Source organism: Parasteatoda tepidariorum, chromosome 3, assembly GCF_043381705.1.
Source record: "Parasteatoda tepidariorum isolate YZ-2023 chromosome 3, CAS_Ptep_4.0, whole genome shotgun sequence".
Lineage (NCBI taxonomy): Eukaryota > Metazoa > Arthropoda > Arachnida > Araneae > Theridiidae > Parasteatoda > Parasteatoda tepidariorum.
In genome coordinates, this window is record NC_092206.1 from 41,927,042 (window position 1) to 41,992,585 (window position 65,544).

At 28.0% G+C, this 65,544-nt stretch overlaps 2 protein-coding genes across 2 annotated transcripts; both read right to left on the reverse strand.

The window, feature by feature from the left end:
• Nucleotides 1–34,234: 34,234 nt before the first annotated feature.
• LOC139425244 (uncharacterized) lies at nt 34,235–34,948 on the reverse strand. The gene is made up of 2 exons (XM_071179189.1): nt 34,756–34,948; nt 34,235–34,674 (listed from the first exon to the last, which is right to left on the reverse strand). Exons 1-2 carry the CDS (start codon nt 34,946–34,948, stop codon nt 34,235–34,237), a joined length of 633 nt encoding a protein of 210 aa, XP_071035290.1.
• A 1,567-nt stretch (nt 34,949–36,515) lies between these two features.
• LOC139425245 (uncharacterized) lies at nt 36,516–36,968 on the reverse strand. Its single transcript, XM_071179190.1, has one exon. The coding sequence runs from the start codon at nt 36,966–36,968 to the stop codon at nt 36,516–36,518; it is 453 nt and encodes a 150-aa protein (XP_071035291.1).
• Between the last annotated feature and the right edge of the window lie 28,576 nt (nt 36,969–65,544).

Sequence of the window (65,544 nt, forward strand, 5' to 3'; positions counted from 1 at the left end):
TAGCTGAAATGCAAATATAGCCGAATGAATGGTTTAATTAATGGTTTCTCGAAAGTATAATAATAAACAATATTACGCCACATTTTATCATACATCAAAGAAAGCTTATTTTATTGTTAATTTTATATAAATAATTTCCTAAGCCCTTCGGCAAAAAAATCAAATAAAAATTAAAATTGAAATCTAAAAATAAATTTTTGGTGTTCTAATAGATACAGAAACTCAGTATTTTTCACAGTGTTCTGATAGTTTGGACCGTATTTCATTTCTCAGTGTGGGATTGATACTTTTTTAAACTCTAGAAAAAGAGTTTCCTTGATTGATTCATTCAGCAGACCTTTAAGCCCTACTGAATTTTAATCTACTTGTTTGATAAAATTAAATAAATTTAAGAATGTTATTTATTTTGTATAGCAATTAAATAGTAATCAGTATGTCAGTATGAAGTAATGATTTAATACTAAATAAAAATATATTCGTTTATTAATTAAATTAAGACCAAGCACATATATTTAGAACAAGTCACTTCCTTATATTAATCTTTGAAACAAACATTTTCAGTTATTATTTTTCAGCTCGCAATTTAACAAAAATTCCAGCTTTTCCAACGTGTGCAAAAGTATTGCGAATCATTTTCTTTCCTTATTATTTTATTTTTAAATAATATTATTAATAATATAATTATTAGCCAAACAGGGCAATAGGTATAAGTAGAACCTTTGAAAACCAGCTTTGTACGCTTATTAGTTGAAAAAAAAAAGAAAAAATTAGAATAATAAAATGTATATTTTCCCAAAAAAGATTTATATATGTGTGTCAGAGAAATTAATGTTCTTTAATAAAAGAGACCGCAAGCATTTTAAATGTTTTAACATTTATTTTAATTATACTGAATTCTAAAATTAGCTGAAAAGGGAAACTTCATTATTTTTAACGTCTATGAAAATACTAGTGTTATTCGGACATTGCTAAGACGTTTTCTATCCTAGAAATAAATTGAACAGTATATTAATTGAAAGGAATTTTAATGTGAGCAAAAATTTCACCTCACAAAGAGACATCATTAATAATTTCAAAGACTCAAATAATTAAGTCTATTTTGACTTAAGATACCTAAGAAGTTGCTTTAGTTCCATTACAAAAGAGACTTTTTGTAATTAGATCCCAGATTCTGTGGATTTGTTGCTTCTAATTAATTGAAAAGTATTAAATAACAGCATTTACGATGGGGGGGGGATTTTACTGTACATCTGTTATTCTTAAAGCTTTTTTATTTTGGTGTTAATTAGTTTTTTTTTAAAGTTTAGAGACAAAAATAGAGAAAATAAATTTAGTCTGTATGTTAAAGATGCATTTCCTAAATTTTCAAATTGTCATTCTATTTTAATACGAATTTTGATAAACATTATGAAAAGAAATACTTTTTGGATTTCTGAATTTCATTATTTTAGCGATTTCTAACATTTGTTGTTTGAAATCTGCAAATATATATACATGCATTTTATGTATATATATTTTTAAAAATTAATTTTCATCTAAATCTGCACACATTTAAAAATACTGACATCTGTATTTCAGTATTGAATTATTTTAAACAAAGACGCCTTCTTAACTGTGATAGATACAAAATACAAACTAATACAAAACTTACATACTTGCTTGCACTTTGTAAAATTATTGTCCAATTTTGTAAAATTATTTTATTTGCTTTACAATCTTGAAAAGTTTTTATGTTATTGTGTATATTTTTGTGAATTTAATGCGTTAATATGCACAACTTTGTACAATTCTTGTGCTATTTTATATTGAATGAAATTATAATTAGAACCAGCATTGTAAAAAAAAATATTCACTTCTTGAATTAAATAAATATTTAGGTAAGGAATAACAGTTTTACAATTATAATCATTTCACATATTTTCACTGAAAGTTTCATCCATATTTTAAAACATTTTTTAAGGAACATCTTTTTAAAAAGTCAGTAGATTATAAAAAAAATGTGACTTTTCTAGGAATGTCTAATAAAACAAATGGTATAAAATGAAAGTAAACATTCAGAAGTCTAACTTGGAAATTCTTTAGAGATAGATGGTTGGTTATTTTTTCCAAGTTATGTGGATTTACTTTGCCTCAAATGTATATACATCAGAAAGAATTATTGTTCTCTAGAAGTGAAAAATAAAACTATTCTTTTTATATACACAACCAAAACTGATCCCAAACGTATTGACAAGAAAATAAATTTGTTCAGAGCTTTAGTTTTTTGAAGCTTAGTTGAATTTGATTTTAAATTGCTTTTTAAGCTTGTTGAATCTTTTTTTTTAATGTAAACTGTTTATAGTATGAAAAAATACGAAAATCTATATTATATTAACTTGCTATAACAACGATTTTCTTAACCGACAAGGATTTAAAAAGGATTTTTAAGTAACGCTGCTAAATATTATTTTGCACATCATTGCAAAATTTTGCTTATTAAAACATAATGCTAATGATTAATGATTAAATCGTATATCAAATATATTTGTAAATTTTTTGAACAGATGATTAAAACTAAATTTGAAGAATGTGGTTAATATGTGCTTATATTTTAAAATGTATCCTTCACTTTTTTATAAATAATTCAGATTACATGTACGGAACTTTATACTTCATGTATTAACTTTTCTTTAAAATAAGATAACATATTAAGATTAATTTTGTTAAAACAAAAATTTAATTAAATGAATTTTTAGGAATAATAAGTTTATTAATGTCATTATAAGAAGAAAATTAATAATAAAAATATTGCAAATGTAATTCTAAAATTAAATATGAAAAGTCAATGACGATAGGAAGTAAATAAATTTCTTTTGACACAAGTCTACATATATAAATAAATAAGACAGAATGTTTATTTGTATGCGTGTAAATATGTATCTTATACAATTGCTCGAATTGATCTGCCCCAGATTTACTATACATACGCTCGAAAACAATGTGGACCTAACATTCGACTTTAAGACTCTCTACAACCACCGGTTTACGCGCTACACTCCAAGGAAATAGCTTTTTTTAATAAGATTTGCCAAATATGCTTTTAATATTAATTATTCGCTAGCTTGAAGGTAGGATCAGTAACTTAATTGTCGTATTGTGCGTTTTTATGAATTGTTTCTCTTTGGTCTCCTATGTTAGGATATCACAAATAAAATCATTTTTATTAGTTTTGTGACGAATGGTGATGACGTTTCTGAATCCGTATTTTAAAATGTCTATAAAATCACACGTTTTTCATATTAATAACTGGGCACCAACTGAAATGTGTTTTTTATAAACTAAAATAATGAAAACTCAACAAGAACTATTAAAAAATTGTAGTTATCAACTATATCGGAAAACTAGGGGGAATTCTGAATTTTACATTTTAAAATATACTATATACATCGCTTATCTTACTTTTCTTAAGTTAAACTTCTAACTCATATTATGGTGAAACTAATAGCATGAAGCCATCCTGAAAAATATAAGAAATAATAAAAATATAAAGGTTGTGCATCGGGTGCCATCAATGTCTTATGTGGTGATATTAAGATTAACCGTTTTGAAGGATGGTAAGAAACTTATTACCGAATTACCTGCATTACTAATAATACCTGTATAAACACCTACATGAAACCTGCATAAACACCTACAACGGTATAATAGATTCTCATTACCACAATACTATTTAATACCCCATTAAATAAAGCATCACTGGTATCAATAATGGTTAGGCAATCCAATCCTTTATAGTCTTAAAAGCGATTACTAATATTAGTTTGTTAACAAAAAGTGAGTCTTAGAATAATTAGTATTTTCAGTATCTATTTCTAAGGTATGAGACGAAATAAAAAAAATATTAAACTGCTAAATTGATGGGGAAAATGTATTTATTCGCTAATAAAGCCCATGTGTAATCACCATAGTGTTAATGAAACGAATGATGCATAATTAATTTGACAGTAGGCACTATTCGTATTATGTTAATTGGGAATTTTAATATATAAATATTGGTTCCAAGATAGCTACTATAGAAGTTCAAGGAAATGGGTTTTTACAGCACACCCTAAAAGATCGACCAAATGGATAAACTTTTTGGTGATGATAATGTCCAACTATCGGAAGTTGACCTCGAGCAGTAAAGTCGTGACAAGCGAAATATAACATATTTTTATTTTGATGGGTTGAACTTATAAAACCGTGTTTTGCGTAATCTGATAGCATGGCACTACCAAGAAGGATAACATATAATAATAATAAAATGAAAAAAAAATTGAATTGTTTTAGCACTGAATGTGTTGGTATTTCAGTTATGTGCATCGAATAATACCAATGTTAATACTGTTTAGAAGCATTGAATAATACCAATATATAAATCATTTACTTGTTTTTTTACCCCGTGATATATTTAAATTTCAACCGTGATATATTTAATTTTCAGTAATATATTAAAATAGTTAAAGTATATGTACAGTCATTATTGGATTGAGATCATTAATAAAATAATAATTTTTTGTGCGTACATTAAAAAAGACATCTTTGAAACATAAAATGTATCTATGTAAATATTTGTACGTGTAAACTTAGGTAGTACCAAGTTTGATAAGTTTTAATATAATTTTAAAAAATGCTTTAAAATTTATATGTAATCACCAACTGATAAATAAATAATACAATTATTTGAAAGTAATAAATGGAAATTACAATTAAATACTATACATATTGTTTATTTAAAAAAAAACTTGTTCCGAGAAGTATTTTAAAAACACTTTTAATTACACAATTTTTAGTTATAGAAAGATCCATACTTTAAAGTAATTATTGTAATAATTATGTTAATGATTCTAGAATTTTCGATCAAAAAATTTTGAAAGTTTATCTCTTTTAAGAGAGTTTAAAGTTTGATTTTACTTAAATGAACATTCAACAAAAATAAAAGTACATAATTTCTTAAAAGTACTTAGAAAACGTTTTACCCTAAGGAATTAGTGAAAACAAACTTGTATACCATTAGCTGAAGAAATGCTCTGCTTTTTATGGGTCCCTTGGCAGTTGACTGTTTCAGAAGCAAAATAGTATTTTCGGGCTGTTTTAAGCAATGCGATATTTTAAAGTAGCTTATCTTTTCAACAAAAAATACCTTAGGTAATTGGTATATTTTATGAATTAAAATAACAAATTATTTTAAAGAAATAGCGAACCAAAGTTATATGGTTTTATTACTTTAATTCATATTAGCTTGAAAAGAATAAGAATAAATGAAGTAGGAATAAATAAAAAATATGATATTCCAGAAAGCATAAATAGAAAACTAGGGTATTTTGAGTAGTGAAAACTATATATTTGAACGTACAATTGTGAGTGACATAAAATTTAAAATAGATAGCATAGGGTTTGCTTTACGTTAACTCTAACTTCAGTTTTTATCTTTTAGCGATACTGCAATTTACTGGGAAGTTTTTGCGAATGTTCTATGAAACTCAGATAGCGTTAACGTTAGAGTTAACGCACCTATTTGAAAAATCTCTCTGAAATATGGAATAAATTTATAATTTTTAAGAGATTAATAATAGAAATTGTGAGGTACTTTGAAATTACGTAGGAAAATTAAACTGCATTTAAAATTAAATTTTCATTAGATAAAATTGTTGACAAAATTTAAAGGATTTAGTAAGACCTTTTTAGTTTACTTGTTTTAAGAATGGTGTCATATTTGCCCATGCAAATTTCGGTGTAACTGAAATAAGGAAGAAAATTAGCACTTTTTTCGTAGTTGTAATATCTGCAATAGGGAGAACATACTTTTGGAGTGGAATATTTGTATTATAATACTTTTTTTAATTTTAGTGGTATTGAAAAAAATAGAAACTTTAAGCATATTGTCTGATCTTTCAAATTTTCTCTTTCATAAGAATAAAAATTAATATATTTTATTACTCAATAAACTATTTGATCTCAAACATATTTTCGTTTTTTACAAAATAATTATATTAGAATTACAAAAAAATATTGTCCTAGCTTATTGGTCACAATTTTTTAAGAGAATGCCTAGAATATGATTTTATCTTTCACCAAACTTGCTTACAGTTCATGCTTGTACGAGTATTGAAATAAAACTAAGAAACAAGAACTGTAAGAAAATGGGAAAAACAATCTATGACTAGTATAACCTATCAGAAGAAAAAATATCAGTATAGTATATATGACTAAAAAATTAACTGGCAAAATTTTATAACATGATGCAATTGATCTATGAACTTTTGAGCAGTAAATAATAATAAAAAAAAATTAAAAACAAAACTTAAGGAATTATTTTAGTGTTTGAAAAAAGTAACTACACTTTTAAACCTTAAGTTCTAACTAAAATACGAGTAGATACTACATTTAAAAAGTCACGAAGACCTTGTTAATATGCGGATTAATTAATAATATTAATGATACACGTACGTATTAATAGTATTTATTGGCAACAAAATTAAAAGCAATACCGTGTATTGAAAGAATAATGCTTTTACAAAAGTTTTGTAGCCCTGCTTAATGAAAATACGTAGTAAAAAATACCCCTAGTAGTTTTACCACCAAGATAATTATTAACGGATTATTAATGAAATTTGAAAACAAATTTGCCTTACAAACAAAAGATACAGTAAAATAAAAAAATTGCTTTAAATATAATTTTTCTTAAAATATTAAGATAAAAAGCAAAAAAAAAACGAAACAGTTTGTGATGAAAATAAATATCTATCAAATTTAAGTTTTATTTTAATGATTTAAATTAAATTAACTGCTTTGTATTTAAAATATACACTAATATAGTTATTCAAAACAACAAAACAAAAATACATTACATCTTTTTTAGGAAAAAGTTATAAATAACACCATTTAACATTATTTAGATAGATTTTAATAACATTATGCAAATTCAAAAATATATGTTCTAATATTAAAACTGTAATAATTGTGTCTTTAAAAAATAATGACTAATGTTACATATAACAACCATGATTTTAAGCTAGAATCTAGATATTTGTATTACTATAATTTCAAAGATAAATTTTTCATACTCTTTAGTAAGTTTAAACTGCTTTATTTTATATTTTGAGTATACATATGCATTTATTCAGTATTTATATTTTTTTAATATTTTACTTGAATCTGGCTCTATTTTATCAGTTTGAAACTTTTATACTGATGTAAGTTATGCAATATACACCATTAGATTTCAATAGAACTCATATATGATATATATAATAGAACCTACTGATTATAGGCCTTGATATAATATTCTATTGTCGGGACGGAATAATTTATATGAAATGCTCTATTATATTTGACAGTGAAATTGCCTTTTCCCAATTCATCATTCCAAATATATTAATACAACAAATATCCAGAACTAATTATTCTACTCAAATATAGCATCGATATATCGTAAAGCTCTGCTATACGAAAGAGGGTCAATATTTCTTATACGATATGTTACTTTATGTTACATAAATAGTCATGCATCTATCGGAACTATAGTCATATTCTATCGGAATAAATGTATTCTTTAAAGATTCTGGAAAAATGAAAAACATAAAAATTAAATGCTATCAAGAAGATATCAGTGTTTTATAATTATCACAAACAATGTTTCTAACCTACGGCAATTCTTAAACATACGTGTAAAAATAAATACTAATAATTTTAGCATTTAAGCGGTAAACTATTACTTAAACTGTTGACTAAATTCATTACTTTTTTAAAGAGGATTCGAGACTAAAATCAGGGTATTTTATTTTTAATAACTGGGGACTTATTTCTGTTAATTATTATCCATATTGTATAAGTGCATGTTTATATCTTTTGTAAAATAATGATTTGTTTAAAATGTATGAGTCATTTTATATCGGAATAAATTTTTTTTTAAATGAAAAACCTAAAATTAAAATACAATGATAAAGATATAACATTTTTATAATTATTCGAATCAGTGTTTTAAACTTTTTAAACCTTCCGCAATTATTAAACATAAGTGCAAAAATAAATACTACCAATAATTTTAACATTTAAATGGTAAAATATAACTCAAACTGTTTACTGAACTCATTGCTTTCCTAACGAGGATCCGAGATTAAAAACAGGGTATTTTATTTTTTTTAACTGGGGACTTATTTTTTTTAATTATTTTCCATGTATTATAAGTGCATGTTCATATCTTTTGTTCAATAAATTTATTACGTGTTTTGATAATTTCATACGCTTTATTCATGATTTTTGTTTAAAATCGTAAAAATATTTCCCCTTTTTCTCATATCTGCTTAGTTTTTTTTTATTTGAAATTGATAAAACTAATGATATGTTTAAAATGAATGATGTTATTTATAGTTCATATTCAGACATTGTAAAACTCTGTAGTAATATCCTGTCTTACGAAACTTCGTTTTATTTCCTTATAAAAATTGCTAGAGTTGCGAGAATTGACCCAATTCATCAAATTTGTTAGCATTGTTTACATTATAATTACATAACACTTATTTTTAATACTTAAACAGTACTGGTTTCATACATGAACGACCACTAGATTTAATTTCAAAATTTTTAAGGTTGTTATTTTATTAAAAGTGACAGATTCTTTTGATTGTTACAGATGATATCTAATCTACTGTCTATGAACAATTTAAGCATATGCATCAAAGTACAAGGTCTAAATTATATCCAAAAAATAATAATATAAATGTATGAATAAATGAGAAAAATTATTTTTTCTCATTTATATATATATTTTTTAAATACTGATGCGAAATATAATTTTCATTTAGGTTTTCCTTACGATAGCAAAAACATTTTTTTTTCTAACAATCCATTAAAACAGTTTTAAAAAATATTTTTTTGAAATCTCTGCACTTTTATTTCGTTTTATAATATAGTCAAAATAATTCTGCTTTTCAACATTTTTTCAATGATTTTTTCTTATTATTTTTAATAAATTTATAATAAAAGTATACATATTAAATGGAAGAGAAATTTATAAAGATTACAGTAGTTTGTTAATATGAAGTTGGTAGGAAGCATGATAAATAACAAACTCTAAGCAATTAGAGATTATTGACTAAAATTAATTTGCCATCTCTATTTTCTAAATTTTATATCAAATTTTAAACAGTTAAATAATATTAATTTTTGTGGAAAAAAATTCATATCACCAAACGTATTTCTCGTCTAAAAAAATAAACATTTTGGTAATTATTTTCAAACATTAGGTGTATAACATAAAACTAGTTAGATAATACATGAGATTTCATCTCATTATTAATTCAATGCTATTTTATTTGTTAATGAAAAAATTGAAACAGATTTATGTCAGATTACTTTTTAGACTAATTACACTTTTTTTACAGACCAAAAATATAAAATATAATCAAAAGTCTTGTTGGAATAACTATTTGATTACAAGAAAAGCTACGTGATGAAGCTTGGATCTTTAATTATTATTGAGAATATTGCATTTTCTTTAAATACAGAAGAATGTGTGACACTGAAAACCACTTCTTGCTGCCTTTAGGGAGATTTCCCCCAGTGAGAAGATTTGAGTTACGTTTGATTGAGATGAATGTTTCATTTTGTCCTAGTGGATAATGCAAGTGCCTATTCATGTTTCGAAATATAGGCATTATTTTTCCAAAGACTGAAAAATATTTAAATTGTAAAACTAAATTAACATTGTTTCCATTTATTTATTTATTTCGTAAAATCATGTTTTTAAAAACTAAATATCAGTACATAACTGAGGATACATTTCAGAAAAATAGCACAAAACGAAATATATGTATTTGTCAGTAAAATTAATAATATGAATTAGCATAAATTGGTTTTTGAGATTTTTGTTTGAGAAAAATGTTTCATTTTGCTCTAGTGAACGATGCAAGTGCAAATTCATGTTTCAAAACAGAGACATTCATTTTCAAAACATTGATAAATATTGTTTCCATTTATATATCTTTTTTGCATAATCATGTTTTCAAAAATAAATATTAGTATACAACTCAGAACAACAAACCTAGTGTTATATATAATTCTTGTAACAAAGTAACAAAATATTTTTAATTCGTGCTTAAGATTTATAATATAAATTAACATAAATTGGTTTTTGATAGTTTTGATTGAGATATACGTTTCATTTTTTGCTCTAGTGGAAAATTTATGAGCCTATTCATGTTTCGAAATAAAGGCGTTCATTTTCCAAACGCTTCTATCTGTTCATTTATTTATTATTTTTTGTGAAATTATGCTTTTGAAAATAAATACAACGCAATAGGGAAAGCGTTTATAATGGAAATCCAACATAGTGATAGATAATACATACTTGTAATAAATACACGAGATATTTTTGATTCTCGCTTAAAATTAATAATACAAATTATCATAAATTGGTCCTGCGACACTTTGCGTGATTTTTTTAAGCAAATGATATCAGTGATTTATATGAAGATTGTTTACTCTGAAAATAAGTCCTTGTCCTGTAAAAGGTTTTGCTTTTTACATTATCATTTCTAAAATTCCGCCCACGTTCTTTTCTGCACGCGAGACTTACATTTAAAGATATCAACTTTATATTCTACTAGTCCAATCCTGTATTGGCACATAAAATATTCAAGGGAATAGCAATTAGCTTGAGCTTGTTATCATTTTAATTCTTGGAAGTGCAGTATCTTCACTTCACTCTTTTGTTATATTCCTCAAAATACTTATGTTGCACAGTCAATTTTTTGGAATAGGCTCAGGTTTTCTGACCCAATTCTGATGTGGTCATTATATATTTCGATGATGAACTTGTTTTATTAAATTTATAGTAATAAAGAAATACAATTTTTATGCAATTATATTATATGATAACTGCTCAAATAATGGCATCTGCTTAAATAGTTTCTGCACAGGGAAGATTTTCCCATATATATTTGAAGTATTAAGCATGCAGCAATATATAATAATATGAATAATCTCTTTTAAAAATTTTCTACTCAAAGTTCAAAATGATCAAATAAATATACTATGCTAAAGCCGACAATTTAGTTTGCTAAATAAATTTGCACAATTTGCTTATCTCGGGATCAAAATTCATTAAGTGAACTAACTATATAGACAGTAGTAAATTTTCGAAAACGTATATGTACAGTAATAGTATTTCACAATTTATTTTAGTAAACATAGAGATTTTGCTAAAGCAAAATTAAAACTATAATAACACAGTACGAAAATAATTAACACATTTTTTTTAATAATTTTTAACCTTGTTAAAATATTTACAACTGAATTACTTATAAATCCATTATTAGTTGTTACCATTCTAGATGAATTTACATTATTAATCTTATAATTATTAGCTTCCTCTTTTTATGATTGTTAAGAAACACCAGTCTTACTAGGCATTTAAAACTACACGCAACCTTGCTTCCAACTAATTTTTATTCTTAAATTTATAAAAAACATGAATTAGCAATGCAATCATGATTGAAAAAATTTAAATTATTACCTGTTAACGAAACGATGAAAACGATGCTACTTTTCCCGAACAACATGTGATACTCAAAATTTACCATATAAAGGCATTTTTAACAAAACACTGACTCTTAGTACCAGGATCAATTACTAATTTAGGTTATTATATTTTGTAATAGGTATACATTATTTCGGATTAAGTAAAAATAAAACAAGATCTGTTTCACATCTGTAAGCACTTCATGAAAAGAAAAGAATTCTGAAAAATTTCAGTACTGTAAGGTAATGATATCTCTGAAAAAATTATAATTCTGGTTAACAAAACCAAATTATTTACTATTTACAATCACTAATTACAAATTAAACCAATCATTTGAATTTTTTTTCGTTTATATCCTAATGGTATACGGGAAATTTAGATTTTCTAAATTGTAATTCTTATAAGCACACATTTAGTAAAAAAACATAAAATTGAAGGAAAGTAAATTTAGCCGAGTAAATATTTTTGCGCCATGTTTAATAATATCATGATAAAATTACCAAATGTTACAACAATTACCAAAATTTAGTAAGTATTATGAAACCTTATTTGACTGTCAATTTTACCAAACCCAAAACCATTGCGCATCGGTAGAATTACCGACATTTTTGGTACTTCCATAAAGCCTGAAACACGGAAAATTTAACTACATTCTGGTAAATTTGACCATAATAATTTTTAATGTATGAATAGAGATTCGTGAATATAATATTTTTATTTGGCATTTGTATTTAGTTCAGCTGCAATTTGTCTAGCCCATGGAAAAACAGTTTAAATATTTAAGTAAAACTTTTACGATATATTTTACAAAATGTATAGTTTTGATGTGCGCTGTTGAATATGAAATAGTTTTCTGAGTGAAATGGGTTACTTATGCAAATAGAATTTTGTCCATTTGTACTTCGACTGAAATGTGATATCCAGTTCAGAAGCTTTATACGTAATAGGACTGACATTTCTTGTATGATACCTTTGACTTTGTCATACATAATAAATTTACTTTAAGGTTTACGTAGTAATATTTTAAGTTAATGCAGTATTTGTCCTAAGATGTTAATGTTAATGAACAATACCTTGCTTTTTTGTATGTGCGAAAAAGTGTCAATAGTTTTATGCAGTATTTATGAAAAATTCTGTTTTTATATTTTAACCCTTGGGTATTCACACATATATAGAAATATATTATAAATAATAATAAAGATAATAAAACTAAGTCAATCTCATTTCTAGGAGCAATATTGAATCAATAACATTGAATAGAAAATTGAAATTGTGCTTAGATATGAAAATTAACATATATTCTTTGCGATAGCAATCTACGCCTGTTTATAAAAGATATGTGGCATTTAAACCATTTATTTGGTAATTTTTTCTGTTTATATAATAACATTTTTCCGGAAACTTTGATTTTCAAAATTATAATTTTCATTACCAAACACATAGTAAAAATACAAAACTATAGTAAATTTAACTGAAAAATGGTTTATACGTCATGCTTAGGTATCATGATAAAAACGCAATATTTTACCATATTTACCTAATTTTATCACATATTATAAAACCAGATATTATGGTTAAATTAACCAAAAGCATGAATTAACCAAAGCAGAATTGCTGTTAGTCTTACAATTGTCTTGCAGTTTTTGGACATACTTTTTTCTCAGTATAGGGGACTACGCCCTAACCAAATACGATGTAGTTTTAAATTTTACAATTTCTTTGTAAAGAAACTAACTATTGTAAAGAAACTAATTAATCTATTTATAAACTGTGTCTTGATAAAACCTGCAAGATATGAAAAATTATTATTATGTATAATGAATTATTATTTTTCCTAAATTTAGTTATTTATTAAAAATGTAACAAAAAATTTAACGAAATTAAAAACGTAACAAACTTGGTGTTTATTTAAATGATTTTTGTTTAAAGGAATTGGATCATTACTCAAATTAATGGCAGAATAATTTAATTAAAATTTTAAATGTATTGATCTGTATTGTACCATTGTATTTAAATGTATTGTACCATTGACAACAGAATTACTCCTGAAATAAAAACCGACTCTATCTGGCAAATAGGATTTATGATGAGGATGAGAAGATTTATTAAATCTAGGTTTCTTTTTAGAAAAACAAAGTTCTCAATCTAAGCAGGGGAGTCTGATTTTCTAACAATTAATTAAAATAATTGGAGATCAAAGGTTAATCAAAAGTCGTCATGAAAAAATCCGCAGAGGAAGGTATTGGCTCACATTGGGCTGTCTGGCCAACTATGATGATGATGATGATGTATTGATATCCTGTTTCAATACATTATTTTCACATAAATGAAAATAAAATACTGCTAAATATTTCAACATTTGATTACACAATGTGATTAGCAGATGCAGTATACGACTTCATTTTTATAATTCTTCTAATCATATGTATAATTTAATAAAGCATTTCCAATTGAAGAAATATTATAAATATTATTTTATTTTATATTTCATTGAAAATAGGCATAAAGTGTATTATTAATAAATTAATAGCTGTTGTATAACAAAATAATACTACAGCACTTTATAATCGGTATCACGTAAATGAGACAAAACATTTAATTTTCTGATTGGAAAAACATTGCATCAGATTTAAAAAGTTAGGATTTCTTGATATGACTAATTTATAATAGTTGTAATTGTATGTGGATGCTAGAAGTAATGTTTTGAAATAAGTAGAACTATTTCTATTGATTTTTGCTTCCTAAGATCAAAACAAAGTTTTTTTTCTCTAAAAAATCAATTTCTCTATGAAAAAAATATTTGAAATAAATCAATAAAATTTATGCTCAACATAAAAATAAACCATTGTAGAAATGCAGAAAGATAACAAACGTCTAAATTCTTTACTTTTAAAGGTTTTTCTTAAAATTGGAAAACCATGTATGCGTAAGGCTTTTATACCTTTATTCAAACTTTTACTGCATCGTAAAATTTATTTTCGTAAGTTCAACTTCTGAGGAAACATGTGGCTTTAACTTTTTTTTAAAGTATTTTATTTATTGTATTGGGAAAACGAATTTCACGCTATCGCATAAGAAATGATAACGTTCAACGAAGGAAACATATTTTTCCTTAACAAAAGCACACGGGGTCCGTTTAAACAGAAAAAAGAACAATACTTTTTGCAGAAGTTTTGCCTTTTAGAAATGAATATTCCTTTTATTAAATATTTCCGAAACCTCATGATTATTACATATTTTTAGCAATATATGATATTAAAATTCATGGTATCAAAGTTCATGACATTAAAGTTCAAAGTTAAAAATAATATAGTGGAAATTACATAAATATTTTATATGCTCATATTACCGTAAATACGTTAATAGCTAACTTCTATTGTGTATTTCATTTATTGCATTGAGAATACAAATTCACGCGATCGCATTAGGAATGATAATATTCAACGAAAGAAACTTCCATCTCTTTAGGAAACTCACATGGGTCCCGTTTCATAAAAATACAATACTTTTAATGCAGATTTTCCTTTTAGAAAGCAATATTTATCTTTTTAAATATTTCTAAGACCTTCTTAGACCTACTTTAAACAACATATGATGTATTTCAAAGTTGAAAAATAGCTGAATGGAAACTACTCTAATTTTGTTAACGTTAATATTACGTTAATAGTTATTAATAGTAATAGCTTTTATGCATTTTATTTATTGTATCGAAAAAAAAAAGAATTTCACGCTATCGCATAAAAAGCAATGACGTTCTACGAAAGGAAATATATTTCTTCTTAACGAGTGGTCACAGGCCTTTCTTTTACTTGAAAAAGGAATTCTACGGTTTGCAGCAGATTTGATATTTTGAGATGAATATTACTTTTATTAAGCATTTCTAAAACTTTATTATTATAATATATTTTAATAAGACTGATGAAGTAATCTGAAGTGAAAAATGTTTGGAAAATGTTAATTTTTATATTAGAAACAGTCAATTTTTAGTTTTTTTTCAAAAGGTTTCTATAGTTTCTTTTATTTATGATTCAGAGAGTGTGATTATGTACTTATTCCCCTGACATTATTATTTTGCTCGCGCTTATTTTGCCATATAATAATTTTTGTGTAGTCTAGAGCGTTGGCTGTAAACGTTTTATTTCAAATATAACCCAAAACGAGATAAATATAGCTTTAAATAAATATTTAAAACCGGACATAATTAAAAATGAACATAATTAAAAATGCGTATTAAAATATTTAGTTTAAATTACGTGTTGCAGAAAATACATATATAGCTTAAATTGCGTATTTAAGCACTGTTTAAAAGCACTGACATAAATTAAAATGTGGGCGTAATTTTTATTGTTAGAATAAATAAATGTAAGTATAAATCAGTGCTTAATAGCATATGTACAGATCAAAAGTCTCTGAAAGACAAAACGCTATAGAGAAAAACAGCACGAAAACATATCCAGAGTTTGGGCGGAATTCGAACTCGAAACCTCCATGCGCCACGCAAAATTGTATACCGCGTATTTCACAGTAATAACTATTTAACTACACTGATTTATTGTAAATAATTACAGTATATCAGATTTATTTTTCTGAAAAATTTTGCGGTAGAAACCGTATTATTATATTCTTCCAAAATTTGATCCGGAACATTTTCCTTTGTATCAATTACATTTCACTTGAAAAAAAATAGTTATTTTTTTAAATGAAATATTTTTTAGAATGATAGTCTCTTAAACAAATTCACTTTGCACATCACAGAGAAGTACAAACAATTTGCATTATAGTTATTCTGAAATGGAATCGATTTCTATAGTGTTATTAGATTAAAGCAGTTACAAAACCAAGCTTCACAAACAACTAAACATTTGTTCATGCCTATAATACCAAGAGTTCTTTCTCCCCTGTTCACAAAATAGAAATAAGAATAATGTAATTGCTAGCATGCAAGCTGCTTGCATTTTTCTGTTTATTTCAGATTCCTTTCTCCACTTGCTAAAACAAAATGGGAGTACCTATAAAACGAGAGAAAATATATAACATACTTTAGGTTTTATGTTACCCTTGTGGGTTTCGTTGAAACCTTATCCAGAGACAAAAGTAACGTGCATGCACATATTTTATGAAAAAGAGAAACCAAGAAAAGTTTTGTTTTCCGAAACAAACACTATTTTTATGCTCACGTACTGAACATGAATATGCTTAATAAGAAAAATGCCGTGCTGCTGTCTAAATTTAATCATTTGGAAAGATATTATGACTCAAAAACACAGTCGGGAATATAAAATTAATGAAAGTCTCCAATTATCGATGAAATTATTAAATATTATTCTAATTAAGCATAGTTGTGTGTTTGTTTTTGTTGGTCCCAATAATACACAATATTTTTACGAATTATTATAACAGATTTTAAATGTAATTTTGAGTTTAAGGTTTTATTCTTCTCGAATGCAATATAATTTTTTAAAATTGTGTTATACCGATTTTCTCTTAATCGATCAAGAGTTTGAATAATTCCCCTTAGGAAAATTTGCCATAGAGAAGCCAATGGTAATCTATGGCAACCTATGGCTACCATAGAAATTTGTAAGGCAAAATACCATACGCCTATGGTTAACATAGAGATTGGTATGGCACAACCCCATAAGCCTATGGCTACCATCGAAATTTATATGGCAAGATACCATACACCTATGGCTACCATAGAAATTTGTATGGCAAGATACCATAGGCCAATGGTAACCATAAAGATTTGTATGGCAGTGTACCATAAATCAATGGTAACCATAAGGATTTGTCTGGCACGTCACCATTGGCCTATGGCAACCATAGAAATTCTTATGGCAGTGTACCATAGGCCAATGGTAACCATAAAGATTTGTATGGCAGTATACCATAGAGAAAAGCTGAACTAGATCTCCACTAACGAAACAACAACTTCTATTGAGTCCTCAAAAACATCTTCCAAAAGATAGAAATTTCCATTTTTTCTCCCCGAAGTTAATTGAATTCAACATGTAATCCCACAAGGCATTCCTGGTGAGTCTTTTCCAGCTTCCGGGTGGCCAATTTTCCCATTTTTGAGTGTTTGAAATCCGATGTTCCATTCTTTTAGGCTTAGAGTATCAGACCGCCATATTAACGCGTCATTCACTACAAGTGGAATCTTTCGCTAACTTTGGCGAATTATTTTAATATTTTTTCGATCTCATTCTTGGTTAAAAACATTTTATTGCAAACGCCTATGCGATTATCTATCTGAATTTATTAAGTTTTTAATTTCCGGCTGTCTGGTATTTATTATCTGTATCTTTTTAAAATATGTCGCGATTGGGTATAGGTTTTCGCTATGTTAAATTTTGCCATTTGTTGACTTTGTACACTTTAATTAATATCTTGCTGTTTATATTTTTATCTAAATTTTTTATATTTCTTTCCCCCAACTGTTTCTGATTAAACGACGTCTTTCTTTTTATTTTATCACCCTCCCTCTGATTTTATATAAATTTTTAAAGTCACATCACTTTTCCATTATTAATGGTGTTCTATTCCCCATAGCAATTTATAAACTATCTTCATGATGAAAAACGCGGTTAAGTGCTTATGATCAAGCCAGATCATCATTTCTTTAATAATTAAAATTTTTTAATTCTTTTAACTTGTTCGGTGATAATTTCATTTTATTGCTGTCATATATCAATATCAAAGTCAGTGTTTACATTCTTATTAGTTTTTGATTTTAATTCCACTTAGGTTCTTGCAATGCTTTTTTACATTATCTTACATACGTTAGGGCTTTATATTTTTATTTTGGGTTCAATTTTTGCTTGCCATTAAATTGTTTTTATCATGTATCTGTGTTTTACTATCTTACAACTAATATTTCTTAACTATCCACATATATTTGTACAATGTTCTGTTACATATTTATACATAGCTTAGGGTCATCACTTAACTAGATTTGCTGGATTACTGGTTGAAAATTATTTTGCTTCAATATTATCAACGGGACAGTCCCTGGCCATATCATCTGCTGCTGTTACCAAAAATGCTTTTAACAATTTAATCTTTCCTTAAGTTTACAACTTTTTCGTCATAGCGATGCCCTATACCCAATTAATTTTTATTTACTATCCCTGACCAAGTGTCAATTTGTCAATAGCAATTATTAATTTTACCAATTTTAATCATGTCTTAAACATGTTTTGTATTTACCAATGTTTCTATATTGCGTTCTCTTTTCTAACTGTGCTTAACACAACTCAACATAAATTTTCTGAGTTTTATATCCCTCACTAGTAGGGGATCAACTAATTTAGCCTGTTTTCTATTCTTAGCTTTTCATAGTCTAATACCATCTTTTTTATAGATAAAATTTTGTTCACATGCCACCACTGGTTGCACCGTTACATATTCGGCTTTTGTCCCGTTTGGTCTATTGTAAACTAATTCCGCTTCGACCACCGGCCCCACTCTTTATCTTTTGAGTTTTCATAATATTTTATTGTTTTAGTAGTCTGTTTAATTTTTGGCTTAGTATCACATATCAAAATTTAAAAAATTTCCATACTCGCTCCGACTATCGGACCATTATTTTACTTCGCTTTGTTTTAGGTTCCTCTAATATCTGACGCTTATCTAACTAATTATGATACCAATCAATCATATTAATGTTTTTCATACTCGCTCCGACCTCCGGACCCACTTTCTATTTTCTTGTTTTTTTCAGCTTTAACAAATATTGGTTGCCTGTGCTCAATATATTTTGTTCCTAATCAATATAACCAATATTTTGCCCACTCACTCCGACCACCGGATCCATTTTCTAACGGTTAGTACTAACCGTTTAAAATTTATTCGAATAAGAACAGCATTGAGAAAGGATTCTGCAAGTAAAACAGGGGATGTTTATCAAAGAAATTTTTAAAAAAGCTTTCCGGATAATTATTAAGTTTTGCATTTTTAATATCCATTGCGAAAGATTTTTGTAAGTAATTATTTTTCGATGAATGTCAAAATATCAACGGGAAATGCTGCCATATGCTGTATGGCAAAGGTGTACCATAGTCTATGGAAAAATATTTCTTCATAAACTGTAGCACATCTTAGTTTTATGACAAAAATTTGCCATATACAAAAATGCCACAGGATATTCCGATGGGGTTTTGCCTATGGTAAAATTTCGCCAAACACTTTGGCCATATACGTACGGCAAAATTTTGCCATACATGTATGGCAAAAATTTGCCATATGAAAAGATGCCATAGAATATTCCTATGGGGTTTTGCCTATGGTAAAATTTTGCTATACACTTTTGCCATATACATATGGCAAAATTTTGCCATATGTATAAAAAAGTGTATGGCAGAATTTTGCCATAGGCAAAACCCCATAGGAATATCCTATGGCATTTTTTTATGGCAAACCTATGGCAAATTTTCCTAAGGGTCATGAAAGAAAAATGAAAGGCGATATAAGTGCAAGGTAAGTTTCATTACTTAGTGTGCTACCTACTTGCTTAACTTTGTTGCTTGTAGCTCTAAGGAGACTAGTAAATTTATTAAAAATAAATTTTGAAAATAGATAAAAATTAAATTCGTCAACAAGTGGCGCTACTAAACTATTGGCTTCAGTTCTTTGCTGCATGTCAGTTCATTCTGCATTGAAGAAATCTGCATGCAGAAGGACCCTACCATTGACTTTTCAGCAATATCCAGAAAAAAATCTAAATACGTGCCTACTACGCCATTATTGATGAAGCAAATTTAATATTTCATCTTACAATGGAGTAATATTGTACCCTAAAGGAAACGAAGGAAATAAAAATAAAAATATGACCACCGAAGTCGAAGTCTTCAGGGGGTACCGGCCTGGGTAGCCATAAAAACGAAACCATTTCTAATTGAGGGAGAAGCAAATGCCTAAATAAACTCCCTCAGTACCCCGATGGTTTTGTATAGAAGGCCANGCAATAAAGGAAACGAAGGAAATAAAAATAAAAATATGACCACCGAAGCCGACGTCTTCAGGGGGTACCGGCCTCGGTAGCCATAAAAACGAAACCATTTCTAATTGAGGGAGAAGCAAATGCCTAAATTAACTCCATCAGTACCCCGATGGTTTTCTATAGAAGGCCAGGAAAAAGCATGAAATACAAATAACAAATTAAGAAAAGAAACTCAAACAAAATCATCAGAAAAATAAAAACTCACTTAGTCACAGATCAAGCATCGATTTCACAAGCAAGCCGAATGAAAAGAAAACACTAAAAACTAAAGAAAACAACGCCCTCTATTACAATGCGCAAATGGAGAATAAAATAAAAGAAGTCAAGAGAAAGAAATACGTAACAAATTAATAGAATGCTTAACTGGGGCTGCTCAGTTAAGAATTGATTTGCGCCCTGTTAAAAGAAAAAAATATAAAAACCAAGAACTCTTCAATCATTTTTTTTTAATTTAAAAATTAGCATTACAAAAACTAAAAGGAAAATCATTATTACTCAAATTATTTAAAAAAATATTCACAGCTTCCCGAAAATTTTCAACATTATTGCAAATATTTTTTATCCAAACCAATTGTAATATTGTACCCTAACATATCGTACTTTCTTGATAGCATGTTTATGCATGCATAAGTTGGATTTCTTTAACTGAAATATTTACTCATGAGTCTGTAATTTTGTCCCTATGCAGCTTTCAGTATGAAAAGTTGCTTCTGTAAATGATTTCTGATGTGCAATTGTGTTCTCCATCAGCTCCGTCATGTCTTAACAATATTTCTTACAAAATTCAAAATTTGGTGAAAAAAATCTGCTCTCATGAGTATAATGCAGCACGCTGCGCATTTATATCTTCTGTTTTACTTTAATTGATTTTTCAAATCCGCATTTAGTTTTGAGACAAACGACATTCCTTACTAAAAAAGGATCTGACTTTCTTAAGTTAGTTAGGAATTACTATATCGTACAGAGAACTGGATAAAGTTTTTTTTAAGCAAAAAGGAAAAGAACAGTGAATCGTGGTTCTCTGTCAAGAAATAAAGAGGGGAAAAACTGTCTATTCCATTCGAATAAGAAAACACAATAATTTAAAAAATATATATATATTTTACTTTTAATTATCTTTCTGTAAACAAGTTTTATAATCATACAGATTTTTCATTCTCTTGATTAATTCCAGAAAAAAATGATAAAACCGTAAATTGTGAAAACAAAAATTTCAATCTTTCAATTGCTCTTCTACCTAATGGTTTCGACAGATTGCGGCTGTCATTCAGTTATGTTTTACAGTTTAGAATTCCAGATTTGTCCAAAAAAGTTAATTTTTATTTGTGATAAAATACACTTTTCTATCCGATGCTGTAACATAGAATACCACATCAATCATTACTTAGCATATTTATGATAATATTTTTCAACATACTAATCTCAGTCCTAATCGCAATAATCAGATTATTAAGTTATTAGTGAATTAGCTTTTTTTGCGCATTACGTGAGCTTTTTCATTTTGAGATAAGCAAAACTATTTGAAAATCAAGTTCATTTTAACGAGTATATTACTTAATAAAGAATAATTTTACGCAAATATTATTTTTAAATTAAAGTAATTTTCTATTTTTTCTACTTTTTTTGGAATTTACTCATTTTTTTAAAAAATTCTTCTTAAGGTGAAACTTACTCCCATTATTATTTAAATGAAGATTTGAACCATTGAAATAAAACTTCTAAAATTGCTTCTTCCCACTAATTTATAGAATTTAAATGAATGATCATTTTAAATGCAGTTCTTTGAGAACATTGGTGTTGAAATATAGACTCCTTGTTCACGAGGAGGTTTTTGCAATTTAACACTTTATCTAAGTACTTAAGGGAAACGATTGCAAGAGCCACTTATTTTAAATTGCTTCTAAATCTCTAAAACCATGCCTTCATTATCAAAGACATTATTAAGTATTACTGAAGAGTTTCCAATTAGACTTCACACGTTCTTTTGCAGCGCTAACAGACTTCAAATTTCAATACTGCATTAAGTGAGGATATTTTATTTATTTGTGCATTATTTAAATATTTAAAACTTTAGTTTTTTAGTTTCCGAAATGAAACATTCCACTTTAGTGTAAATTAATACTTACTCATTTTTCTAAGTATCCTGTGCAAATATTCTAAGTTTTAAGCTAAATGAATGCCATATGATCCTCCCTTCTTTCCAGAAATTACGATACCCGTATTTTAAAACCATGATGTAAAACAGATTTACAAACTATATTCATATTATAGAAACTCATATTATGGAATAGCAATATTATGTTGTATAAACCTCATTCGAGAATTCTGAAAAATTCTTTTTCACTCAAAACTTATAAAGATTAAATAACCATAAAATTCCGAGTATTTTGACTTTAAACTTTTTGTTTCAGTCTTCATATTTTGTGTACATAAGAGTTGAAATTTATAATGATGGTGTTGGTTTTCAATGCTAACAAAGCCTTATTTAAACGTATGATTTTTAAGCAAAGATATTTAAAACATTTGTAAAGATAAAAGGAACGCCAATTCTTAAAGAACCATCTGAGTAAGTGTAATCCGATTATTTTCCAAGCAGGCGAAGGCGAAACTTCTAACCAGCAGATCAACTGGGAAATGTTTTCCAAGTTAGAGGTTCATAACTTTCATCAGCACAACTTTTCAGGAACATTTTAGTGAGAGGTGTTTTTTTTAATTTTTGTATGACAATTTGTACTACAATATGATTTACTTGTTGTTGAAATATGAATTATGTAATTTTTTAAGCTAAAGGATTCATTGCAAAATAAATACATCAATGTATTGCAAACCGAGTGCATCATTCTAGCATATAATTTTTAATCTCTAACACTTAGCCTCATGCCAGTTTCTCATCAATCTTAAATATTAATTTAAATTTTTATATAAATCCATTTTTATTCAACCTGAACAAAACTCTGAACAACGATATTTATAGTGATAAATAAAATATTTGTTGATATTAATTTACGGTTCAGAAAAAAAAAATCAAAAAAAAATCTTTTACATTCTTCTGAATTCTACTTGGTCATACATTTAAAGTAAAATATAATTTTATATTGGCTTTAATACTTCCATCGTGGTAATGACGAACCTTTATCCACCCTCTGCGACAAGAGTCCCACCTCCAGGGAAAAAATTAAAACAAAACACAAACTCCTTAAGAACTTGTGTAACTTATTTAAAAAAATAATAACCAATAATAATACCCACTAATACAACAAAAAGGCGCAGCGAATATTTCTAGAAAACGAGTTATCTCGTATCGTCGTTATGAGTCAAGTCTTTAGTTTATTACATAATTCATAGAATTAAATAAACTTTAGAAAGCAAAAAAATGAAGAATGCATCACCTATATAACCCCTATATTTTTTATTGCCAGTACTCATATTTTTGGATACAAAGTAATGGCATCTATTTGAATTATATGGTTCTAAAATCATCAATCAAAAGTTCAGTTATTTCTCCTTACACATATCTCTTTCTACATAATGAATCATACAGATGTCAGGCATCATCCTTTCATCTCCTGCCACATAACTTTTGAAGAAAACTCGATAAATTATGGTGCTAAACTTTATATACCTATTCCATAAGCCTCCATTTCAGAATGTCAGTTCTACACTCCATCGTAATCCAGCTATCTATCAATTTTTATTCATTCTTTTTTTAACGTATCATAAAGTAAATGATGTTGTCTAAAATGGGATAAAACATATCTTTTGATATTAATGATTTTCAATTGTGCAATTTGACAACAAACTTTAAGCAGAGAAATGTATTCAAACATTTCATTAATTATTAAAAAGTTTGAAATATTCTCCTTGGGTTTTTTTTCTGTTAAAAAAGGGCACAAAAATAAATTATTCATTTAAGTGACAAAATAATAATGAGGAAAAAGAATGAGAATTTATAAAATAAAGAAAGCATACATACACGTAATGGCAGAATATAGTAAATAAAGCTGTTTACAACTTGATGAGGAGCAGCGATAACTCAATAGTTACGGCACTGAACTGCTGTTGTGAAGATCAAGGGTTCGATCCACAGGGCTTGGAACCCACCCAGTTTCAGATCCATTGGAACCAACTTGCCTTAGAAGGAAAAGTCCTACTAGATGAGTACAATGGTGATCATAATGCCTTCAATCCCGCAACTGGTCATGAAACTATTGAGCCTCTATCTCCATGACCCGGCTGGTAAACAGTGAACTGCTCCAGGACAGCTTTGCTTTTACATTGTGATAGGGGAGTTCATTATTTGTTAATATTATGAATGTTTAAGCTATCTTCGAACTGATACATATATTCGTTTATCATTAAAAAAATTCAAATACGCATTCATATATGCATAGACTAGAATTCAAAAGAAATACTTTAGTACAACCTTGAATCAGAATTGTTTGGGAACAATAAATACATTTGATATGGTTACTATCTCAGCATATTAAATTCATTTTAAGTAATCAAATTTATACATGCATGTTACGGGACATTGCTAATATCTTGCTACTTCAAAACTCTATTGTAATATTATTATTTATTACGATAGGCAGTATTGTAATATTGCAATGATTGTTATTGTAATATTGACACTTAATACGTGCCAAATTGGGAAACAAAATTTTATCTTTATCTGAATCTACAATATTTGCCATTTGATTGTACTAATGTAAAATTATAATTTTCCACTATTTTCAATTATTAATATGCTTGCAAATGGAAGTTGGTTTCATGGTAATTTTCCTTTTCAGTGTGACCAAGAGTAGTTTGCAACCACGCGCCTTTAATCATCTTTCAATTGCATTTATTACTTTTGTACCGAAAAGTTTTTTACAAACGTTGTAACTACTTATTTGGAAGCTGCGGGGTCAACTGTAAATAAAAAAATATAATAAACAGCCGAACACTATAAATCGAGTTAAACAGCAGTTCAGTGAAATTTTATCATCTGAAAAAATATTTAAATAGTTTCTGGCTAACGATACTTCTTTATTACTATTTGTCAGTTTTTCAATTGAAGTAGCATTTTTATAAATGCTTCTAAACTACGTGTTTAAATGGTGATTTAATGGAGTTATTAAGAGGGAAAATATATATTTTTGTTTTGAATGAGAAGAGTTTTAAAATACCTGCAATAGAAAAATTTTCTGAAAATAATTGTGGTAAAAATGTTACAATTATTATTCATAAATACTTTTATTGTTATCCTATCAGTTTATCAGCTACGAAAACAGTTTTAAGTTAATCTAAAACTGAGGAAATATTGAATAACATTCGAAATAAGTTTTATTATAGCGTCATATAGTTCAAATTCCTGATTAAACCCAATTATGCAAATCAAATTATGCTATTGTTTACTTTACTTATAACATAAGTATTGAATACTATTAGTCTACACTGAAAGACATAAGAGATTCGCGTAATTAGAAATCTAAAATTATGCAGTAAAACTACAATTCTTCCACATTATTCAAAACATAAAAGAAAAATAAACGTTATGTAAAAGCAAACGCTGCAGCAATTAATTTAAGCGCTTTTTGCAAGAGACAGCATATTTTCTGCATCGATAACAAAATATTTTATCTTCGCACACGATATAACTTTCGTGTAAGAGAACATTTATCATTCTCATCTTACCATTTCAAACTTAATTAAAATAAACGTGAATTATTAATGATTCAAATAAATCTCTCTCTTTAGCAATAAATATAAATTTTATTCTTTTTAAGATAACAGTATAGCATAAATAAATATGAAAATAATAACTTTTTTTAACGAAATTAAACATTGTTTTCCTTACAAAATTCACTTAAGAATATGAATATTTTAATTATATTGGTTGGATGGCGTACAGATTTTATGTTCTTAAGAGGTGAGTATTTTATTTTTACTGTTCGGATTAAATACGGATATTCTATTCTTAAAAGATGAATATTTCAGTTNCAAAATTCACTTAAGAATATGAATATTTTAATTATATTGGTTGGATGGCGTACAGATTTTATGTTCTTAAGAGGTGAGTATTTTATTTTTATTGTTCGGATTAAATACAGATATTCTATTCTTAAAAGATGAATATTTCATTTACATTGTTTGAATGAAGTAAAAATATTATATTCTTAAAATATGAGTATTTTATATGTATTGTTCGCATGAAACACAGATATTCTATTCTTAAAAGATGAATATTTCAGTTACATTGGTTGAATGAAGTAAAAATGTTATATTCTTAAAATATGAGTATTTTATATGTATTGTTCGTATGAAACACAGATATTCTATTCTTAAAAGATGAATATTTCATTTACATTGGTTGAATGAAGTACAAATATTCGTTTATAAAAGATGTGTATTTTATTTGTAATTTTCGTATGAAACACAGATATTATATTCTTAAAAGATGAATATTTTATTTGAGTTACTCAAAAGAAGTACAGATATTCCTAAGTAAAAAACTCAGCACAAAAAGTTTAAAAAACTCTAAAAATCATTAAGCATTTTGGCTCAAAATCTTGCAGTTTTTATCAACCGAAAGTAAAGGCTTTGTCAAGATTTTCCCCCCCTTTAATTAGGTGAATTTGAGTTTTAAATTAAGTCGAATTTGAGTTTTTAACTTCAAATTTATAACATTTTATTACGATCCAGTTATTGTTGCGTTTTGTTTGTTTTCAGAAATCAAATATTTAAAATCTGTAAACAGAGTTTCATGTACATATATTCCTTTAACATCTAAAAAACATTCTGTGTTTTTTATTAATAAAAAACTAGTTGCATCAGCTACGCGATACTAAAACATCTATGAATTCGTTATTACGAAAAGTGTAATGTGTTATTTTTACCGCAAGGGCTTATTTGATATTTTCTTTCGTTTCCTTATTAGCTTTATTTCTCATAAAAGGTAAAACACAGTCATAACAAATTCTGGGATTGAAGATTTATGTCGTAAGGAGCATCAGGGAGCATAAATAAATGATAACAACGGGAATTGCTTTGCGCAATATTTGCTCCTGTGTTTAGTGATGATAGTTTTTTAAAAACACATATGCAAGCTTTTGGGATGTCTTATTAATAGTAAAAAAATGTCGTAAAATATGGATCCAAAATTTTATGAAAACATTAAAAGAATTTTCTTGATTTATTTGCTAATATCTAGGGAGTTTTTGCATTGAATTTCATTTCTGAGCGTTCCTGAGCTTACTTTATATGTTGTAAAAAGTCTAATATTTTTATAAATATTAAAAACTCATAAAAAATGAATGTTAACGTCATGAAATAACATATAAAATTTTTTTCCAGAAATTTCAATACATATTTTATTTATGAAATACAAAAAAAAATTTAAGTAATCTAAGCTATACAATGTTGAACTTAAATTAAATTGTAATGACTTTTGTTCCTTTTTTAAAATGGAGTTAACTATTTACTTTTTTTATCATTTAAGGCATTTATTCTTTCAACATATATTTTTTTTAAATATATTAATTTACATTAAAATTGTATTTATTTATTTTTTTATCAACAAGATATTTCTATTACATACATAATATTATATGTTTGATTATAAGCATGACTTTCATAATCTAAGGGGAGATAAGCTGCATGCATCTATATAATTTAGAATACATTTATATAGTTTATTAGTTATAGCTATAGTTAATAACCACTCATAGGATCGAAAAGTATGAGGTGGTAGTCAGAGAATCGAACGAAAGGAATCGATCAGTAGAGGGTGTACCTTCTCTTACAAACATGTCACGTGATTGCACACTTAAAAACGGATATTGGAGAATAACAAATGTTTTAATTCCCTCACAAAAGCAGTTTTCTGTCACAGATGGTATTCGGGTGTCTTAGTGTCCTTCCAGTGTCTCAGACACGATCTTTTGGGTAGAAATCCGAAAAATTAGCTTAAGAACAATTCCGGTAAATATTTTCATTTGCCAGAAAATCATTGACCAGATAAAATATGGCAGTATGTTATCATACTTAAAAATTAAAACAAGTCCCACCGAAACAGTTTTTGTTTGTACCGTCCCATAGACTCTCTTTCTTACAGTACAAATTTATATAAGTATTACGCATAGTCAAGATTAATTACACATGGTATTATGCATGATCAAGAGTATTGGAAGGGCTATGAACTTATTTAATTTTTATTATATTAAAGAAAGTTCATATCAAATTTTACCGAAATCTGTAAAGTAATTTTTACATAATTTGCTTAAAGTTAAAATTCACTTAATTTTTAAAGCCATAGAAGTTAATGGAAGAAAAAACGTTTCATTATTTGTTTTTTATTCATTGTAAAATTACAAATGATGATTATTAATTATTACAACAGTTAATAATATTTTTATCTCTTTAAAAAGATATGTGAATACAATATTTGGATATGTGTTATAACATTAAAAAAACTCTTAAACGAGTTGCATTTTAGGAAATTCCATCGTGATATGAAGAATTATTTCTGAAAACAAATACTATATATCAAACGAATACCTGAAACTTAACAAATTGCTAATTTAAACATGTTGAGTTGCTATAATCAGAACCTTGTTTCAAAAAATAAGGTAATTACAATATATGTAAGCAAAACTATAAATATACATATTTGCGCTTAATTTTAAGATAGTAGCTTTCTTATTTTCACTTTAGGCGTAATGAAATTATTTTCAACCTAGTAGTCAATGGATTATTTTCCTTCATTCAAAACTGTTTTTTTTATTTTATTTTATTTTTTATTACACTGTCATTTTGACACATTTTATTGTATTTTAATTTATACCAATCTGAAAACCTAGACGTTATCAAAACTTAACAATATAGTTCTCATCAAATAATTATATATATATATATATTTCTAAATTCAATTGCATTTCAGTTAATGACATGATATTAACTTGGTTATTTCATCATGCTTATTTCATAAACATTTATGAATGTTTTCATGTTATTTTATCAGATTGATGTTTTGTGAAGTTATTAATTTATTTCAATAAATACTGAAATATAATTTCAAAATATTATTTGATACTTAAATATATAAAAATTGATATAAAAAAAGAAAATATTGGAAACTTATTGAAATAAAATAGGGAACATGCTTTAAAGAATATTGTGCCAACTGCAAAATTCAACTTTTTTCTCTGCACCCATGTTATCACAGATATGGAACCTAATATATGAATCGAAATACACATTATAGGTAAAAAGTAATTGAATCAGGAGTCTTTGAGTCTTAAAGAAATTGTTATAAATTGGTTCACGTTAATTTAGGGATCATGTACATTTTTAATCGGCATAAACACGTTTCATATTAGTAATACATTTTAATCATCACGCTTAACATTTATAAACATATTTGATAAAACTTTTTTAGTCACATAGAAACTAATCTATCTTAAAAAAGTTAAAAAATAATCAAAATCAAAGTAACTGAGAAATTCTAAGCGTAATAATGTGAAGCTGGGGATGTGCATAACTAATTAATCTTATATTAGTTTATGAATTTTAAATGAATGATAAAAGACATTAGTTATTCCAAAATTAGGCATGACCTTTTTTAACGTTTGCTTTAAAGTTATTCTTAGAAATTTTCTGATCTAATTTTTTAGGCAACAATCATTAAAAAAATCACGAGATCTATATAAGAGCATTTACCACTAAATCGGAAATTATTTCTTGAAAATAAAGCAAAAGAAGATAATCTATTTTAAAACTGAATCAGATAATAATTTTCTTTATTTCTTCTTAAGTGGTTATTCTTCGGAGCTCTAATAAACACTTAAATATTTACTTAAACGACCTTAAATATTTTGTTGGAAGTTTTGGTTTCAAAATGGTGAAATTTAATAGCGCCTTGTAGAAATGCGGTGAATTATTGAAAAAATATTGTATTGGCCTGTTAACATTTTGAAAATATGATAAACTTGTCTTTATAAGTTTCACATATTTTTATTGAGGTAATTAGTTTATATTGCCAATAATTATTCCAAAACCAAGTTACGTCAAATTTAGTTTCCATAATCATAAAAAACTACAAATTTTATCCATACATTTCTCTCTTTTAACATTTTCCATAAATACCTCCAAAAATATTCTTTCAATACTTTGTTTTAATTTATGAATACTCCATAGTACTATTAAAGCATAACTTTGCATCAACCCATTAATATTCCAAAACTAATTTACATACTTTGTTTTGAACTATTAAAATAGCAAAATACTTTAAAACATTATTTTCATCTTTTAATACCAAAACCTTATTTGAGAAATACTTTGTAAACTATTAATATTCCAATAACTATTCGATCAATACTATGTTTTAATCTGTTTACGCCTTTTCTTTTTAATGATGGCGATAAGTTTCTGAACACATTTATGCATACTAAGTAAAATATTCATTTGGTTCTTTCATAGTTGTTTTCGGAATAAAGTGATATTTCTGTTAGCAAAAGTTACTCATGTTTACCTTATTTACTATTATAACTCATATTAATGATGTTTAATTTTTTTTATTTGTTTCTACATGTTTGTTAAAAATCATGCTATTTTAATTATATATTACATGCAAATTTCGCACAAATTCAAGACAATGTTTCTGAACGCAAAATTATTTTTTAATCAATACACAATCAATTTTTTAAAATTATAATCATAGTTAAATTAATAATCCTATGAAACTGAAGTGGTAAGATGTTACTTAATTTAAGAACTTCGTTCACTTAAATATATTCGAAGAAAAAGTCGACTGGTTTCAAGCTCTCAAAAATAGGAGCCTATTTTCCAGACTTTACAAACGGGAATGAGATATAAAAGTGATTTGAAACATATAACATATAGTTTCCATGGAAAGATGGAAAATTAAGTAAGAAACAAAACTAGAAAAAATTCGGTTGCCGAGACAAAAAAAAAATTATGTCAACTCTTTCGCCCCATCTGTATATTTTTGAAGCAAATGGAATTACTTAATTAAATGTTAATGTGTGTTCTTTGATATAAATGATTCAACAAACTCAAATGACTGAATGTAATTTCAAAGATATTTAGCATATTATTTTTAAAATATTTTACAATCAAAAGTTCATTTCTGTTAAAATATTATAAGACACAAGTTTTAACTTAGTAGGGTAACTCTGCAAGTAGAAAAATTATTCTTTTCTCTTATTTCTTTTAAATTTTAACTATCTATGTATTGTGCTTGGACAATATCTTCATGTATATTTTATTTAGCTTAGTGATCAAATATTACGATCTTTTTGAAATATACGAGAAATGTAACTGATTTATTTCTCACAAGAGTTATAAAATCTAGAATTGCAACAAATTTATCTTAATTAATTGTTAGTACTTGAATTTTTTTAGTAAGTATAGATGCAGGTTGCATATGCAGAATTTTTTATTAAAATTTCAATCAAATTTTGTATATTTGACGCTAAGTTTTGGAATTGAACAATGTATACTTCTGAAAAATTTTGAATCTTGTTTTAATTATTTCTATTCCTTTCCTGTAAAATATCAATTACGTTACCTTTAAAAAAGTAATTCTATCAAATTCTGAATATTTGTTGAGGCTTTCAGTTATTTTAATTTAATTAGTTTTTCAAAAAAATATTTTGCTTTTTTGTAATTTTAACATACTTATACTTTAATAAAATAATAATATGCAATTTCGGAATCATATACTGTTTTATGTTTACACTGAAATAGGCTGGTGAGAAGTTAAAGTTTGAGTAATTTCATTAAAAAAAATTATAATTGTACAATAAAGCATGGATTTTTAGGTATAAAAATATTTAAAGTTTTTATTTTATTTAAAAAAGTATCGCAGATGTATGAGCAATTCTTTGTATGTATTTCAAATGGCACTACACCAAAAAGGAATTCAAAATAATGAATGAATAAAAAAAAAAGATCTGAAGTATATTTTAGACATAAATGTTTCATTGTGCTATTTCTATTCAAAAATACTCTACTTAGAATATCTACAAAATAAGTTTTACATTATCTCATTATATATACTTGCACACTATGAACGATGTTCCCACTGCTTTATTGGCAAACTTGCCAGCGGAGATATATTCTCCCAGAATTGTGGCTGAGGAAAGAAACATTTTTTTAATGCCTAGAGATATAAATATTTCTACGATAAATATTATATAGGTTTTAGAGGAGATAAAACTCTCCCTTATTTTAATCTCAGTTTAAAGAATTTTATATTCAGTATCGAATTCTGCTTCAAAAATTAGAAAATCTTTAAGTTTAGAATAGTAGAATAATCCACTTTTATGGAAATATGGAGAATTCAGGAAAAAATGCTTACGTTAAAAGAAGAAGCTTTTTTATTATAAAAAAAACCCTTAAAAGTACGTAAAAGAAATATGTTTGCAAAATGCTATTTTTTTTCCTTTTGTTTTCCCAGTTCAAAATTACTGTTTTTGGAATGAAGAAAAGAAAACTAAGATATGGTAATTTTTTGAGAGAGATGAGAAAGATCAATATGCATCGATTTCACAGGCGTCTAATACACTTAGAAGCAGAGTTCTTTTATATTGATTGAGACTATGTCCACTGTTATTCTCAATACATGGCTATGCCCACTATGTTTCGCAAAATTTTAAATTTAAAAGAAAAAAAATCTCAGCTAGTGTGTCAATATGAAACTCTCCTTTATTCACTGTTATTTAAAAACGGAAACTTGCTTCTTAAGTGAATAAGTATGATGTATAATACTTTTCATAAACTGTCTTCATATTAAAAGTCTTGCTGAAATTATATTTAAGTGTAAAAAAGACATCTAAAACTATAGTTTTCCACTCCTATAAAATTAGCGGCAACTAAACTTACCAAAACATGGAATCTGAAGAAACATAATAACCCGGCATAATTTTGAAAATAAAGTCAATTAACAGCTATACTAAGATGATTCTCAAAATCATAAAAGACGATATCAGCCGAAAAATAAGCCGAATATATATATATATATATGCACAGTAGACCAAAAAAACAAAAANATACTAGCGGACCCGACAGACGATGTCCTGTACACACGTCTTTAATTGGAAAATTTCAAATTTTTTTGAATAAGCTGTAACTATCTGGATCGTTTTGATGCAAATTTTTATTAAAAAGTTATCATATTATCTAAGGTCATTACATATATCTTATCACAATTCGACCAATCGATAGCGTGTGTGTATATGTATAGTATCAGCGAAGTTAAATGCAGAGGTTGTTTTAAATCAAAACTTAAACTTATTTGAATTAAAGGTAAAAAAGTGAAAACTTAAACTATTTTATAACATATATATTTTTTCAATTAAAAGAGAACTTAAGTTATCGTAATGCTATTAGATGTACAATATTTTTGGTTAATCCTTCAGGAGCATACACAAACAAATTCGAGGGTTTTCCAACTATGGAACACGCAACATATAATTGACCGTGAGAAAAGCACGGGTTTTCTAAATCTAAGCCACAAATTGTCATTGTTTGACCTTGTGATTTATTAATAGTCATAGAAAATGCTAAGCGGATTGGAAAAGTGCAAACGTTTGAATGGTAGAAGCGAATCTGAAGGAATCATTGGGATCCGCGGTAGAAGTACAACTTCACCTTGAAATTTTCCACTTAAAATAGTGGCTTCCAAAATGTTACCTATGAATTTTTTTTATGGCCTGTCGCGTGCCATTACACAATTTCGGAGCATTCAAATTTCTAAGCAAAATTATAGGTGAACCAATCTTCAATCGAAAATTATGGGGTGGCATTCCAGGTAAATCCAGTGAATTTAAAAAATCGGCAAGATAGTTGACAACTTCATCTGGATCAACAACAGTGTCAATCGATTTGAATGTAATTTCACTACCAGGCAATGATTGTTGTACTTTAAAATTGATTGCGTCAACATCTAAATTTTTTGCGGCTAAAATAGCTCGCTCACGTAGCCATGCATTATTAATATAATCATGTGGCAAATCTGGAAAAATACTTTTTATTAACTCCTCTTTGGAAGGCACCGTGTTGCAAAAATTCTGTGGGAGTCGAATATATTGTGTATCTTCATACAATTGAATTTTGCCATTGCCAATGTCTAACAGTTGTTCAGAGAATCTTGACGCTTATGGATCACTTTGAAGTTGAACACGCATATTAAGAGTAAGGCATAATTTACTGACACTTCGCCACAGATAAGATTCTTTCAAACATGTGTTTATTTCGTCCGCATATATCGCACATGGAATGACGGGTAATGTTTGTCTGAAATCACCTGACAGCAGCAGTAGAGTATCACCAAAAAGCCGAGTATTATCTTTGATATCTTTTAGGGGCCTATCGAGAGCTTCAAGCGAATGCTTGTGGGCCATTGTACATTCATCCCAGATAATAATTTTACATCTTCTCAAATTTTCAGCCAAGCCTGAATGCTTCTTTATGTTACACATTGCTTCGGGATTGGTATGAATATTCAAAGGTAATTTAAGGGCTGAATGCGCTGTCCGTCAACCATCAAGTAAGGTTGCTGGAATTCCTGATGAAGCAATTGCCAATGCAATATAATTATGAGATCGAATGCGTGCAAGTATTAGTGAGATGAGGAATGTTTTACCAGTGCCACCTGGTGCGTCTAGAAAAAAGAATCCACCTTGTTGTGCTGCAATTGACACGTTAATTTGATCATTGTATATATTTCGTTGCTCAGCAGTAAGCAATCGTTCATTGTTAGCAACAAAAGTAGCCAGAGAAGTCATATCGAACTGGTGTTCACGTTGAACGTCGCTGTTGATGATATCTGCTGCTTGGCGGATTGGCGCAGGCATGCCAAAATTTATAAGTGGCATGTTCGAAATAAGAATACAAATATCCTCAATCATTATTAATGCCTCGTTATATATTTCGGCGGAGAATTAAATACTGAGATTTTTATTAGTAATTCTTATCCGATGCAAAATATCCTCACTCATCGAGTCTTTATATTTATTCCGCAGAGCAGATGCTTCAGACGGAAAACTCGTTGTCAATATTATTGAAAATAATTGACGAATTTGCTGTGGAGATGAGTGAATCTGCAAGTGTGAGGTCCCAATGATTATCATCCTCCAATAAATGTAACTCACGACACGCATCAAAGAAAGTGCCGTATAAAGTACTGTTGACTTTTCGCAAGTATTGGAAGGATGTCGGTCTAGGAACGTTGGCCAATAACAAAAGCAGAAAAAAGCATTCGCGTTGCTTAGGATGAACTGTATATAATCGTCCTAAAGTATTTGTCATAACTATGTCGGCAAATCCTGGGACAGGAGTGCCTCGTTTCCGTGGTTCCCAACTTTTTGATTATTTATTCCATGTAAAAAATTTAGGAACATCAGTATGCATTAATGTCTTTGCAAATTCACCAACAGTATCTTGTCGATTACAAAGGTTGAAAAATTCAGTAAGAGTTGTTTTTGGAGGTGCTAAAGCTTGTTGTAGTGCATTCTGTTCTGTGAAATAAACACGTCGTCCATTTTCAAGATGCACAGCCAGATGTACAACAGCAGGATCCCTTTCATGTATAGGAAATGCAAAAATTCGCCAAATAGCTTCATTACTACTTATGTATCGTCCCATTTAATAATTTGTTATTTCGACATTCTTATTTACATTTTGAACAGCAAATATAGCTTTATCACTGCCCTTATGAACGTAGTTACAAATGTACTTCATGGACTTCACCGAACTGCATAACTCAACGTTTATGCGTGCTTTATAGGTTTTGCACAGCAATGCTGAGTATGGAACCACCCAGCGATTATCGATGTCAACTCTTACACCGTTTGATAAGCGCAATTCATATGATTGACCGCCAATGTCTACATCTCTACGACGGTAAGATGAATAACCATCGATATTGGTGATAGTGTCAGTTTGACATGGTTTAGGAAAACGTTTCGTTCATTTTCCATTATCCATACATGGTGACATCATGTTGAAAGAACCACATGGACCATGGATCATATTAGTAGTCACAATGTCAAACAATTCTTGATCAACATTCGGATTCGGAATTTCTGCTGAAATAATTTTGTCAATTTCTTCTGGGCGTACTTTGTCCACCAACCAAATCAAAATATGCTCATGAGGTAAACCTCGTTTTTGCCATTCAACAGAATAAAGCCAACATCGTTTTTCACCAAATACCGAGTGATGTATAATCAATTTCTTTAGAGATTTCAATTTTTGTTTGAAAGCACGTGCAATGATATCATGCCGATGCATCGATGTTTGACCTGATAACAGCAAATTTTTAATTTCATCCCAGTTTGGATTGCACGAAAATGTGATAAAAAGATCTGGTCGGCCGTATGCGCGCACGTAAGTCATGGCGTCTTGAATATATTCTTGCATATGACGCGGATTACCAGATGGAAGAATATATGCGGTACCGATGTTGTTGATATCATTCGTTGGATCTGCGTTACCGATTATGGCGTCACGCAAATGAATCTACTCCTCAGAACGAAGTTTCGCTTGATTAAATTTTATATAACGCAATCTCTCACTTTAAATTTTACACGCATATCAACAATGTACTGATGAAATAGCTGTCTGCATCGGAGAATGTTATTATCTTCATTTTCACGAATCATCAACCGGTTTGCGTAGAAGTTCATCGCACTAACTTTCTTGATTAGTTCTTCACCTGTAAATAAAACTATTTTTAAGATAAACGGAAATAATTGATTAAAAAAAATTATAAAATAATCTATAAGTTGAGCCTGTTGTTGGATTCCTTTGTTTAATATTTAAATGATATCCATCTTCTCCTTCCCAAAATATCAACGGATATTGCAGTGCGTCGTAAGAACAATGATTGTCTTGAATTATTTGTATTGTATTATCTGTGCGTTGTATGCTAATATCTCGACATTCACATTACATCACATGGTCGTTCACATGGGTCACCAGCCATAACAACTGCAACTTCATTAACAGTTGGAACATTATATGTGCCTGCGTGCTCTCCATAGGGCACTTTGTCTGCTTTAATAACAATGGCGTAGTTTTCATTTTGCAGTCTGTTGGAAAGAGTCTTGAACAATCGTATCAATTGGTTATGGTTTTGCTAGAACGTTTCCAAAATGTCCACAATTTCTCGTTCCTCCATCTGCTCTATATGGTTGTATACGCATCGGGTATGAGTTTGTTGCTCCTCTTCACCCATAAAGTAAATTTGTAAGAATTTTGGATCGACATTAGACATTGGAAGCAATGAACCAATTTGGTGATACACTTGACCTTGAATCTTAAATGTAGATTCAAAATTACGACCGTCCTCATTATGAACAATTTTTGTTGCTCGAAATGATGTCATTTGAAAGCAAGAATTGAATTTACGAATCTTCCGCAAAAACAATTTCGATTGAGATGCGGTTCCAGCTAATAATGTTTTCAAAGGTTCCGGTGGTGGATTTAACGGTATATGTAAAATTTTTCCAGATGCGCAACATAAACCAGCTGATTCACCTTTGTACTTTAAAGCGTGACAATATTGACCCTCGTTGTCCATACTACCGATTAAGATTAATGCATGTGACGAATAATCTATTTCAGGGTCATATTCAAACGCAAGACGATTAAGTGATGCTCGTATCAATGCTCGATTATCTTGCATTCGCCGTTGATTACGTGCATTTAATGCATTTGCACGAAGACGTTGATTGCGTTGCTCTGAATTTTCATTTTCACGCGAAGATGCAACTTGATTTCTTGAATTCACATTATCCGTCAAGTGTTCTTCATCTGTTCTATTCAATCGACGATCATGGACCAATTGTGCGTTTCGAGTGCGTCGACCAATATTTCTTGCTCTTCCACAAAGACGTGGCATTTCTTTGTAAAACAAAATACTGTAAAATAGTACATAAAAATATGAGTAATTTATTGAAAATGATTTAATTAAGTAACAGGACTGAAAAGATTTATTGTACCAAATTTTAGATAAAAAAATGTGGAATTTTATTTTTTTGCTTTTTTTTTTAATATTTCAAATAAGAAATTTTAAATAAAAACAATTGAAAAAGTTTTATATGAAATCAATTAGCTTCACAAATAAATTTATAGGTAACAGTGTTTGTTAACCAACGCACGTATAAATTCGATCTAAAATTATACAAAATACTCACTTCAATTCCGCACTGAATCTACAAAATGTGTAGTTTTTACATTTTTAAAATGCACACTTCAAAACTCTTCAAACACAATAAAAACACGAAATTACAAATTCTATTCAACGACTCAAACTAAAAAAATATAAACAGAAAAACAAAAGTTTTATGACTTTTATTATTTTTATGCTAGTGAGAACCAAAACAATATGGAAACGAATGAGGGAAAACTGGATCCTACCACGTGATTTCCCGGCCAATAAAAATGTAGCGTTAAGCGTTTAACGCTTTCTTGTTGGAAGTCGCATAAGAAGTATAACTTTTAAGAAGTAGAATTTTTCCCACTCATTAAAAAATTAATTAAAAAAACAATTGAAATTGGACGACTTGTGAATCTAAACCATTCGCGAATCCTTCTAAAGGTACACAGAAAATTTCATTTAAATCGGTCCAGCCGTTTAGGAGGAGTTCAGTGACATACACACGAACAGTCGAAATATATATATAAANAATTACCTTCAATACTCCAGATACACAGACTATTGGCAAAAAGAAATCTTGAAAATAACCAGATATCAGATCTAAAAACATAGCAGCGTCATTCACAACATCAGCAAACAATCTACCAAACAACAATAGTGTTAAAATTACTTTTAATATTAAGCTGTGTCGTGAGTTAGCAGCTGGAAAAATAAAAAGTAGAAAGATATAAAGCAAAACATTATACCATAAATTATGCAAATAAAAGAGATTAGGATGATTGACATTATCATGCAGTCATATTTTTTGTTTTCCTGTATGGTGGCTGGTGGTATGGTCTGTATTGTGTAGTTAGTTTCTGAGTGTCTTATTTCCAGACAACCATTTTTACATCAACCCATTTTGTAGTTTCAATTTTAACTTTTCAGCTTTTCTTTTGCAAGTAATTTTGTTTTTAAAGATTACGTAAATTTTAAACACAATTCTGTATCATTATATTACATTTGTCAGCAATACAGTAATATCTAAATGAGTGATGAACACCATTGTAAAATAACAAAAAGTATAATGTATATTATGGTAAGTTTGTTAAACACGTAAACTATTCAACTTACTTTTACAACTAGTTTTTTCATACATAATGTTTAGAAAAATAACAACAAAAAGTAAACTTTTCATCTAAAAAATTGAATGAACAGAAATCGTTAATCACCATTGATATCCTTAAAAAAACATTGAGCTATAGTTCAAGTACCATAGAATGGGGAAAATTTTTCGAAAATAAATTGCAATGAATTCATAGCTATTTTTCATTGAGGAAAAAAAATCTTTTTATTTCACCAGGAATCCTAAGAAAAAAATATTAAAATAACTACATTTGATTTTTGAAGGTGGGAAAATGAGAAATATGGGAGGTAAAAAGATAGTTACAAAAAATGGGCTTACTTATAAGATCTCTCTGCATAAAAAGGTATGAAAATAGGTGGTTAGAATTTAATACCCTTCCTCTAACTCCTTAACGCATACAAAAATTTTACCAAGCCTATCAAGAAATTAATAGTTTGAGAAAACTAAATTTGGATAAGGATGATGTTCCACATAACTGCTGAGTTATATATATATATATATATATATGTGTATATTTATGCTTAAAAATATTTCCTATGTATTTTTTTTATTTAGATAGTTTAAATTTGTCATCATATAAGAACATACGTTAATGTGTAAAAAAAAGTTGAAAAACATAAAACAGACGAAAACTTGATAATGTTTCACAAATAAACCCAGCATGTTTGTTGTAGTAGCTAACGATAGTATTCGTTTTCTCCCCAACTCTGCCATGTTTCCAATTGTTCAGTAAACAAAATTTATATTTACACCAATTATTATAATTATTAAATCTATCACACCATCTATCACATAAAATTTGAAAATCTATCACATAAAATTTAAAAAATGATCTATAATTAAATTAATTTTCTTTATTAGCTTTCTAGAGAAAATTAATATTTTCTTCCGTGGATTCTTTACTTCCATGAACAGGAATCTGCCATTCTTGGAAAATCCCAAACTTCTGATATTTAGTCTCAGTATTGTAAGGTGTACTCGTTATATTTTATTTTTCCACCATCGCATGATTAATTAATAATTACTATTATTATTATCAAATACATTAAAGTGCTTCTATTATTCAATAAAAGTAAAAATTTATATATTCATAAATCAGACGAAAATTTCCTAAATTATTTTCTACTCTAAAAGCATATTTCAAACATATATTTTTAAATGAAAATTAGTTTTTGTTTATTAAAAAAATTATAAGGGTATAAAGAGTAATTACCAATTAAAAAAATAAATAAAAGTGAAATGAACTTTTTTTAAATCTTTTATCTAAATATTCTGAATAAGTGGTGTTCATTTAAACTATTACTTAAAATTGGATTTTTGACCTCGTATCTTTTTTGGTTACTGGGTTGCTGGTATGGAACAGCCTGGACATCAGGCTTTAGAGGTGGAGGTGAAGCCCATCAAATTCGGTATGTTACCTCTAGGATAGGCTTACCTAGTGGGGATATTATCTAGGTACCTCTTATATTAATATTAATTAGCTAGATTGCACTTTTATTTTTTTTAATTGGCCTATCGTTTTAATAAAAAAAAATTTTTTTCATTGAGATTTTAAATATTAACACTGTTAAATAAAATTACAGTTTTTTTATTATACTAAATAAGTTTTGACTACTGTTCTTTTATTATTATTGCTAAGAAACCAAGAAATATTCGAGTAATAGTGCTAACATTTTAAATAACACGTGCTTTCTCTCCACCAAAATGGCATCTAGCTTCAGGTTTTAAATCAACAATCTGGACCTAGTAGCGTTTATTGATTTCGGCTATGATCATTTGAATAGACTATTACGTATCGCATACAGTAATATTTTACTTCATAGTAATATTTCACCGAAAAGATATTTCAGTTATACGAGTATATCTTCAGTTATGCCGAAATAAAATTTAATCATGATTCAAAATCTATGGTTTTCTACACATTGGATTTTTTTTTCATTTTCACTGAATTTTTATTGATAACAATAATATTTAATTTTTAGTTTTGTTGAGAAAATGTTGTTGTTTTTTTATTTTTACCTAATTTTTATTTTTTAGGTATTTATATTAATGCTAAATGAAGACATTTGATAGAAAATAAGTAGGAGTAGGAATAGGTAGGAAATAATTTCAGTTGTTGAATAAGTAGGAATTTCAGTTGTTGAAACTAAATAAAAATTGAAGACTCCAGAATGTTAATGACTATCATTTTAATCAATTATAGAAGCTAATTTTTTTTTAAAAAAAGCAAGGTACATTGGCAGTAGAAAGGCTTCAGATAAATTTTACGAAAACCGTCAATTGAATAAACCTGATGCTAAATAGTTTGAGCAAGCTTATCCATATTCTTAGATATGATTAATCTTCAGATGATTTTACTCTTTTATTAAAAAATGTATTGTGTTTCCTTCCAATAATGGAAGGAATGGTAGTAAACTATTTTGATCCCAGTTGACAAATATTTATGTACATGGGCTTTTAGTAAAGTTTAAAACAAAATCCGTGGAACTTTGGCAGTGGTCTGCATCATATCAAATCGATTACTAGAACAGAAACATTGGTTTATCGAAATGTTTCCACAACTGTGGTTTATTGTTCTATTTTTCTGATTTATGACGTTTTAATTTTGATTATCTTAAGAAAGTAGACAAATCTTTCAATTGAGTTATTCCATTGTTATATTTGTAAAAATGTAGTTTTAAATTAATTTAATTTTTAAAAAAATTCACGTCTTGAAACTTACATTTTTTCCAAAAATAAGAAAAATAAATAAATGCATTATTTAAATAAAACATAGAAAATAAGATAGATTTTATTGATATTTTCGTGATTTACAACATTCTCACACTTATTAAGATAATAAGCATTACAAAAACGCAGATCTTATTTCCTTCAAGTATAATTTGTAACTTATCTCTGAAAAAATGAAGGTAATTGTATTCGGAATTAATATATATTATACAATAAATGCAATCAGTTGTAAACATCACAAAGTAATTCCAGTAATTCTTTTGTCAAATTTTTATTAAAATTAGAGAAGTTTTACTTTTTTTTAAAAAAAAAACAAAACTCCTCAGGTAACAATAAATATTAAATAAACTATTTAAAGCATTATTATTGTCAGATTTTACATATCATTAAACTGGAAGAAAACTCAATTATCCGAGTTTACATCTTAACTATTACTTAATTAATAATATGTTGAGCAGACTCTGGAATACCTTTGAAATTCCAGTTGTTAGATACTTAAACTACATAAGCAACTGGAATTTTTAGTTTCCATGTTATTCGTAAAATTTTGAAAAAAAATCACGTAACGTTAAAGGAAACTCTACAAGAATTAATTTAACTCTTTTTGGTAAGAACAGCAAAATTTCTGCATAGATAACACAGTATAATATTTTCACACCCTGTAAAACTTCCGTGCCAGAGAACATTTATCACTTACTATTCCAACTAACTATTCCAAATTTAATTAAAATAAACTCGAATTATAAATGTTTTAATAATTGTTTCTCTGGTAGTGAATATAAATTTTAGCCTTTTCAGAATAGTACAACAAAAGTGCAAAAATGTAAAATATTTGCAAATGTACTTTCTTTGTTCTCTGCAAAAATGACTTGCATTAAAATCTTTTTATTTTATTTGCATTGTTTCATAAGAAATACAATTCATCTTCAGAACAATAATATTAAAATACAATGCGAAAATAAGAGTTGTTAAAAAAAGAATAAAGCAATAAATAACTTTCTGCATTTATTACTTGCGCTGAGATCAAAATTTTCTAAATGCAATTTCGTAAATAATACATAATTTTTTTTTCTCTACTGTAAATGTTACTTTAAATTGTTAGCAATTGAAATAAAATCTTAATCATGCGTATTGGCAATTAAAAATAAGACATTTATTTCTTGAAATAACGTTTCATCATTTATTCCTTTTTTATTCTCAAATTCCTCTTACATCACAGTAGGAATTTGAAATTGCATCAGCTTCGAAATCAGAAAAAAAATATTTACTGCAAATTAAAATAACAGTCGACATCTTTTATTTCATTCGCTAATTCCAAATATATTGCTTTAACTCTAAAACTACCGGAGCAGTTATTTTAAGTGTAAATTAACTTTGAAAAGCGCAATTCCTAAAATATTTATATCAGCTTACTTGAGTTTCATGTGTTTTTGAGATCTTCGAAAGCATTAAAGTAAAATTTTATAAAAATGCATAATGATTACATAAACTGATGATTTGCCTAGAACGACCTATACAGTTAAAATGACAGATAGAAATATTTGAGTGTATTTCTTGATTCAGCATATTGTTTCTCCAACATTGTTCATCTTTATTTTATTTGAGCAAGTATTTTAATTTCTTTTTGACAGTTTGATGCCTCTAGGAAAAGGTAAGCATGTTCTTTCATTCTTATGGAGGAAAGAAATATCCATAGAGACATCTTTTTACATCCTAAAAATTTGCTTACACTTTATGATTAAAAAGAATTTCAATAGCTGTTACAATATGGCTAAATTCCACCAAATAGCAAATCTAGAACTACCTTGCACTTTTTTATAACATATTAATATAAACTTAAAATAAAATGTTTACAAAAATGCCTGCATCTTGCGTACTATGCGCAACAAATGAAGCTTTAATATAGTTTATGATCCAAAAAATGTGTTTGAAAATTGTTTTTTATCAACGCGTAAGTTTGTATTTCGTGGATGCGTTCCTTTAGAAAACGAAGCAAACTATTTTTAGAACATTGTCAGTTTAAGTCTTGCCAACTTTAATTTTGTCTTTTTTCCTGAATTTTTTTAAACATGTTACTCTTTAAAAGTTTCTCAAAAGACCTTCATTTTAAGCTTTGTTAACGAAATGAGATTGTTTTATTTTTCTATGATGAAACTACCCACTTCTTCTCCCCTGCTGAATTTTCTGAAACTACCAGTACTAAACGACATCCATTTTTTTTCTGCCATCACTAAACAAAATTTTCGTTCGACCCAAAACCTATTTGTGGAAAAAACTAAGACGTTTTTGTTAGCAATTTTTATTTCAAATCATGCTTTAGTATTTACTATGGTGTGTAACTGTTTTATGATATTATTTTTTATCGAAAATAAAAGAAATTTAATTTTATTTCCGTTAAAAACTATGCACTTAAAAATAGGGCAGAATGTTGAAGTTATTAAGAATAATTTTTTATGCTTTGTAATAATATTTGAACTCAAATATTTATACTCAATTTCTTATTGTTTTCAAAATTACTATAATGTCAGTTGTAGATAGTTAAAAATGTCAGTCGCCCTAGCGTTGAAAATGGTATTTCTTTTATGATATTAACTACTTTATCCCTTCTTTTCAGCAGCTAAATTTTAAACTCTACTTTTTATTTTCAATCCTCTCAAGTGTTATTTTGTCAAATGAAATTTATTAATGTCCTAAATTCCTTGGAATAAAAAGTTTATCATATTTGGACATATCTGAACACCTCGAATGTAAACGAAAGATAGGAAAACGTTTAATTTTTCCTTCCTAGGTACGCAGTTACGGTGTGACTGGCGAATCAACAGGGAAAGGAATACAGACATTATAACATTCCACTACTTTTCCTTAGATTCTTAACTGTTCCAACACACGAATATCATATATAATGCATATAGTGTCAATCTTGAACAATCTTGCAATGAATACAAGGATATCCAACAAGTTCTCCCGCTTCATTGCAAGTTAATGAGATAAATTTTTAAGCATTGACATGATTATGCAAAAATTTAACGAACATGTTTAGACCTATTTGGACTCCACGAGCATATTAGAATTGAATTGAGTCGCGTGTAGAGTTTAATGGTGCGAAGTTCAAATGAGGGCAGGCTGCTTCAAACAATACCTTTTTACAGGTCAAAAATTAAAGTGCATACTACACTTATTTTCATAAAGTCAAACATTGATAAAATGGTACATGGACAATCAAAGGTGATTATGAAATAAGACTAGCAAAGATTTTCTATTCAATAAAAGTTTATGAACTAGGTAAAATGTTACAAGGGTTAGAATAAGTACTTATAAATAGGAATAATATCATAAATAGATTAGAAACTTTAAGAAATTTTAGATAGCAATAGCACATAAAAATTTAAAAAAAATTTATGATAATAGGTATCACCAAACAAATCCTCTATAGATAAAATAGAACAATTAAAAAAAGAAAGCATTGGCATTAAATATTGGCACATTTTTAAAATGTAATTAATCGATTGCAAAACATTGCAAATGTTGCATTGATGGGGAGGTTCCCTAAGTAACAAATGAAAAGGTGTCAGTCTAGTATGTTCAATTCGGGAAGAGGTCACATGCATGGTAATTTTCTTTTCAGAGGTGAGTGTCCTCTTGTGTTAACACATTGAAAAGACAATGGGAATTGGTTCTTTCATTTTACTATAAGAAATTGTGCCTTTAGATGATTGCTTATTTTTTAAACCAATTCCAATCCATTAAGAACACCTAAATTCAACCCATTGCTGAACTAATTATAGAAACATATTCCAAAAAGCATTCTATAAAACGAAACATATTGAAATAAAATTGTAATTATCATTGCTTCTTATATTTTTAACCTATATATGAATGTGATAATTTTCATAAAATTTTATTTTAATTTATTTCTATCAACAAAAATTGAGTTATTTTTGCATTTTTAAAAAATTGTGTTAAGAATTGAGATCATGATATCACTAACCGCATCTTGATACTAATTGTAATCCAAAAGAATACTCCAATATCAATTAATTATTATTCTAAGCATAACAAGGTATTCGAGTACGAAAAATATATTCCAATGAATAAATATAATTGAATAAAAATTGGAATATAACCTTTAGTTAATTTGTTGTCTTTTATTTTCATTACACTAGTGTAATTCCGTCAATTTTCATTATATTTTATTTAAATTAAGCATATCATCGTTATCAAAGTTTTACAGTAGCTCTCCTTGAGTCCTGATGAATTGCTTTTTTATCGTCAACTAATTCATCAACGAGATTTCTCTGCGAATTCAAAATGCAACGTTGTTTCACTTAATGACATATCTAGATAAAGTTGTTTGTTTAACAGTACACTCTTGAAGCATACATCGTTACGAATGATAAATGTTTTAATATTAATTTAGTAGATTTTGAATGGAAAGTATAGCTGCTTAAAAAGGTGTAACTGTATAGTTCATTTAAATAAATTAACATTCAAATCTCATTGTTAAATATTTCCTAGAGTAATTAAATATTGAAGGGCAGACACTGGTAATTTTACTGTAACAATATCTTTAATTAAATTCAAAAATATATTTAAAAGATTTAATGTAATTTGGAAACATATTACATTTTGTTCACATTTTTCATGATATTATTTTTTTCAGAAAATAAAATCTATTGTAAAAATTATAAACTTAAAAATACTGCAGAAGCATTTTCACTTAATTGTTCAATGCTATTGCTCAAAATTATATTGTCTCTAAAGTAATATTAAATGTATTTCAGGACACGCAGTTGAATCATGAATGAATAAGTATATTTTTATAATATTTATTAGATTTAAATTCAGTTATAAAATATTAATATCAGAAAGGATGTTGTTAGTTAAGCAATTTAACTCAACCAATAACCATAAAACACAAATACTACACAAGGCAGAGTACTAAATTACTTGTAAATAATTTCAGTAAAATATTGAAAAATGCTAAATTTTGTGTGGTATAAGCGATTAAAATTTACTACGTTGTTTGTCGTCATGCTTAAAACGTTACTGAGCACTTTGTGATATCAAAAACATTTCATTGCAGACCATAAATTTTATAAAAAGCTGTAAATACTTTGATGATATTTTAGTAGATTTGCAATAAAATACTTACTTGTTTGAAGGTGAGTTGTTATTTATTTTACTCAATAAACATTCAAAATTGATTAAAAAACACAATATTTGCTAAATTTTGAAAACAAAGATATTATGAATATAAATTTTATTATCTAATTATAAGTTGAATTGCTTTTATTCATGAAAATATGAATAAATATCTTTCTTCATTTATGTACTATTTCATCTTAAGAAAATTATAGAAATAAACAAAAGCATGTTGAAGAGAAACATAAGAAAAATCTTAAAGTGATATGCAAACATGAGGATATTTATATACGTCAATTACTGACTTCATGTTCATCGTCTTGGAAGATGCCGGAACTATTACTCATTTAACGTTACCACCCAACATTACCCATGGTACACCGCCACAGATCCGTACAAAGGATGGACCACATCATACATCACACAACAGAGGACAACATACTGAGAGAAGCATCCATATCCTGAGTGATTTTCCATCCCGCAACGATTGGCTTCACTGGCAGACACTCTGACCACTCGTGCACCTGGCCGATGGTCCCACTATCTAAGATTAATTTGGTCAATTTATCATAATAAAGTTAACTCTTTGTCTGTGTATTTGTCTTTTTATAACTACAGAGAAGTTTGTGCTTGCGTCCTGAAATTTGAAGAGTGCATGAAAGGGTCATCTTCAGTCTCCGATCCTAAAAGTCGGTTAAAAATATTAGTTCGATAGCTCTTGAGAGACTTTTGAAAATGGAATATTCTCGTTGGCTTTAAACTGGCCATTCATTGTAATTAAACTGTAGACAATTCGACTTGGTAGTTCATAGTTCTCTTTAATAAGAAAAATATTTTTTTTGCTTGTTGTTTAATACATAATTAGTTTGTATACGTTTGAAACCAATAAAATCAGTGAATACCGTGATTGTGGTGACAAAACTATGCTACATCTATAAATTACCATTTCTAAAGTTATATGAAATCACCTATAATTTTGTTTATAGTAATACTTTGAAAGGTAAACTTTATAAGACTAAATTAAAATTTTTGAAATAAAATTAATAAGTTACGTACTGAAAATCAAATCAAAATATTGCAAATTTGTTTAGAAAAATCTTAAAAAATTGCCATACTATTATTGATGTCAATGATTTTCGATTAATTTCGGTTATATGTACTACTTGAAATAAAAAAAAGTTGAGCACTAAATTACAATAATAATTGAGGATTGTTGCCAGTAGTTTAAGTGAAACTTACTAAATCTCCACATAATTTACGCCAGGGGTCCCCAACCCTATGCCCGCGGGCACCATGGCGCCCGTCGATCGATCCATGCGCACCCGCTGCTCGTGCCCAACGATAAAATATTTCAGTTCTCCATTTTCGCAATAAATGCTATGCAAATACATACTGAGGTACGCTGGCTCAGTAAAGGTATACTTGATAGATTAGGTACTTGATAAAGGTACTTGATAGATTTCTACATTTAATTGGAGAAATAAAAGGTTACCTTGCAGCCAAAAATCAAAAATTTTTAGAACTAAGAGATCCTTTTTGGCTAGCAGATTTGTCTTTCATAACGGACATAATGGAAAAACTAAATAATTTAAACTTGGAGAAGCAGGGAAAGGACAAACATAAAGCAAACATGATAGAGGCTATAAACTCGCTCAGAGCTAAACTAGTTTTGTGGACATCACATTAGAAATTGAAGTCGCTTGTGCATTTTCTAAACATGAAAAAAATGATAGGTGACAGTGAAATTGACTTATTAACATTTGTCATCAACCTCCAATTGCTTCAAGATCAATTTAAAAAGCGTTTCCAACAATTTTATATCATGGAGCCTTTGATAACTTTTTTATTAATCCTCTTACCATCCAAATAAACGTAACCGTAATAGCAACATACATTTCAGAATTTCTTCAAGCAAAGCGAGAAAAATTGGAGATAGAAATTGTGGATCTTCAGAATGACATTATCCTCAAAACTATTATATCACATGAGAAATTCTGGAATATAGTTGAAGGAATAAATTCCATTCTTGAAAAGAGCATCATATTCTACCAATTACATAGCGATGGCCAGCGAAATGCCATGCCAAACACCACATTGATTGTATTTTATAAATAATTTTTATACTTCGTACGTTTTGAGAGCAATTTAGTAATCATTTATTTTACACAAGAATATTAATATTAATTATATTCATACGTTAAATTAATTTTTAAATTAAAATTTTTTGTGCACTATATGTAGTGTGTATGTCTACCAACTATAAATTTATCTTGAAAAAATTAATGGTGCCCGCCATTCGACAGATATTTTGGTATTTGCCCTTAGGTACAAAAAGGTAGGGGACCCCTGATTTACGCCAATGAGGATTAATTAATTTTGGTACAAGTTCGAATTGAAATAAAAGTATAATCTATGCACAAATATATAGCAAATGAATAGAATGTAAGTAAAAAAAATTCTATGTTAATGCAGAAAATGTACATATTCTCTTAAGGGGATTGTAAAAAATCACCAAATATTATTGACACGAGTGATGATTAAGTAGTTTTTCATAATGGTTACTAATTAAAGTAAAAAGGTTAACTATGTAATAAAAATATAATTAATGGACGAATTCTACTAATTCATTATGAAGAAGAGCAAATAATTTCCAAACTATAATTGGCGCCAATTGTGCTTGATTAGTTTTGGTAACGAGTACTAATGGAAATAAAAATTAAGTTATGTATTAACAATAAAAATTAATGGAGAAGCTTTCTAATTTGTTTAGAAAAAAACGTCAAAATGCCATTCTGCTGTTGACTCCAATGATACTTAAATAGTTTTGGTAAAAGCCACTGCTGGTATTATGGTAATTGGTGCAGTTTTAATAGGTTCCAATTTTAAACAAAAAAGGGATAATGTATTGTCATATTGTTCCTTATTATTTGGTATCTGCTTTTTGTCCCTTGTTATTTGGCATGAAACAACAAAAAAACTATACAGTTTTAGTTTAGGTACTGCAGGAAGAAGTTTTTATGGCCCCTTGAAAGATACACTTGCCAAAGAAAATTGTTGATTGTGCTAAAAACATGAATTTACCTAGGGCCACAACATCATGCCAACTGACTACAGTTGATCCTAATTTTGATCGGTTAAAATATTTAAAAGTATTCTAGGCTTTTGAATTCATTCCCAAACTATTGATCATTTTCCATCAATGACTTTTCTCAAATAAGTGTAATATCTAGTGAATTAAATTTTACACACATCTCTTAATTATTTTATAATTTTATACTGTTAATTTTCATGATGCATTTTTTTATCCAAATTGTCTGAAACTTGCCTGCAGTTCCTAATTTAGTAATATTAATGCGAATAAATTGAATGAAATGTTTCAAAACCTGCAATCAATCGTATTTTTAGCGAAATATTTTAAATGATAATTTATGGTCTTTGATATAAATGATTCTACAAACTTCAAACGATTAAATGCAAATCGAAATAAGTATTAAAATGCATTGAACCGTAAGCTGTTTTGCGAATCTCAAAATGATGTAAATCCTCTTGGCTCTTTCATGAAGTAAATGTTAGCTGAAGATAAATAGTCAGGTATACGACACATTTGGATTAGGGAGTCAACATTTCTCCCATTCTATGGAGTTGCTCTATAAATCATGATTCTGCATTTGGACATTTTTCGGCGGATTCGATTAGATAAGCAATTTGAATTTGAGTAAAAATTTAACTTCTGTGAATTTCAATTATTTATTAAAGTCGTGACAGCATAATTTGTTATTCACAGTACTTGTATTGTTTTTAAAAGAATCGGGTCCTATTTTTTTTTAATGTTTCACATTCAAGATATGCTTCGAATCTTACAACATGCATTTTCGATGAACTCTGCAAGTTATATAGCGCAATATATATTTTTTCAATTTAATACATATATATTCTTTTAATAAATTGCACTAATAATGATAATTTTTTACACAATCTACACTGCAAAAACGGTATGGCTAAAAGTACCAGAATATAGTAAAATTGACTATCTTTCGTGCTCTATTGGACACCAAAAAGCTCTCATTTTTACCTAATTGCTTTGGTCATGATTTTAGAAGAATTAAAAGTAAAATAATGTTTTATAATATGCGATTAATTTGTTAAACGTGGTAAAATGTGGTATTTTTTCGATGCCTAAGAGCATGCCGTAAAAGCCATTTAATAGGTTCAACTTATTTTTCAGTTTTGTTTGCTTACTATATATGTGGTAATAATAGCTATAATTTTGAAGACCAAAACTTTCTGTAAACCTTTACTAAGTGAACAGAAATTGTTTCCATATGAATGTTTTAATTACCAGACATATATATAATTTTTAGTGCCAGATTGAAATATTTTTTTTCCCATAAATTCCTTTACCATATAGAACGGTAAGTTTACCGATTTTTTTCTCCTTGTGGACATTTTTTATTTCCTTATCAATGTAACAATTGGTTTATCAATGTCACAAGCATTGTCAGAAACGTGAATAACAATTTGAGCACCAGATTCTTTATCTTTATAGAAAAATAAACACCGCTGATGTTTAAATCATTATTCACGAAAGGCAAGCTAATTAGACTTAACTAACAAAGCCATATTTTAAGCAATTTGGGAAAGATGTAACTTAAAAAGTGTTAATAAATAAGGTCAAAGCTATACGGATTAGAATGTTTATGCTAACGTGTTAGAAGTTAAAAAAGCAAACAAGATTTTCTATTTTTTTTAAAAAAAAAACTTTTTTTTTCCTCCGGTAACACGGAATAGGTTAATAAATGCTAATAATTATTGTAAAATTTTTTTAAGAATTAAACATAAGTTTAAGAATAAAATCCACCAGTAATAAAACAAAACTTGGGAATATGCAATAACTATAATGGCATGACATATATCCAATAGCGAAAATTTATCTAAATTAGAGTTCTTGTATCTAAATTAGAGTTCGAAGAAGATTTGGTTTCATTTTTCAACTTTTAAGCATTAAGTGATGCTAATACTTTAAATCTTCCATGATCACATTTTTCGCAGTCTCACCCAATTTTCCTTGGGAATTTATTTCTTTGTGTCCAACATGCATCGAAAACATTCCAAGAAGACTTTGTAAAAACTTTGTTTTATATTATTTATTTACAGAACACATCATTTTTATTTCGTTGTAAACTTTTGCAAAAATGTCAGCAGAGACATTTTTTCCCAGATTTATAGCTGATAAAAAATTCAATGGAGCTTTTGTAAAGGAAATGTATATATATTTATACAATGAAACGAAGAAAAAATCTTACTCAAAATTCAATTGATAGTTTTTTCTACATTTGGAATAGAGTTCTGCTTCCAAAAAGTATAAAAATCTGTAAGTTTAGAATGGTAAGCGAATCCATTTTTAAGGAAAGATAAGGATCATGGAAAAACTGCTTATGTTAAACAAAAAAAAACATTTTTTTTCGTTCAAAAGAAAATAATATACTGCCCTTATAGTAAGGGCAAGAACTGTGTTATCAAAATGTTGTTGTTTTGTTTTACTAGTTCTAAACCACTATTTTAGGACTGAGCGAAGAGAAAAGAAAAGTTTGGTAAAGTTTTTGAAAGAGGTAGAAAGATCAATATGTATTGATTGCATAAGCTAAAATATTTTGACTGTGGATTGTTTTAAATTGATTCTGATTTTGCTTTGTGTTGCAGAATTCAAAGATGAAAATTCTATATCATCGTTATCAGCTTTAAATTCAGCTGAGTTATCTTTGAGCATACAATTTCCTAAACCATGTTTTTTGTCAGTTTCATAGAATTAAGAAACTGCTTTTGAAACATTTGAGTCTCTGGTTTCAAATGTGTTTATAGTAATTGTTTTCATTTTCCCTTCTACTTGAAAATTCATCTGATCTCTGCAAAATGCAGTTTACTCACACTTAAAAATAAATTCATTTATGGAATGAAAATATTTTATAAAGTAGTTACGAATAAATGTTTAGGCACATCTTTAACCAATTTTAGCTCAGATTTGTATATTTTGGAGATTAACTGAATTAACTGATTTTTTAAGATAAGTAATTGTATGCTTAATCGCCAATTACAAGGATAAATTTTTCCTCCGGATTACCAGTCCAATTATACATATTTAAATCGAGACTCAACTGTTTAATTTGCGATTAAAAGGTTGAGTATCTGAGAAAGTAATAATCGTTAGAAGTAATAATCATTAATAGTGATAATAGAACTAATGATCTTTAAGAGTAATAATAGAAATAATAATCGCTAATAGTTGTAATAGAAGTAATAATTATTAAATAGTATTTTACCTAGACAAAAGCAAAACCAGTATGCAAACGCAATTTGAGCAAAATACATTAGCTTAAAATTAGAAGATTTTATTTTATAAAATTGCAATTGATAATACATTGCTATTTTATAAACCAACTGGGTATTTGCAACTCGAAAAGAAGTTATTATGCCTAATTATGTGATTTAAATAAAGTTTAATTGGATACCTACACTCTAAAAACTGTACCTCTTATATAAAAGGCGCAAACTAAATGTACCCTGTATTTTCTCGCGTAAGAGGCACATAACTAATGAGCCTTTATAAATGACAGGCACCACAAGAAACTAAAGGCACCGAAGCAAACGCGAGTCAATGCTCGGTACGAAAAGATTTTACCGCTTCCTTGTGCCTCTCATATACGCTTCCTTTCTTTTTCTTCGGTACGATCATGTAACGGAGACGAAGCGCATGCGCACATCAGTGAAAAATTTTATGACGAAATACGTTTCCTATCCTCTCCCCTCCCATCCACTCCACTGATAGAATAACAGCTTCTTTACAAATGTGTCTCGATTGATGTTATAAAAGGGCTTGAATTTGGTAAGTTTAAAACTTATATCTTATTTTTATATTTATTTTCAATTAACGATGGCATCTTTTTTATTAATACATTTCAATTTTTATTAATGAATTATTAATGCTACAAATCTGATAAAAATGTTTAAGCGAGAGAGCTAACCCTAGTTATGATGTTTTCATTTCTGTTGTAGTTGTATCATTTATGTTTTATCATTATAATTATAAGAGAAATGTTTTTAAAGTGCTCCATATTTGTTCTGTAGTGTTTGATTATAATTTTGTATGAGGTTTTCAATGTGGCGATTGCTACGATTAAGAAATCATTTTTATTTGAAATACCAATTTGCTTTTTTGTTTATCTTAGTTTATAATCGAGAGCTATCACAGAAATTCTCTCACAGAATGATTGAATAATTTAAAAAGCAACGAAGAATATTTTCAAATTTTTATTATAATTATGAAAAGTATACTTTCAATCATTAGCTATTTTAGAAAACAATTGACATTGATATCTAATTATAATTATTTCAAACAGTTACTAAACTTACAGTTGATATAAACCTGAAGAAAAAAATAAGATTATGCTTTATTTATATTTATATTTTAAATATGGTGTAAGCATGAAAGATTAATAGCTTGCTCCAGGGTGCTCTTGTGGCACAGCTGGTAAAAATATCTTTCACACTGCTTATTAGAGAACTAGGGTAATGAGTTTGATCCTGGCAATGTAAAAAACAACTTACGTGTATACTTAGCATATAAACTCTGCCACAACTGAAAGTTCTCTCATTTGTTATCGTGCAGAAGATTCAAAAGAGCTAGCTCAAGCGGGGTCCACTTTATCTGACCAGTATCAAAATTACATGGCATTTTAACCATGGCCGTTAAAAAGTAAAGCCCTAGAAATAGGATTTTTGGCCATGGTTGAGTGATGGGCGGTGATGAGTACCTTGCTCTTAGTTTAAAATAATATAATGAAAAGTACTTAACAGCTTGAACTTTTTAAAAAATATTAAAGTATTGTTAACTAGAGCAGTATAATTTACATAACTTTGTTATCAATAACTATAAATAAAAAATAAAAAAAAAGTATTTGCATAACATTCATTGGATCGCAAATGGATTAGATATGCAGAATCGCTGTTGTGCTACTGGCATTTTTTAAGATAAATTCTTAATGCTTTATCGATATATACTGAATACTTTATTAAAAAAATATTTGGTACTTCATATTCAATGCTCAACACTTTATACTCCAAGTTTTCCTGCCACGAAAAGCTACCTAGTAAAATTTTCTAATTCAGCGTCAGTGATAATAATTTTTAAGAAATTTATTTTATTGTTATTGCTACCTTACCTGTGTTACTTAGAATAACATTATCAAAAAACTTTTATTAATCTATATATAATGCATTTCCTGAACCGTAGTAAAAAAATATGAAGCGAAGCAATTTTGATAACAATATTTAGAAAGAAAATACATTGATTGTAAAGTAAAGATATGTGTATAAACTTGATACAGTGAAATTAATTTTTTATTTCTTTGCTCTCTGAAAGGCAATTTAATGTTCGTGTAATCTAAATTTATATTGTTAGTATAACTAAATGATTAATAGTTTTTTTTGTTGTTGCTTTCTGTCTAGACTGTGTTCCAGTAAATGCAAAAAAATATTTTTAATTATTAAATATTTTTATAAATAATAATTATTTTTATAATAATTACTTTTTGATTTACCTTTGAATTTTCTTTGTTTACCCCAATTTCGTTACGTCTCAAAAACAATCCTTACACTTTCTTATGTATTTAAGCTTAGATAGATATACGTACACTTTTTTTTATTTACTTCTTTAGCATGTTGAATGTCACACTCATTTTACATGGCTTGCCCGTCTGGCCAAAATGATTTTTCAGTATGTTTTACATTAATTTTTTCAAACCATTTTAGTAATAATAATATTGAAAAAAAATTAGAGCATTAAAAATTAGTTCGAATTATGTGTTTCGAATAATCTTGGCTTCGCCGTTCATCGGTGACCCCAGTGGCGCTACAAACTCAACACCAGTCACCGGTGACCCCTATGGCATTCAATGTGTTAAATTAGTTCAATAATATTAAATTATCAATAATATTATATTCAAAAATTATTTTGGCTAAACCTATTCTTAATGTAATAAAATTTTCATGAATATATTTGTGTACATTGTGATAGAAACTTTTAACAACTTATTCAAATAAAATACTCTTACATTGATAAGTCCTGTTTTAAATGTTCTAGCCGAGCTGAATGCATGACAAAACACTCGTTTGAGTTACATGGAGAGGAAAACCACTCAAACCTACTACAGTTAGTCTGGCGTCCAGGGGACTCAAACCCATGATCCAACTACCTCTGAGGGCATTTTACATCAGCACTGTGGTCAGTGCTAAACTATAAATAATGTGCAAGATGTGGATGCTGCGAGAAGGATTTGATCAGGCCTCCTCTGCAAATGCTTTGCCCATGTACCTCCCCCGGCAAAGTGTTTAACGTGAGACTTTTTTCTTCCGAATACAACCTTTAATTGTCCATTGCTATTTCTCCGAATTATTGTGATTATGTGTTAATAACTAGTGAAAACTAAAAGAAAGAAAAATGTGTGTCATTTCTTGTTTCAAAGTTTGGAAAATGTTTTAATAAAAGTTCTCTACGAAACATGTGGACTTTTTTTTTATAAGTGTCTGCATTAAACGAGTCTTACCATCTTTTCAAGTAAAATTGTCTTACAGTCGTTTCACTCTGTATAGCAAATTTACCTATATGTTATCACCTTTTACTATGATATTTTATTTTCTCATTTTCATATTTTTCAAATTTTTTATTTAATTTTAAACTATAATTTTTATAAATTTGGTTTAGGCTATTCTCACTGGTTAAATTACTCATTGTATTAAGCATGTTTACCATTATAATTTTGCTTCCGGTGTTGTGTTTTATTTGTTTACCTGCACTTTTTCTTTATTGACCTTTAATTATGATATTACTATTTATATATGCATAGCCAATACTAAGGCTTTCAAATTATCTGCCAGATTTTAAAATTCTTAGCCAAAGGAAAATTTTAGAAATTTTTTATGATTGATTTTTTCTGTAGGAAACTTTTAAGCATAATACAAATTTATTATAAATTAATTATTTTATAAAAATGCAAATAGAAATTTAGACTCATTTTGCTGTTGGGGAGGAGTAAACGTGCAATGATTGGGGGAGAGATAGAAAAATGCAGATGTTTTATCGTGTTTGAGGGGAGGAAATAGACATAGATTGAGGTTTATTTTTGGCAACGTATTAGATTAGTGTAGTAATATAAAAATAAGCCTGAATCGACACTAAGTTCTGCGTTATTAAGTTAGTGCATATATTATTGTCATGAAAAAATATATTTTCTGATAAAATAATCTGCATCTTGCTTTTCGTTTGAAAACAGCCTTCTCCAATACTTTCCCCAAAAAGGGAACAAGATCTTTTTTCTTCAATTGTGAACTAGCCATTGTACATTTTCTCTATGGATTAGTTTTATTTTATACATTAGATTGTTGTAATCAAGTTTAAGTTAAAATAATTTTTATTTTAATAATATTTATAAAACAAATGCATGTTTAATGATTGGGGACAAAAATGCAGAATTTCACGATTTTTAAAATACTGTAAAAAATAAAACTTCTGAAACAAACTTTCAAAAAAAATTGCAGAATGCTTTTCATATATTCAGAGCTCAAATGAGTACAGTTAGTTCTAAAAAAGTTGAAAGCTAATGTTCCCAAAATGGGAATGTTGGCGCCTAATGGGTTAATATGCTTCGCCAAAATTGGGCTTTTAAAAAAAATTCATTTCAATATAAAGAAATCTTTGATTTTACGCTTGTAAAGTCATTTGATTAAACATATTTGATGTCATAAAATATACAAATTGTTTTAAATCTACATCTATAATTTTAAAATATTGCGAAAGTTCTATGTTTTTCCATATTTGTGCAACTGTTACTAAATTATATAAAATTGTTCTTTATGTGTGAAAAGAAAAGATATTGGATTTCATGATATTTAGTGTTTAATTTTGATCCTTATAAAGCTATTTTATTAAATCTCTAAGTATTTAAAAAATATCTAAATTTATAAGAAATTTCCCTTTTGAGGATGCTTTTTGGAAAAAAAATCCATGAATTATATTGACTTGTCTTAACAGAAATAAATATTATCTTTTTGTACCTATATCTGATTGGAAAAGCATCATTGTAGTTGTTGAAGTATCATTAAACGGTACGTAATTAAAGAAATGGTATAAATTTACATATTTTATAATTGCCTATGAAAAAGCCTTAGATGGAATCTCTTGAAATTATCACTTTCAAGTGGCCAATATTCAAAGAATTGAGAAATATTTTTTATTAAGAATTATTATAGTTAATATCTTGGTAATAGTGTAAACCAAATAGAAAGTCCCTTTTTATATGAAGTGCTAGCAGATTACAAATGGGTAAAAAAAAAATGTGTTCAAATCTAGTAAATAACAGGTTTTGGTACCACTAAATGCTTGTTTCAATGAGCGGTACATAAAAGCAAAATCTAAGGTACAATGTACCTTTCAAGTTAAGAGGTACATCTTATTTTGCTTCTGAAAACAGAGGTACATTGTGCCTTTCATTTTTAAAAGTACGTTGCGCCCTTAAAATTCAGAAGCACAAACGATCCAAATTTGCCTCTGAAATCAGAGGTACATTGTGGCTTTCATTTTTAAAGGTACGTTGTGCCCTTAAAACTTAGAGGCACAAACGATCCAAATTTGCCTCTGAAATCAGAGGTACAGTTTTTAGAGTGTATAATTGACGCCACGCGCATGTGTCGTACCCAATCGCCTTCTGAATCGACGAATGTCTAACCTTCGAATAATTCACTTGCAGACATCTAATTATCTTTCAGATGAAGATAAAATTTTACAGAGTTTATTTGAAAGGTAAAATATTAATTATAAAATAATTTTAATGAAATAATTTTAATAAAATATTCATAATAAAATAGTAAAGATAAAATTTAAAATATATAAATTCTTGCGTGACGATATTTGCTATTCCATTCCAGAAGAAAAAAATCCTTAAACAAATTTAAAACTGCAATATTCTTTGGAACCAGGAAATTTAGCAAAAATTTTAGGTTCATTAACATGAAGCTATATACCAGTAAAAAAACGTTTAACTAAATAGCATAAATCTATAAGTAAACGGCTTAAGAAGATTTTTTCTCTACTTTGTTTTTTTATTAAAAATAATATCAATCGAAAAATTCTTTGAGTCAAATTTAAAAGAAATTAAAAATCTGATTTTATATGACGCCATGCAAATATACTTTAGATACAGTCATTATTGTTTATATGGATGTAGTACTTCTACTTCAGATATTAGGTAGTCTTATTGCGAAAGTTTTATTTTCCTTTTCATTTGGTTGGGATAGAAAGGTTGACCAATTAAGCCTTTTTTAAACTAAATAGAAATATTATTATGGCAAATATGCTTCCTTAAAGATTAAATGAAGACATACAAAAAACTTTACAAAAAAATCTCATTTTTTAACTTTTACTGTAAACCTTACTTTTTTTTTAAATTTTAACTTTGTCCAAGCTCTCAAATGCAACATTTAATTTCGAACCTTCATAGCCAGGCGAACTTTTACTTTTAAAGTGTTCAAAAAGTATGTAAAAGCCCGTACACAAAAATTTTATTCCGGTAATTGTCATAAAATTCAAAATCGGTTTGAGATCGCCTTCTACTCTCGATTTGCAAATGATGATTTCAGAAGTTTTTTCTAGCTTTTGTTTCGTAAAGACAGATTAAATCCGGATATAAAAGGATTTGTGATACAAACTTAATGCAAACGCCATAGCACGTAAACCAGCACAGTTAAATTTTAAATTATTTCAATCTTTCACTGTTTATTAGGTCATCATTTATAAACCTTGCTAGGCTTTGTAATAAAAGTTGTTCGGGATATTAAAATCGTTTTTTACACTCCTATCTAGGATGCATCAAATTCGATTGACATGCATAAATGTATATTTATAATCATTCTATTATTTCACTTTTCATTATTTCTATATTTTATAGCATTCCTTTTAAACTTTAAATTGTCAAGTACAAAACAAATTTATTTGAAACTACGTGGATAATTTTATTTCTAAATATTCTTTAGCATTATTTATTTTTATTTTGATAATAAAGTAATAAGGAATATGGAATACTTACAGTAAGTAATAAGAGCTCCAAGTACTGTATAGATAAGAAAGGTATTCGGACAAATAATTAGTTCCTTATGAAGTTTGCAAGGAGACACTAATAAATTTCTTAAAGAGTGATTCTTCCGGCAATATCATTTTGCGGATGGATCATGTATCATTATGCTGTCAGACTGGAATTTTTCCCCGTCGCCAATTCTTAGAGAGATTATACGAACAAGGCCAATAAATAGGCATTTTGTACTAGTGTGTCTATCATAATCTCAACTTTTATCTAGACGTAGTTCAAGTGACCATAAAATAACATCTTCTAAAATAGTTTCTTGTGTTTAAACAGTTACATGAATAAACTGAAATGTTTGATGTTTTTAAAAAGTATAAATATAAATAAATTTCATGGGGTAATGATTGGATACCTGCAAGTTACGTCATCGTAGGGAAATCTCGGCATTTGTCGATTCAGAAGTCAATCAGGTTCGACACAAACTTTTGACGTCACTTAAAAGTATCCAATTAAATCTGATTTAAATCAATTGGTCAGGAATAACAACTTTTTTTTAAGTTGCAAATACCCAATTGTAAATGGACATTAGTCAATTAATCCGCTCGGTTTTATGTTATGTGTTTCTCATATTTTAAATTTTTCTCAAAATTTCAAAGTTATTAAACACTTTATTTTATCTAGTTTGACATTTTTCATTATATTTTTTACGCATTTATCGCGTCATGGAAACTGCTTTGATTATTTTTGGAAAATACATTCAAAATACAGAAACTAATAATTTTAAAATCGCCTTTTTCTCTTTCAAATGTTCAAGAATACATCCTGAACTATATTTTTCAAACAAATTTATTTAATCAAACTTTTATTTTTATTAAAATGTAATCAAAACTCAGATTATTTTCTACCATTTTTATTTTTATTTTTTAGGCTTACATATGCCATGAATTTCAAACTAAAGAGCAAGTTTACAATGTAATAAATGTTTTAAACAATAAAAAGTAAGGCTTTATTTACATGAAAAAAATAACGTCAGTTTGCATTTTACAGTACATGAAACTGTTATATATAGATTTAGTTTCCTGCAAACTATTTTAAAGATTTAGAATGAAACGTAGTATTCAAAGGAATTTTTCATGATAGAATTTGAAAGCAAAGAAGATCCTGGAAATTTTTTTAATGTCGTTTTCGCCTAAAGTAATGCTGATATGTTTCAAAAATTGTGAAAAACGATATTACTGCCATTTCTGCTTGATCCACAAGTATGCTGAAAACATTCCAAAAGATTCAATATGGAAAGATGTGTCGTTCTGGAGAAATAAAGTTGGAGTATATAAGTTACCGATCATAAAATGATATCTAAAATGTGAATAAAATCTTATCTGAAATATTTTTGTCCCTAATCCTGCCATTTCAAAATAACTCTACGAAAATCTCACATTTAATGCAATAAACATAGATCTCGAATCTAGTTACATGCATTTTCCTAGGAAAGCAATCATGGTTAGAATTTATTAACACAATTAATAAAACTAGACTTAACAGGGTGTCAGCAAAATGCTGATATCATGAATGTGATAAAATATTACTGCTAATTGTTAATAGTTAATGGTTAATGCTAAAAAAAAAACTATTCGATTGACTTATATCCTGTCGTAAAACGATATATGATCATTCAACGTCAGTTCTTAGATATATGACCATTCAAGTCTATAATAAAATCTAGTGTAAGAAATTGGATAATTGAAACCTCTTCTCCAGAATAAGTGAAAAATATGTATTAGGCCACGTTTCCATCCACTTTTTGCCGGAAAGATACGAGTTTAAGAAAAATAATAAAATGACAACTGTGGTTAAAAGATTTAGAACAAAACGTTAAATTCAAATGAATTTGGACGCAAAGAAATTCTTAGAAGTCTTTTTAATGTTGTTTTCATCTCAAATAAATGATGATATGTTCTAAAAATTGCTATCATGTCACAGTAGTTATTGCAATGAAACTGCTGTTTTACCTTTCTTACTTTTCCATGGGAGCATTTTGCTAACTAATTTTTATAATTTTGCTCTGGTATCATCCTATTTCCTGCCACGTCCTTTACAGTTTATAATTACTTTTATAAATCATTATTTTTTTGCATATACCATCTGAAGAACTACCCTCTGAGTTCCATAATTGTGTGATAAAATTCATCAACAGAAGAATAAGCATCCACTAAATAATTAATTCTAAGGTTATAAAAACATTGTCATTAGCAACAACGGTAGCCATCAAGCGGTATATTTGTAAGAAACGATCATCTTCTGGATATGGCATGTTTCGTACAAATTTGATATTTCACTGCACAAAATATACTATACCATGTAGGAGGACATGGGTTTTCATATTCAAACTAAGTATCTGAGTCAGCTAAACTTAAAACTACAAGAATATAAATCTGACAGGTTATAGAACTTATCGGAATAATAGGTTTTCGAAGTAATCGATTCAAATAATATACAGGATCAAAAATATATGATCAAAAACATCATTAAAAAAAGAAATAAGACACAGCATCGAAGGAATAAAACAGTAAACTCAGATAATGAGGATATCTTAATTGGATGTCATTTAGAAAAAAAGTTTAAAATCTAAAATTTCACGAATTAAATAAAATTATACTTGTTCAATAATTTTTCAAATATTTTTGATGCATTTTGTCACTTATATTGATGCACAATGATATGTTCTTCTTTAATTGTAAATGTTATAAACTTAGGTAATTTAATTGGGTAAAAATATTTACTTTAACACTATAATAGTTTCTCGTTGTATCTGAAAAAAATGCACAGATCTCCTTATGTTCCTTACGAAAATGAAAATCCTCTAACTACCATAACCGGTGGTAAACATCTTTCAACAGAATCATCCCATTAGTAATAAAGTTGTAGAAATATTTCCTGCAATTTTATTATCTTTTTATTGGCATGTAAATCAGCAATTACCCTTGGCAACGCAGATTCCTTGATGGAGAAAGGGCTGCTCTCCCTCTACCCCTCATTCGCTACTATCAAAACTTATCCAGGCGAACAACTAACATATTTTATATTTCTAATCGTAGTAGGAAAGGAAATAATAATTTTGCTGAGAAAAATACTTCCTTCTGGAATAATGAATATTTATTCCGCGTCCAATTATAAGATGTGAGAAAATTATAAGGTGCAAGAAAACTATAAGGAGCAAAAATTATAAGGTGTAAGAAAATTATACACTGAAGATATGTGTCTCGTGTAATAAGCAGTGTATTTGTGTAATAAAGATTGCAACAATTTACAGCTAGAAAATTTAAACATTGAAACAAGGAAAAAAAATACTCATCAAGAAATGATTTTAATAAATAACGAGATCTTTTTAATCAGCAATATTTACTGGCGTTGCTTAAAACGGACTAATGGTTAAGACACGAAAGATTTTAAACTATTTTAGGAAATGATTTTCACACCATTTGTCTCAAATAATCATCCGACTAGAAGCGATTATCCTTTTTAATTTTCCTTTTCAACAAATACATAGATTGCTACAAAAAAATCAATCAGTTTAAAATATTAAATCTGGATCACCAAAGTAAACCATCTTCTTATATATATTTTTTTTTTGTGATCTGCTAATCTTTCATTGTAAATGTTGCCTTATTTTTCAACCATGACAACAGTTCTCGAAACAACAAGGCTATGCGTATAAGGCTTGCGAAGCCGCTACTGCTGCGGTCACAGCAATTCACATGGATGCTGCCGTGATACGAATCTACATGGTTGATACCGTAACTTAATTTCACCAACATCATCCTTTTCATTCATTTCCTCATGTCCTACACTGGTTATATGTTGAGTTAGTGGACGTTCTTTAAAAAACAAATCTGAGAAATTATTCTTGTAGTTTGTCTTAAAATTAAGAGATGTAAATCACAAGCACAGGTTTGTTAGTTCAGCTATCGGGTATTCAGGCTTCTTCTGAAATTTATTTTCCTCAGACGGAATCGCTTGGCACTTATCATAGCAATCAGTAGGTTTTCTGAAAGATGTTTTTTGAATTGCAGAATCCACTATTAATTTCCGATCCTCACTGATATTTCTTGAGTTCTGAATAATTTCTCAAAGAAGCAGTACATTAAAAAATACTTTTAGTTATAAACCAAGCGGCCGCATCCACTTGCAATATATTTCGCAGCAGTGATTGCCCGCAAATTCAAGTGCACCAAGTACGGGTTAAAGTACTTTGGGTGTATCATTCGTAAAATCAGCCTTACCCCATTCTACAGAAAAACGCATTAGTTTTCTCCGTAATATTTATTTAACTAGAGTGATTTAGTGGTTTTAAGGCAATTATTGCTAAAAAATTGGGGTATTTCAGATTTTTTTGTTCCGTAATCTGTAGCAATAAAAACGGATTCTACTGTAAAATGCACCGGCAATTTGAGTGTCATTACTTTTTACCGAAATTAGATCAGGAATTTTTTACAGCGTAATGGCACTGTTTTCATTTAACTTTAAAAGAACAAAATACTAAGGTAAAGAAAAGGAAGTAATTTTTTATGCAAATGAAACCGAATAATTTTCAAATCTCGAATGCTGAACATAATTTAGAAAAGAAATATTCTTTGAACTAAAAATATTAATTTTGCAATCACAAAAACTGATATGAGCTCCTTTATATATATATATTGGATACCTGCAAGT

Coding starts and splice junctions, on each gene's coding strand:
- LOC139425245 (XM_071179190.1), bottom strand. CDS start 36,968: ATGCAAGAATATATTCAAGACGCCATGACTTACGTGCGCGCATACGGC.
- LOC139425244 (XM_071179189.1), bottom strand. CDS start 34,948: ATGGCCCACAAGCATTCGCTTGAAGCTCTCGATAGGCCCCTAAAAGAT. Junction 34,675..34,755: donor TTATCTGTGGCGAAGTGTCA/GTAAATTATGCC, acceptor AACAACTGTTAG/ACATTGGCAATGGCAAAATT.